This window comes from Lactuca sativa, chromosome 2 (assembly GCF_002870075.4).
Source record: "Lactuca sativa cultivar Salinas chromosome 2, Lsat_Salinas_v11, whole genome shotgun sequence".
NCBI classification, from domain to species: Eukaryota; Viridiplantae; Streptophyta; class Magnoliopsida; order Asterales; family Asteraceae; genus Lactuca; species Lactuca sativa.
In genome coordinates, this window is record NC_056624.2 from 122,326,419 (window position 1) to 122,398,507 (window position 72,089).

The following is a 72,089-nucleotide window of genomic DNA, read 5'->3' on the forward strand; positions in this document are numbered from 1 at the left end:
GTAGCTCGTTTGTAAATAGTTTTCCTGGCTGTAAATTAAAGAACGTAGGAATAGGAATAGAAACACGAGATTCATATCTTTGTTCTTCCACTTTTTTAATTTTATTGTTTAGGCGCACTTGTTTATTTAGATTGCCTATTTCTTTATCATTAGAAAGATTAGACAGAGGAAGAGTAGAGCCGGTGTTTGCTGGATTTCAGCCACGATTTGTAGAGTGTTGTGGATTACGGGTGCAGTCCTTTTTGAAACCCAATGCACATTCATGATCGTTTTCCAGGACATGGTAAGATATCACTGTCATTCTTTATGCATAGCATATACAAATCCTGGCCGAATGCCAACAAATACTGGCTATACACTTCCCTTGCCTAATCTATCTAATGAAAATGAAACAGAGAATCATAAACAAACATAAGTGTGTAAAAATTAAAACGAAGTACTACAACAACAAATATTTGCGTCTTTAGTTTTTGTTCCTACGTTCTTTCATTCACATTAAGCTACCCACATGGCGAGCCTATCTTTTATGTTGCTTCCATATTTATTCACGACAAGATAAGTCATAGACAATGAGCTATTGGTGGAACTTATACGCATCATGATCAGATTAAAAAAATCTGGGTCGGATAAAAACGTTTTTGTTCTTCAATTCTTGTTCATTTGTGAAGGTTAGTTTGACTACCACTGCTAGACATCAATGATCAAGTTCATTAGATGAATTTACCCAAATCGTAGCCAGCAATGATCAAGATCTACGCCTTTCAATGGCTTAGCATTAAAACAACATCAGTTCATATATAACCTTTTGTAAAATCTAACGAAGTTGAATATTCTACACATCACTCTTGTAATTAAAATCTAACAACCAGGCTAATAAGGAATTTAGGTGATGCAAAACAAAAACTTTAAAATGATTGAAATGAATCAAATATCGTTGTTGATGAATATCTTTTGTTGGAGATATTGAAAGATGCCTTGAAAGTGGTTGATAAATGAGGTATTTATAGATTGATTGGAGGCGTTGGGTTTCATCCCGTGCCAATGTGGGGTGAGAATGTTAAGGTTTTGCAAAGGGTTTAGTTATGTAGTATAAGAGGGTATGAGGTGGTTTAATTAACTTGCAGTAGAGTGCAAGAATATTACATCTTAAGGTTTTATAAATTAACCAGAAAAGGTGGTGGGATTCATATTTTTGAGCGTGAGAATTGAACATGGCGGTTATATGGGGATATGTCAGGTGCATGATAATGAAATTTATCCACAAAATAACATTAAAAAGGAAAGTGTGACGTGGGTTTGGTTGTGCCGTGAGTGGCAAGGTGGATTTATGAGGTGTTTATGAGCTTAAATAAGGTCACGTGCATGAATGATAAGCTGGTTACGTGGATGCTTCAAGATAACAAGATATTTATTTGCTGAGTTTTTAACCAAAATATGGCATCCATGAAAAAATAATTACCCTTTGATTGTATTTGAAAAACTATTTACCAAATAATAGTAATGTTGATTACGACCCATGTTTCCATACTAAAAAATAAATATACAAAAACTAAACTCAATTAACAACTTTTTATTATCTCTTGTATACCCTTTTCATCGGAATATCCTTTAAAAGGAAGGGAATGTCGGAGAAATTGAATGAAGTTATTTTCGTTTTAGTTTTGCTTCAATCTCCGTCCTCTTTTCACTTCTTCTCCGGAGTTTTTGTGTTGGTTTTTCCCCCATGCACATTCAACAAGTGGTGGCCAGCACCGTTTAAGTCTTGCATCGTGAAGTTATGGCCACCAGTTACTCCCTTTCTTGGATATTCTCTTTTCCCTTTTTACCTCATCACCGGAGAAAAAATCCCCCAAAATCTCTTTGGCCGTATCCATTATTAGTATATTACCATTATTTACAACATTATATGCTCTCCATTGTTTAAAAGTTAAATTCAGAAATGGAGATTATGAATTTATCAATGAACTGTTGTATAATACCTAAGCTTACAATGTTTATAACAGATTCAAATCACATGTGATTGAAGTACTACGATTTTAAACATATGTTAATCACATACTTTTTCGAATGTTTTAGGTTATTCTGCATTTATAAATCAAGAATATTAGAGTAAGGGCATCCACAATGCATTGAACTTCATAGAGTTCAATGGATTACCACATCATCATTCTATAATCCATGCAACTCTATATATTTTTCTCTACAATGCATTAAACTCTATAAAGTTTAATAGAATGTTATAAAATGTAATTTATAGTACATATTTAAGAATTAAAACTTTCTTTTTTCCCATTGAAGAGTTCAATGGTCATTGAACTCCAAATCCATTGAATGTCAATGTGGCATCTTACAATGGTAGAGTTTCATCTATTGAATGATAAATGGACTTGCCACCTCATTCAACTCTCCCATTGAACTCACCATTATGGATAGTCTAATAGTCAATAGATACTAAATGCATTTACATTGGAGTTATAGAACTAAATTACATGTTTCGTCTTTGTTTTATGTGTCAAATTATGCATTTAATACTTATTTTCAAAAATGGAGTTGCAGTGTCCCTTAATTGTTGAAAGTTGAATGCTTCATCTCTAACAAATGATTTTGCGGTTTTAGTCCATGTCATATCTAAAATCACCATAATGCCCTTTGTTTGTTTATTTTCCAATTAATTTAATGTTAATCTATTATTATTAATTTAAAAGGAGCAATAATGTCCTACTTTAAACCCAGCCCCACCTTCCCCCCTTCTTCCATATTTTCTAACCTCTTTGAAGAAACCTTAAAACAACCCACTCATTGGAGGTTACTTACATCACAACCACCGACAACATCTTTCGACACCGTCACCGCCACTTCCAATGAGGTCTGAAGTCGCCATCGATGGCTACTCCCTTTTGCGAACCTTCTATCTTCATCTATGATCATCTACAACCCACTATCTCTTACCCTCACGCATATATCTGCTCTATTTATACTTCATCGGTCTTGAATTCTACAAGTGAGTTTTCGAATTTGAGCTTTGCATTGCGTTTTCTGATTTGATTATTATTTGATTTTATGGTATGGGTTTTCACATTTGTGGTTTAATTTTGAGGTTTCTAGTTTTTCCATGTTTTAGTTTATGTTTTTATGATTCGATTCAAATTTGGTTTGGTGTTGATTATATGTGGTTGTCGGAGGAAGAGCACGTTGGTTGTTGTATGGTGTTCATGGAATTCACAAAAAAAAAAAAAAAAGATATGGTGTTCATGGAATTCACAAAAAAAAAGATATGGCTAATTATCAGTAAGTAGTTGGTGGTTGGACATGATATATACTAACATTGTTGGCCGACATTTTTCTCAATGTTTCTTGATTTTTATGTGATTACGGTCGCATCGATTTGTTATGGTGGACACTTCAAAACAAATATAGGAAAAATATGATGGTAGAAGGGGTTACAAGAAAAAAATGAAATATAATAAAAATGTGATATTCTTCATTTTCTAAAAGCTACAATTAAAAAATAATCAAGATAACTTCTGAACAAATGAAAAAAATAGAATTTAATGGAATATTAAATCCAAAGTAAGGGCAAATACAAAGTAAGAACAAAACTGTCATTTTATTATATAAAGTTAATCGTAATTAATGTTTTTCTTAATCTGTGTGTTTTTTTTATCTGTAGACAATAATATTGGGACAGAATGAGTATATCTTAATGTTTTATAAATTAACCAGGAAAAGGTGGTGGGATTCAAATTTTTGCACGTCAGAATTGAAGGGATTTGTAGGATGGCGATTAGATAGGGACATGTCAGGTGCATGTCTGCATGATAATGAAATTTATCCACAAAATAACATTAAAAAGGAAACTGTGACGTGGGTTTTGTTTGGTTGTGCCGTGAGTGGCAAGGTGGATTTATGAGGTGTTTATGAGCTTAAGGTCACGTGCATGGATGTTAAGCTGTTTACGTGGATGCTTCAAGATAACAAGATACGTATTTGCTCAGTTCCTAACCTAAATATGGCATCCATGAAAAATAATTACCCTTTGATTGTATTTGAAAAACTATTTACCAAATAATAGTAATATTGATTACGACCCATGTTTCCACACTAAAAAATAAATATACAAAAACTAGACTAAATTAACAACTTTTTATTATTTCTTTTATTAATCCCTCTTCATCGGAACATCCTTTAAAAGGAAGGGAACGTCAGAGAAATTGATTGAAGTTATTTCCATTTTAGTTTTGCTTCAAACTCCATCCTCTTTTCACTTCTTCCACTACTAGAAACAGGGGTTTTAGAAACGAACGAATTCGTCGCTTTTGGGATTTGACTCTTTGAACATTTGTTGACCACAACAAAATTACCAAGGAAATTACAGAACTATCATTCTTTATCAAAACAAGTGCACATATTATTTAAAGTTTATATTCATTAAAGATTATTTCAAAAAAAAAAAACAATACAAGTACCTAGCATCGATCATTTCGAAAAGATGGTTATGATATTTTATGCTCAAAACCTACATATAAATAGAGTTATTAACTAGTCAACTCAACGATCTTTTACAAAAATTGGAGTTCTCTTTTATGTCAAAAAAAATTGGAAAGAACTTACATGAACATTGGGCGTGGACTTTGGATAAAAGAAAGATTTAACTGTGTTGGGAACCATGGATCCTATACAAAATTTATTAAAACTAAGGTCATAAATTGACAAATTTTATTAAAATTAAGAAAAGCTACAGCCTACCCTACCCTACCTGATGGATGCAATACAAATCATTTCATCACCCCTGTCAAATAAGCCAATATGTTTTGATCTATAAAAAATTACAAAGCATTAGTAAATTCAGACATAAACTTAATGGGTAAAGAAAGTAACAAAGTATGTGATATTTCTCCTATCAAGAACATGAATAAAGCACTCATCCATGGATGAACATCTGATGGAAGATCTTATCAATAAATAAGAAACCATGGGAATATAGAGCATAGTGTAAAATGTTGTTAAACTTACCCACATTCTTTGTTCCTACTTTAATCGTGAGTCACATATCAGTTTTTATATAAAAAAAAAAGACAGAAAAGCACTTGCATTTGTAATGGAAATATGTTAAGCTTCAAATCAAAAGGAAAAAACACATGAATTGCTCAATTGAAATATAAAGCTTTAGAGAAAGCTTGCCTCATCCATAACACTCTCAGCTTTGACAAAAAAAACTCGGATAATCGATGACAAATTGGCTTCTGTAAACTCCACAAATTAAACCAATCAATTGTAAAATCCGAACATAAAATCAGATATATTTATGTTATTATAAATTAAGTACCTCATGATAGTTTTTTCCATAGATGTTCTGGAGGCATTGGATAAGTTCACTAGCATTTTTGTTCATGTTTTTTAATCCCTAATCAATAAACCAAGTAAAAAAAATACAGAGTGTTTAGAAATGTTGCATTTTGAAGAGGTAAATCAGCCCACAAATGTTTTGTCTTCTCAATATCAAACTACCTTCGCCTATATTGGTATCCATAATTAACCATGTTGTTATTTATTTCCTAAAAAAACAATAACTACTACAAGGGAAGGGTCTTAGTGGCTTACAGTGTTAGGGAAAATGACTTAAAAGACCAATTAAGTTTCAAAAACGTTCATATTACCCCAATTACGTTTTTGTTGCTCAAAAAACACCAACGAAATTATGTTTTTTTTATTATAAAGCCAAATAAAGTTACCAGTAAAATTAACGTTTTTTAATGGTGACCGGCATCTTGCAGGTAAACGATGGGGGTAAATGAGTTGGTATATTTCTGTTGAGTTGGCATATCTACGTGGCATTTGTGTTAGATAGATATAGGGCATAATGGGGGATACGACTCCTTAATCAATCGATTTCTTCAATCGACTTCTTCAACATGACTTCTTCGTCTCGATCCTCCAACTCATGCTCAAGATCAAAATTTTCCAAGTCAAAAAGCACAGTTGATAAGGAAAATCCTTGTGATTGTGGGTTTCCTTCTCGCATCTGGATATCAACAACAAAGGAAAATCCTAGTAAAAAATTTAGGGTTTGTCCTAACTCTTTGGTAAGTATATCTAAAAGCTTGTTCTTGTTTGGGTCCCTTTTGTTTTTCATGCTACAATATTGTTTGTTTATGTTATAATTGAAGATGAAGGATCCAAAGGATAAATGTGATTTTTGGGAATGGGTTGATGATGATGAAGAAATTATAACCAAGAACAAGAATAAGAAAGATGAAGAACATAATTTCAATACTGAAGTGAAGATTGCAATATTGGAACATGATTTCAGTGAGTACAAGATGAAGACTGATAAGGAATATAAGAGTTTTAGAAAGGAATTGGATAAAATGAAATGTTTCGTGTTGATGTTTGTTGTTTTATTTGTAGTGAAGTACATGATGTAGTGTTAATGTTATTATGTAAGGGAAATGTACTTTGAAATTATCAGGATATGTATCTTCAAAGTAGTTTCATTGTACTCATGTAATATGGTTACGAAGTGGGAATGAAAAGAAGGTGTGTATGAAGACTGATACACATAGAAGGTGTTTATGAAGGCTAATACACATAATAGGATTGCACTTTATCAAATGATAATAGCAGGGGAAAAATAGTCCATAAAAGTGTTTGACATTATGCATGTAATTTGTGTTTTATGGTTTTTAAACACAAGGGCAGTTTTATTGAAAACACACATAATAGTAACATACTTTTATTGATTGAAAATAGCAAGGGCAAAATAGTCCATAATAAGATTACACTTTATCAAATGATAATAACAGGGGCAAAATAGTCCATAAAAGGATTGCACTTTATCAAATGATAATAACAGGGACAAAATAGTCCATAAAAGTGTTTGACATTATGCATGTAATATGTGTTTTATGGTTTTTAAACACAAGGGCAGTTTTATTGAAAACACACATAATAGTAACATACTTTTATTGATTGAAAATAGCAAGGGCAAAATAGTCCATAATAAGATTACACTTTATCAAATGATAATAGCAGGGGCAAAATAGTCCATAAAAGGATTGCACTTTATCAAATGATAATAACAGGGGCAAAAAAGTCAATAAAAGTGTTTGACATTATGCATGTAATTTGTGTTTTAAATGGTTTTTAAACACAAGGGCGGTTTTATTGAAAACACACATAATAGTAACATACTTTTATTGATTGAAAATAGCAAGGGCAAAATAGTCCATAAAAGGATTGCACTTTATCAAATGATAATAACAGGGGCAAAATAGTCAATAAAACCTGTTTGTAACGACCCAGTTTTCACGTCCAAAAATTTCGTATGTAAAACATTACTTAGAAAACATTAATAATTAAAACATTGTTTAATTAAACCATTTCACATCATAAACACAAATTTGATATCCACAACATGTAAACAACCAAAATATCAGAGTATCAATCCCATAATAAGCTTATAACTGCGGAAACAAGAGTGTGTGTGTGACATGCTGCTACCGCGCCAGCTCCTTTCCCTTAACTGAAGAGGTACCTGAAACCAAAACTGAAAACTGTAAGCACGAAGCTTAGTGAGTTCCCCCACCGTACCACATACCATATAACCACATAACATACATATATTGTCAGACATATCTAGGTGTCCGACCTACCCCTTCGGTCCTCTCGACCGGACGTTGCCTAGCATACCTGGGTGCTAGCCTCCCCTTCGGTCCTCTCGACCGGATACTGCCTAGCATATCTGGGTGCTGGCCTCCCATTCGGTCCTCTCGACCGGATACTGTGGAACTATTTGTCCTATCTACTACTACCACATAACATGTATCACAATATCAGAATCTATCTAGCATGGCTGGGTATGACTACCCCTTCGGCCCTACTGATCGGATATCTTGGGGACTATTTCCCCCTACTGTCACAAGCACATAGCATCATGTCATACTAGCACATCACATAACACAGGTAGTAGTAATCCCTAGATGAATATCACAGAGACAATCATTTACATACAACTCCTACTGGTGGGCCGGCATTGTGGCCGTAGACCTACCGCTACTGGAAGGTAACTCACCTCAAAGTAGCTGCTGATCTGATCGGGAACTGACTGTCTACTGCTGCTGCTCTGGACGTCCTCCGCCTATAATTCCCACAAAACGATCAGTCAAACACTGCTAGATGTACTTAGGGTAAAATGACCCTTTTACCCTTGACCAAGTCGAAATCCAAGTCAAATTCAACTTCCAGTTGACTGGACTCGCCGAGTCCGCAAGCAACTCGCCGAGTCCTTCCCTTACTAATCCAGTCCTACTCGCCAAGACCCTCTCCCACTCATTGAGTCACCCTTGACTCACCACTCGGGAATATGGGGCCAACTCGAGTCCCGACTCGCCGAGTCTGCGAGCAACTCGCCGAGTTCCTCGAGCGGATCCCCTACTCGCTTCTAATCCACACCAGAACACCCCATACGAGGGTTTGGGGTTTTGGGGATTTCGTTACACGGTTAATTCCGCGTGCAGGTATGAAGGGTTGATCCTTCAACGCTTAAACCCCTCTTGCTCTGCGAAAGTTCATATGACTCGTCGAGTTTGAAGAACAACTCGGCGAGCTCCAGGCAATCTTCATAGGACTCGCCGAGTTGTTCATCCAACTCGCCGAGTCTAAGACCATCTACATAGAACTCGCCGAGTTCCACTTTGGGACTCGCCGAGTCCCTCGACCCATTTCCTAAGTAGGCCAGATCTGAGACATGCAATGCTTCAAAACCACAGATCTATGGTCCTAGGGCATGTTTACCACGTAAAGTTGCAAACTTTACGTGCATGCACGACCCTATGAGCTCAAACATACAATTCCAAGATCTTTAAGAGGTCCTACACTCAATAGGGACCTCAATCACCTCAACCACAGAGACTTTATGCTACTAGGATGTCCTAAAGGTCTAAATCCGAAGTCCTTGCAGAACATTAACCATAAACACATAGAGATTTAGGTTCTTAGGGCTTAAAAACTCTTTTTAGGGACAAAAAGGGGGTTCAATGAACTAAAGATCATGGTAGGAACTTTTCTACCTGAATAGAAGCCCTTCACAGAGTAGATTCCAGATCTTCTTCCCTTTTTGCACTCTTCAACCTTCTCCTTCTTCTCCCAAGCTCTAAACCACCTTCACAATGCTAAAAATCACCCACAAGGACACAAAGGGGGCTAGGGTTTCGTTCTACAGATCTCTAGGAGTTCTAGGGGAAATGGAGGCTGGGTTAGATCGTTTAAATAGGGTGCAAACACCTGGGTTAGGGTTTTAGTCCAGACAGGGTCTACTCGCCGAGTCCCACAAGCCTACTCGCCGAGTAGACAGAGTAGATCCTGCGTCTAGTCCTGCTTCTACTCAGCGAGTTAGTCCTTCAACTCACCGAGTCCAAGATTAAAATGAAATATATAAGGAGAGTTAATAATCAAGAATACATACCAGGAACCAGGTGCTACAAATCTCCCCCACTTATTTTAGACTTCATCCTCGAAGTCTATTGCTTGCTCCAAAAATAGCTCGGGGTAATGCTCCATCATTTCTTCCACCGGCTCCCAAGTCCACTCTGATCCCTTCCGGTGCTGCCATTGCACCTTCACGAGTTCCACTTGCTTGTTCCTCAAATCCTTCGACTTCCGATCAATGATTGCTACTGGTCTCTCAACATAATTCAGGCTGCCATTGACCTGAATGTCCTCTAACGGAACCACTGCGGAGTCGTCTACCAGGCACTTCTGCAGCTGAGAAACATGGAAAGTGCTGTGTATCTGACGGAGCTCGGCTAGCAGATCCAGCCTATACGCCACCTTTCCCACCCGGGCTACTGTTGGATATAGTGTCTAAGCCCATAACTATATTTGGTATATACTTGACCCGACCCGGCACGGTCCATTTGGGTTGCACTTCACCCGAACAATTTATGGATAATATTTGAGAATAGTACAAGTTATGATTTATTAATATATTATAAGTTCTAATATATTAATATAAGATCATATTATTTAATTAGTAGTGATCTATAATTAATCTAGGATTAATTTAGTGATCAAAGATATTACTAATTAAATATGGGCTTCTATATTTATATAGTGTGGGCTTATGCTTATTTGGAATGGGCTAGGCTTGGATGGAGAAGTCCATGGATACTCCATGGAGCTTTAACCCATGGATCTCATGGAAATGAAGAGACATGGGTATTAGGGTTTACATGGATGTAACCCTAATCCACCACACTATACTATATAAAGGAGGCTTTGGCTCTTGAAATCAAACTAGTTGTATCTAGTGAACACTAGTTGACACATGTTGAGGTGAGGGCCGATTTCAAGAGAAGTGTGACTATTCTCTCAAAGTTCCAAGTTTGTGGTGATTTGTGACTTTCATTTGAGGCATCCACATTATTGGTGCTAGGCTCTAAAACTCCAAGGAATCAACTACAACTACAAGGTAAGTGTTTCTACTAGCTTTATTTGATTCAAGTTCCCCATGCCATGCTAGTTAGGAAATAAGCCTTGGAAAAATAATTATTTGCATGTATCTTAGACAAACATAGATCCAAGGTTTATTAGGGTTGCATGTACACTTAGGAAGTGTTAGAATGCTCAAAACCCATCAGCTACAACCTTGAACGGCCCAATATACCTTGGGCCCAACTTGCCCCGCTTCCTGAATCGAATGACGCCCTTCCAAGGCGACACCTTCAGGAGAACCATATCCCCAACCTGAAACTCTAGGTCGGATCGGCGCTTGTTGTCACAACAAGAAATTTTGTGCCTTGTAATCACAACACTCAAGTAAAATTTTGAATCAAAAACTTAAGAGCATGTAAGATGCTTACTTCATGGCAACAAAAATTTCAATCAAGTACAGCATACAAGCATTTCAAATAGTCAACAAGTAATTGGAAACCCTAGAAGTTCTTGTTTAGGTCCATTTTGGACTAGGACTTCCTTATTGGGCCCAATGGGCCAATAAGCTTCCAATTTGACTATCTTGGGCTTAGAACCTTTAAATGGGCTCTAATTGGACCCACTTTCATTTATTTCAACATTTTGGGCCATATTGGGCCTAGAATGAAATAAATTAAATATTATGAACTATTATGGACCATAATTAACCTAATCTAGCCTAATAAAGCATAAAAATCACACTTATATTTTATAAGGCCAAAAATCACCCAACCTAACTCTAATATGGGCTTAGGGGCAATAAAGCCCAAAAATCTCCTTTTTCCTCTCCATTCTCGGCCCAAGCCAAAACCCAAGGAAGTGAAGAGTTGACTTAGGCCTTGCCACCTCATTTATACACCACATGCCTCCATGCATGGACCAACATGCATCTAGGATTGTCATATCAACTCTCTCTCTCTCTTCTTCTTCTTGGTTCTCGGCTGAGAGCTCCTACACACACACACTTCAACCACTTTTTGTTTATCAAACTCTCTCAAGGAACACTCTCACATCTCTTCATGTGATTTTCGAGACTTAAGAGCATTTCAAAGAGATTTTCCACAAGAATCGTCATCTAAGGTAAGTTTATACTTAAATCTATGATCTAGGTTCCTTGATTTATTAAACATCTCTTCTTAACTCATAAGAAATCATGATCTTGCATCTTAGAATCACCTTAAATTCGAGATCTTCATCAAAGTGTTGCTAGGGCCGAAAATCACCTCATTTTCTTCCATCTCTTCTCCAAAACCGAAACCACACCCAAAGGTGAGCTTCATACCCCCTATTTTTCGGTTTTATAAGTTTTGTAGGGGGAGAATACAAGCAAATGTGTAGATCTATGTGTATATGTATGCCTTGTATGATTTCTATGTTTATATTTGTGTTTTTGTGTGATTATGATGTTGAATCTTGTCAAAAAGTCCTTAAAACCGAGGTTTACATTAGGTTATATGATACTAGCATAAATTATATTACTACATACAAATCATTTCTAGAAAAATAACCAAGTTCGTTAATATGAACTTCTTTGGGCTAAAAACTCATTTTTGGACTCAAAATGTTAAAAATATAAAGTTAAAGGGCCCAAAATGAAAAAAATACAAATTCTGATGGATGAAATGAGTCCAAACAGTTTCAATAATGTATTTTCTGGAAATATATTCTTTTGAGGGATTAAAATGTAAAATTTTAAGCATAATGGGCCAAAAGTGAATTTTTCGGCCCAATAAAGCCCAATATGCGAGATTTTCAAGTTTGAAGGGCTGAAACTGTACTTTTCTGTAAAACAGGGGACTATTAGTGCTCCAAGTCCATTTAAGGGTTAAAAATACTTTTCATATTTAAAAAGGACCAAAGATGCAAAATATTTCTATTTTGGGCCAAAAGTGTAAAAATTGCGAAAAATGAGGTTTCAACCGAGAAAATTACATTTTGAGGGACTAAAACTGTTTTCAAATAAATATGAGCTGAAAAATATCATTTTCAACAAGTTTTGATACTAAAATGTCAAGAAAAAGGGTTTAAGGACTAAATCGGAAATTCTTTTATTCAAAAGGGTCAAAAGTGTAAACTTATCAAAAAAAAAAGTGGAGGGCTGCAAACAGAAAAACTCCAAAGTGTTAAACAATAAATCTGTTGAGATAAAATACTGGTACTGCGACTATCGACAAAACTTAATACACCATCAACACCAAAATCGTTGCCAAACAAATTGATTCGGTCTCGAATCAATAACGAATCCGAAACTACTAACACGACGATATTCAATATACATGTAGAAATTTCGGGAAGTCAACACATACGTGGGAATACACAGACATCGATACACCATCTTTGGGCCCAAAAGTGTCAAATCTTGCTTGTTGGGCCTAGCTAGCCCAATGACTTGATCTTTAGGCCCGAAGACAACTTACTTACATGTTGTTGGGTCTCAGATGACCTAACTCCGTGTAAAAGGACTTTCAATGGCTTTTGTGCTATTGGGCCCCAAGGGTCCTTTGGTACTGCTAGTAAAGTCGAGAATTCACAAAATACGGGTCGGGCCAAGGGCCCTTCGCATTCACAATAGCCTTGAACGACTAATGGGATTATTGAGGTCTTCGTGCCCTCTTTTCTCCTCGGTTGTGGGGCTACGAGAAGTCAGGGTGGTTGGATTAAGTGAATAGTACGGACGACGCCTAAGGAATCGTTAGTATAGTTGTAAACTAGTCGTTTTTTATTAACGCGTGTTTATAACAATTCACCATGCACATGTAATTCAATGTCACCTGGAATCATTGACTTCACATGCCGCAATGGTACAACAACTATACGGAAAGCGTAATTCAAAGTGTTAGGAAAACATTGGGTTTTCCTAGGGTTTTTCAATACATACAACTACGAGATGCATACCAAGTATAACAAATTCTTTTTACATTTATAGAAACAAACAAGCATACTTACGGATCTTCACACTTTTTTTTACGATACTCTTTTCAGAAAATATCGGATCATCTGGTGGTTTTCAAAACAATACAAAACATTATTTTTCAAACACTGCTTATGAACTCACCAACATTTCATATGTTGACGTTTTTCAAAATACTTGTATTCTCAGGTAACAGGTAAACAGAGGGGAAAAATGTACTCAGTGATGTCTTGTTGTTGTTTAACTATTATCGAACAATTTACTTTTGGGAATGTAATGTTTAAAACAATGTAATAAATGTAAACACTACTAGTTGTACTATCTCAATGCATGGTGACGAATGATGTTATGTTTCATGTATATTCAATGTAATGGTATTCAATTGAGTCACAACAGCCCTCGGACGTTTCCGCCGTCTGGTTCGGGGGTGTGACAGGTTGGTATTAGAGCCTTGTTTATATTGAACTAGCATATCTAGCCACACATTGATATGCAACTATAAACCAAAAGAAGGACTAACACAACTCTGAACAAAACAACTAAATAAAACACCCTTGCTTGCATTAGGAATAAGAACATAACGCCGAACCAAACAAGATAATGCTAGTATCCCGGTTAATTCAGAACTGTTCTTAGTGGTATCAAGGAGTGGATGTAGCCTGATCAACTACATTCCCTCCAAGGTATAACTAACACATGCCCTGATGAGATCGTGATATCTAGGGAACCTAAAACTATACCCCTTTAGCACCAAAAAGAGAACGCCTGTTTAGTTTATGTAATAGTGGTAGAGTCATAGGAAAATGATAGCTTATTCATATACCTTCTCCCAGTCTTCATGGAGGGAGAGCATCAGGGCATTCAGTTTCACCAAGCCCTAGTGGCACACGGGATACTTGAAGATGAACCATAAGGGAATCAAAAGGGAGCCCACGACGTCGAACCTGACGAGTACATGGACACTGACTACGAGTTCGAGGAGATTGATGATGACATGGAGGAAGAACAAGCCCCGGACAAGGATCACGCAGCATCCCCTGTTAGCGAGGCGCAGCAGGACCACCCCGCCCCACCAGTGAATCCCGCAAGGGAGAATCGCTCCCCAGAAGCCGAGATTGCCGCCCTGCCGCAACAACTGTTCGCCATGGAAGCACGTGCAGTGCAAGAAGAGCATGAGAGGGATGAGGTCATTGGAGACATGACTGAGATGGCTCAGCTGTTGACCCAACACTTCGGCATATGATTTCGCCGCTATATTAGGGCACAGCTCATCGCGGTTAGGGATAGACTTATCTTACTAGGTCATTAGGAACTATGCTATGTACTTCGACTCTATGTTTAAGTGACTACACTACTCATAGAGCCGTTATGCTGTTGAACTAGTGTCACTCATGTATTCTCTCATGAGCAAAATTTTCAGGTATTAAATGCGGATAATATTAGTGAACTTTTGCGTGTTTTATTGTGACATTACAAACTGCTATGTGTTAAGAATCTATGATTGTATGCTAAACGGTAGAAGTGTTTAAGTTCGTACCATGCACCTAGTCAGTAGGATCACAACCTCGTAGAAACCACGTGCACTCAACATCTCTCCATTTCATGACAGAAAGATGCCTCACCGACCTACTCGCAGAAACCCTGGACCAACCCCACCCGAAGTTGACTCAGCCGCATTCCAGGCAGCTGTATCTGTTGCGGTCACCGCTGCAATGGCACAAATTCATCAAGGGAACAATGGAGGAGCCAACGGGCAAGGGGCCGGGAGTTCAAACAATGGAATGAATCAAGGACCCACCAAAACATGTACCTACAAGGACTTCACAAACGCCAAACCACGAACTTTTAACTGCACTGGAGGAGTGATCGCTTTGAAGCGATGGATCGAGAAGATGGAATCGGTATTCGAGATATGCGACTGTCCTGAGGGAATAAAGGTAAAGTTCGCAGCATGCACTTTTGTTGACCAAGCACTCACCTGGTGGAACGGACACGTGGAAGCCATGACGCTCCCTGTAGCCAACTCTATGTCGTGGGTAGAAATGAAAGAAATGCTGATGGCTGAATACTGCCCACGAGGTGAGATTCAGAAAATGGAACAAGAGCTGTGGAACCTCACTGTGCGGAATGCGGACATCGATGCCTACATATCAAGATTTAGTGAACTATCTCTGTTATGCCTGGGTATGATCACTTCGGAAGGAAAGAAGATCGAGCGATTCATCTGGGGACTAACCTATCCGATCCAGGGAAACGTGATAGCTGCAAATCCCGAAACTTTTGACAATGCTAAGAGATTGGCAAAGAAGTTGTATGATCATAACAACAAAAAGGGTGACAAGTCAGTGGAGACTGAGGCCAGGAAGGAAGGTGATAACAAGAAGGGGAAGAACAACAAAAGAAAGGGGCATCAAGGCTCCGAGGCTTCAAAGAAGCAACGAACAGTGACGGTTAATGCTGCCACCGCGCAAGTTACAGCTACCCCACATGCTCCAACCTCAGCTGTTCCAAATGCTCCTAGACCTTATTCCAGTAATCTTCCCAAATGTCACAAATGTGGATTTCATCACAATAGAGAATGCAAGGAGGTACATTGCACCAGTTGCAATCGGAAAGGACGCACTGCAAGGTACTGCAGGGCCTACCCTCCTCAGAACCAACAACAGGGAAGCAACAACAACAACAACCGAACCAACAACAACATCAATGCTGTCGGCAACAACGCCGGGCCTAGCCACACCTGCTATGGGTGTGGAAGGACTAGGCATTTTCTTCGCAATTGCCCTAACAACAACAATCCCGGAAATGGAGGAACAAGAAGAGTGTTGGCCATGGGACAGAGAAAGGCAATTCAGGATCCCGCTGTGGTTACCGGTACGTTTCTCCTAAACCACACTTATGCATGCATCCTATTTGATACCGGAGCTGAGCGAAGCTTTGTAAGCAATAAGTTTAAACACTACCTAGGACAACAACCCCAGAAGCTCAATGAAACCTTTACGGTGGAAATGGCCAATGGGAAAACCGAATCCACGGGGGAAATCTACATCGGATGCACCCTAACCCTGAACCAACACATCTTCCGAATAGACTTAATGCATGTATCTATTAGGAGTTTCGATGTGATTATTGGTATGGACTGGTTAAGCCTCTACCATGCTGAAATTATGTGTCACGAGAAGGTCGTTCGTCTCCACCTTCCCAATCATGAAACCCTAGTTATTTACGGAGACAAACCTGGCACGAACCTTCGCCTCATCTCGTGCATCCAGGCACAAAAGCATTTGCGAAAGAAGGACCTGGCATTTCTGGCTCACATAGTGGATAAAACCAAGGAAGAGACTAACATTCAAGATATCCCAGTAGCACTTGAATTTCCAGACGTATCTCCTGAAGATCTTCCGGGAGTACCCCCAGAGAGACAAGTTGAGTTCCGAATCGACCTCGTTCCAGGAGCAACCCCTCTCGCCAAATCGCCCTACCATCTAGCTCCTGCTGAAATGCAAGAATTGTCCAGTCAACTCAGCGAACTTCTGGACAAGGGATTCATCTGACCTAGTACTCGCCATGGGGAGCTCCGGTCCTATTTGTCAAAAAGAAGGACAGATCTTTTAGGATGTGCATCGATTACAGAGAGTTAAATAAACTCACTGTCAAAAATCGCTACCCACTCCCGCGAATCGACGATCTATTTGACCAGCTCCAAGGAGCTAGTTACTTTTCTAAGATAGATCTACGGTCTGGATACCATCAACTCAAATTCCGAGAAGAGGATATTCCTAAAACCGCTTTTCGAACTCGTTACGGACATTATGAATTCGTCGTAATGCCCTTCGATCTAACAAATGCCCCTGCCGCATTTATGGATCTGATGAACCGAATCTGTCGACCATTCCTCGACAACTTTGTTATCGTCTTCATTGACGACATCCTAGTTTATTCCCGAAGCAAAGAAGAGCATGGTCAACATCTCTGACAAATCCTAGAAACCCTACGAACGGAAAAGCTATACGCAAAACTCTCTAAGTGTGAGTTTTGGCTCCGTAGCGTGAACTTCTTAGGTCATGTTGTTAGTCAAGAAGGAATTCAATTGGATCCTTCCAAGGTCAAAGCCGTCGAAGGATGGGCAATCCCGACAACGCCCACAAAAATTCATCAATTCTTAGGCCTAGCAGGCTACTACAGGAGGTTCATTCAAAACTTCTCTAAGATCGCCAAGCCACTTACCTCACTTACACAAAAAGGCGTACCATTCAAGTGGACGGACAAACAAGAGATTGCCTTTCGAACCTTAAATCAAGCCCTCTGTAGCGCCCCGGTACTATCTCTACCGGAGGGAACGGAAGATTTCGTAGTCTACTGTAACGCGTCAAATCAGGGCTTAGGTTGCGTTCTCATGCAGCGTGGAAGGGTGATAGCTTACGCATCCCGCCAACTAAAGACGCGCGAAGTGAATTATACAACCCATGATCTGAAATTAGGAGCAATGGTCTTTGCTCTGAAGATTTGGAGGCATTACCTTTATGGTACAAAGTGCACCATCTTCACGGACCACAAAATTCTTCAGCACATCTTGAACCAGAAGGAGTTGAACATGAGACAACGAAGATGGGTTGAATTATTAAACGATTACGAGTACGAAATCAAGTACCACCCAGGCAAGGCCAACGTGGTGGCTGATGCATTGAGCCGGAAGGAGTACTCTAATCGTCGTACGAAAACTCTCTCAATAACCATTCAATCTCACCTAACCAGTCAAATTGGGGTAGCCCAGTCAGAGGCCATGAAGACGGAAAATACAGCAAGCGAAGCATTACGCGGAATGGAGAAGAACCTAGAGGCAAAGGAGAATGGAGTATACTATTTCATGAACTGTATTTGGGTCCCTAAACTCGGAGGATTTAAGGAGATAGTCATGAAGGAAGCTCACAAGACGCGATACTCCATCCATCCCGGCTCAGACAAGATGTATTTGGATATTAAACAACACTATTGGTGGCCTAACATGATGGCGGAAATCGCCACCTATGTTAGTAAGTGCCTTACTTGTGCCAAGGTAAAGGTGGAGTACCAGAAGCCCTCAGGGTTATTGCAGCAACCAGCAATACCTGAGTGGAAATGGGAAGGGATTTCTATGGATTTCGTGACCAAGCTACCTAAGACGTCGGATGGAATAGACACCATATGGGTAATAGTCGACCGACTGACGAAATCTGCCCATTTCCTGCCAATAAAAGAATCCTACAAGATGGATAGATTGACACGTTTATACATTCGCGAAATCGTGAGACTCCATGGAGTGCCAGTGTCTATTATCTCAGATAGAGACAGTAGGTTCACTTCACGTTTTTGGTAATCACTCCAGAGAGCACTGGGAACTCATCTCGACATGAGCACCGCTTATCATCCACAAATGGATGGTCAAAGTGAACGAACCATTCAAACGCTCAAAGACATGATTCGCGCATGTGTGATAGACTTTGGGAAGTCTTGGGATATCCATTTACCTTTAGTTGAATTCTCGTATAACAACAGTTACCATTCGAGCATTAAGGTCGCTCCTTTCGAAGCACTATACGGGCGTAAGTGTAGATCACCGTTATGTTGGGCTGAAGTAGGCGACACCCAGCTAGCAAAAGCACTCATGTCGGACAAGGCGCTAACGGGACCAGAGATCATTCGTGAAACCACGGAAAAGATCATTCAAATCAGAGCTCGATTACAAGCATCGCGTGACCAACAAAAGAGCTACGCCAATAAATGGCGAAAGCCCTTAGAATTTCAGGTCGGGGATCGAGTACTGTTAAAAGTCTCACCCTGGAAAGGAGTTATTCATTTTGGGAAGCGGGGAAAACTGAACCCACGATACAATGGACCTTTCGAAATCGTCATCCGAATAGGTCCAGTGGCATACAAACTGCAACTACCCGCAGAGCTAAACAGTGTACACCCCGTGTTCCATGTCTCTAATCTACAGAAGTGCCTATCAGATGAAACACTCGTCATTCCCCTTGACGAGATCGAAATCGACGAGAATCTCCTGTTCGTTGAAGAGCCGATTGAAATCATGGACAGGGAGGTGAAGCGTACTAAGCAAAGTCGCATCCCGATCGTGAAAGTACGGTGGAACGCAAAGCGTGGGCCAGAATTCACGTGGGAACGCGAAGACCAAATGAAGCAAAAGTACCCTCACCTATTCTAGCATTCTCAAATCTAGCTTTCAAATAGAATTTCGGGACGAAATTCCCTCTAACGGGGGGATGATGTCACAACTAGAAATTTTGTGCCTTGTAATCACAACACTCAAGTAAAATTTTGAATCAAAAACTTAAGAGCATGTAAGATGCTTACTTCATGGCAACAAAAATTTCAATCAAGTACATCATACAAGCATTTCAAATAGTCAACAAGTAATTGGAAACCCTAGAAGTTCTTGTTTAGGTCCATTTTGGACTAGGACCTCCTTATTGGGCCCAATGGGCCAATAAGCTTCCAATTTGACTATCTTGGGCTTAGAACCTTTAAATGGGCTCTAATTGGACCCACTTTCATTTATTTCAACATTTTGGGCCATATTGGGCCTAGAATGAAATAAATTAAATATTATGAACTATTATGGACCATAATTAACCTAATCTAGCCTAATAAAGCATAAAAATCACACTTATATTTTATAAGGCCAAAAATCACCCAACCTAACTCTAATATGGGCTTAGGGGCAATAAAGCCCAAAAATATCCTTTTTCCTCTCCATTCTCGGCCCAAGCCAAAACCCAAGGAAGTGAAGAGTTGACTTAGGCCTTGCCACCTCATTTATACATCACATGCCTCCATGCATGGACCAACATGCATCTAGGATTGTCATCTCAACTCTCTCTCTCTCTTCTTCTTCTTGGTTCTCGGACGAGAGCTCCCACACACACACACTTCAACCACTTTTTGTTTATCAAACTCTCTCAAGGACCACTCTCACCTCTCTTCATGTGATTTTCGAGACTTAAGAGCATTTCAAAGAGATTTTCCACAAGAATCGTCATCTAAGGTAAGTTTATACTTAAATATATGATCTAGGTTCCTTGATTTATCAAACATCTCTTCTTAACTCATAAGAAATCATGATCTTGCATCTTAGAATCACCTCAAATTCGAGATCTTCATCAAAGTGTTGCTAGGGCCGAAAATCACCTCATTTTCTTCCATCTCTTCTCCAAAACCGAAACCACACCCAAAGGTGAGCTTCATACCCCCTATTTTTCGGTTTTATAAGTTTTGTGGGGGGGGGGGGGAGAATACAAGCAAATGTGTAGATCTATGTGTATATGTATGCCTTGTATGATTTCTATGTTTATATTTGTGTTTTTGTGTGATTATGATGTTGGATCTAGTCAAAAAGTCCTTAAAACCGAGGTTTACATTAGGTTATATGATACTAGCATAAATTATATTACTACATACAAATCATTTCTAGAAAAATAACCAAGTTCGTTAATATGAACTTCTTTGGGCTAAAAACTCATTTTTGGACTCAAAATGTTAAAAATATAAAGTTAAAGGGCCCAAAATGAAAAAAATACAAATTCTGATGGATGAAATGAGTCCAAACAGTTTCAATAATGTATTTTCTGGAAATATATTCTTTTGAGGGATTAAAATGTAAAATTTTAAGCATAATGGGCCAAAAGTGAATTTTTCGGCCCAATAAAGCCCAATATGCGAGATTTTCAAGTTTGAAGGGCTGAAACTGTACTTTTCTGTAAAACAGGGGACTATTAGTGCTCCAAGTCCATTTCAAGGTTTAAAAATACTTTTCATATTTAAAAAGGACCAAAGATGCAAAAATTTTCTATTTTGGGCCAAAAGTGTAAAAATTGCGAAAAATGAGGTTTCAGCCGAGAAAATTACATTTTGAGGGACTAAAACTGTTTTCAAATAAATATGAGCTGAAAAATATCATTTTCAACAAGTTTTGATACTAAAATGTCAAGAAAAAGGGTTTAAGGACTAAATCGGAAATTCTTTTATTCAAAAGGGTCAAAAGTGTAAACTTATCAAAAAAAAAAGGGGGAGGGCTGCAAACAGAAAATCTCCAAAGTTTTAAACAATAAATCCGTTGAGATAAAATACTGGTACTGCGACTATCGACAAAACTTAATACACTATCAACACCAAAATCGTTGCCAAACGAATTGATTCGGTCTCGAATCAATAACGAATCCGAAACTACTAACACGACGATATTCAATATACACACGGAAATTTCGGGAAGTCAACACATACGTGGGAATACACAGACATCGATACACCATCTTTGGGCCCAAAAGTGTCAAATCTTGCTTGTTGGGCCTAGCTAGCCCAATGACCTGATCTTTAGGCCCGAAGACAACTTACTTACATGTTGTTGGGCCTCACATGACGTAACTCTGTGTAAAAGGACTTTCAATGGCTTTTGTGCTATTGGGCCCCAAGGGTCCTTTGGTACTGCTAGTAAAGTCGAGAATTCACAAAATGTGGGTCGGGCCAAGGGCCCTTCGCATTCACAATAGCCTTGAACGACTAATGGGATTATTGAGGTCTTCGTGCCCTCTTTTCTCCTCGGTTGTGGGGCTACGAGAAGTCAGGGTGATTGGATTAAGTGAATAGTACGGACGACGCCTAATGGATCGTTAGTATAGTTGTAAACTAGTTGTTTTTATTAATGTGTGTTTATAACAATTCACCATGCACATTTAATTCAATGTCACCTGGAATCATTGACTTTACATGCCGCAATGGTACAACAACTATATGGAAAGCGTAATTCAAAGTGTTAGGAAAACATCGGGTTTTCCTAGGGTTTTTCAATACATACAACTACGAGATGCATACCAAGTATAACAAATTCTTTTTACATTTATAGAAACAAACAAGCATACTTACAGATCTTCACACTTTTTTTTACGATACTCTTTTAAGAAAATATCGGATTTTCTGGTGGTTTTCAAAACAATACAAAACATTATTTTTCAAACACTGCTTATGATCTCACCAACATTTCATATGTTGACGTTTTTCAAAATACTTTTATTCTCAGGGAACAGGTAAACAGAGGGGAAAAATGCACTCAATGATGTCTTGTTGTTGTTTAACTATTATCGAACAATTTACTTTTGGGAATGTAATGTTTAAAACAATGTACTAAATGTAAACACTACCAGTTGTACTATCTCAATGCATGGTGATGAATGATGTTATGTTTCATGTATATTCAATGTAATGGTATTCAATTGAGTCACAACAGCCCTCAGACGTTTCTGCCGTCTGGTTCGGGGGTGTGACACTTGTCGGCGTAACTTTTTTGCCGACTCAGCGCGGTTTGCAGCCTGCTCCGAACCTGCTGAATCCTCTCGGTAGTCTTGAGCACCACTTCGATGCTCCCCATAACTCTTTGACCAACCTCTCCCCAGCATATCGGGGTCCTGCACCTCCGTCCGTACAACATCTCGAATGGAGGGCGGTCGATACTCGCGTGGTAGCTGTTGTTGTACGAGAGCTCAGCCAAGGGAAGATAAGTATCACAGCTACCACCGAAATCTAGCACGGTCGCCCGCAACATATCCTCCAGAGTCTGGATGGTCCGCTCGCTCTGACCATCTGTCTGCGGGTGAAAGGCGATGCTAAAATGCAAACGAGTGCCCAACTCGTCATGAAACCTCTTCCAAAACCTGGAAGTAAAACGCACATCCCTGTCCGAGATAACAGATACTGGCACCCCGTGCCGCGCCACAATCTCCCTAATATAGATGTCGGCAAATTTCTCGGCCGAAATGCTCTCCTGATTCGGAATAAAATGAGCACTCTTGGTCAATCGATCTACGATGACCCAAATCGAATCTACTCCACGCGCGGTCCTGGGAAGCTTTGTGATAAAATCCATCATGATATCTTCCCATTTCCACAACGAGATGTCCAACGGCTGCATTTTTCCATGCGGTCTCTGATGTTCGGCCTTAACCTTCCTGCAGGTTAAGCACCGCTCGACGTACCATGCCACATCCCGCTTCATGCAGGGCCACCAATAGTCTAGGTGAAGATCCCGATACATCTTCGTCGCCCCTGGATGAATAGAGAATCGGGATTTGTGCGCCTCCTCCATCAAGATCTGGCGCACGCCTCCATGATACGGCACCCACACCCTACGGTGTAGTGTCAATAACCCCCGGCTATCATAATCGAAAGAGGTGACTTGACCCACTATTCGCTCACTCTTCCGATGCTCCTCCTTCATAGCCTCCTGTTGAGCCTCCCGAATCTGCTCCAACAGGGGAGTCACCACAGTCATCCTCATGCAAATATCCCTGATTGGCGCCGTCTTGCGACTAAGCGCATCAGCCACCACATTGGCCTTTCCTGGGTGGTAGAGGATCTCGCAATCATAATCCTTCACCACGTCCAACCACCGACGCTGCCTCATGTTCAGATTCGGCTGATCCATGAGGTACCTCAAACTCTTGTGGTCCGTGTAGATGGTACATCGAACCCCTTAGAGGTAATGCCGCCAAATCTTGAGGGAAAAAACCACCGCCCCCAACTCCAAATCATGCGTCGGATAGTTTGCCTCATGAGGCTTGAGCTGCCTCGAAGCGTAGGCAATGACATGCCCCCTCTGCATTAGTACCGCAGCCAATCCTGAAATGGACGCGTCACAGTAAACCACAAAATCCTCTACGCCCTCTGGCAGGGCTAAGATTGGCGCCTCGCATAATCTCTGTCTCAGCGTCTCAAATGCAGCCTGTTGCTCGGGTCCCCACCGAAAGACCACAACTTTCTTCGTTAGCCGCGTCAGGGGTACGGCTATCTTGGAGAAATCCTGAATGAATCCCCGATAGTAGCCTGCTAATCCTAGGAAGCTCCGAATCTCGGATGGAGACTTAGGAACCTCCCATCTCATCACGGCCTCGACCTTGGCCGGGTCGACTAGAATACCGTTCTGGTTGACAAGGTGTCTGAGAAATTGCACCTCGCGCAACCAAAACTCGCACTTGGAGAACTTGGCATACAAGCTCTCCCTCCTCAGGGTCTCCAAAACCTCTTTCAGATGTTCCTCATGCTCCTCCTGTGTCTTGGAATAAACCAAGATGTCATCAATGAAAACTATCATAGACCGATCCAGCATCGGTCTGCATACACGGTTCATGAGGTCCATTTACGCGGCAGGAGCATTGGTGAGCCCAAGCGGCATCACCACGAACTCATAATGGCCATAGCGCGTCCAAAACGTGGTCTTCTGCGCATCCTCCTCTCTGACCCTCATCTGATGATAACCCGAACGCAAATCGATCTTGGAAAACCAAGACGCTCTCTGAAGCTGGTCAAAGAGATCATCAATCCTCGGGAGCGGGTAACGGTTCTTCACCGTTACCTTGTTCAGCTCCCGGTAATCTATACACATCCGATGTGACCCGTCCTTCTTTTTCACGAACAGAATCGAGGCTCCCCAAGGTGAACTGCTCGGTCGAATGAATCCCTTGTCTAACAGCTCCTGCAGCTGCGTAGACAACTCCTGCATCTCAGGAGGAGCCAACTGATACGGTACCTTGGCTATCGGAGCCGCACCAGGAACGAGGTCAATCCTGAACTCCACCTGTCGCTCCGGAGGTATCCCAGGAAGCTCCTCTGGAAAAACATCTGCGAAATCTCGCACCACCGGAACCTCGCTCACCGTCACCTTACCTGCCTCCCGGGTATCCATCACATACGCGACATAACCTGCGCATCCCTGCTGAAGGTATCGTCTATCCCTCACTGCTGAACAGACTGAGCGTCCACACTGTGGCCTCTCACCATGAATCACTAACTCTTCCCCACCTGGGGTCCTAACTCGCACCAGCTGTTGTGCGCAATCTATCACCGCCCCATTAGGGCTCAACCAATCCATGCCTATAATCACCTTGTTCCCACGCAACATAATGGGAACCAAGTCTACCAGGTAGCACTCCTCAAACAAACGCAATACGCAATCCCGAAACACCATCGATGCTAGCACTGATCGATCATCGGCAATTTCTACCTCTAAAGGGCAATCTAACACGCCTGAAGACTCAGGAAACTTCTTGCTAAGCGCAAGGGAAACAAATGATCGGGAGGCACCCAAGTTGAACAACACCTGAACTGGGATGTCGTTCACATGGAACGATCCTAATGCATACATATGCACACAGAGCACATATCAATAACATAACATCATAAAAATAAAATAGAGGGAAAGAATCATACCCGTCACCACATCGGGTGCGGCGAGTGCCTCCTCGGCGGTCAGCTGAAATGCCCGGCTCCTCACCACTGGAGCCTCTGCCTTGCCCTGCCGGCCATCTGTGATCTGCAAGGTCGCTGGAGCTGGCGCCTTCACTGGCGCTGCAACTGTCAACTAGGGGCAATTGGCCTTCTTGTGGCCCCTCTGGTTGCAGTGGAAATACAGCAACTCAGACGTCTGAATAACTGCTGCCGGAGCAGTGCAATCCCTGCTATAGTGCCCAGACTTGCCGCACTTGTAGCATCCTGATGATCCCAACCTACATGCCCCCTCGTGTGTCTTGCCGCATTTCCTGCAGCGGCCCCGTCCCTGTTGGCCTTTCGGCCCCAAATCTGATCCCTTGGGCTTCTTCCCCGAAGCCCCTCCTGACTGTCCCTCTTCTGCCTTCCGTTTCCGGATGTGCTCCAAATCTTTCTCCCTCTCCCTCGCCCTGGCAATCATAGAGTCGAAGGTGGGGCAAGCTGAAAAACTAACGTGCCCCCATATATCAGCCCGGAGCATGTCATGATAGCGGGTCCTCCTCATGTCCTCATCGCCCGCATATTGGGGCACCAACAGTGCCTTCTCCCGGAACTTGGTGTTGATTTCCGCCACAGTCTCCGTCGTCTGCCTCATGTCCAAAAAACTCCCTGGCCAGCTGCTGAAGCTCGACAGCCAGCGCAAACTCTGCCCTGAATCTGGTCACAAAATCTGACCAAGTCATAGCCTCGATTGCTGAGGCTCCCAACGAGTCACCCACTGACTCCAACCAGTCTCGAGCTCGGTCTCGTAAGCACCCTGCTGCATACCTCACCTTCGACCCCTCAGGGCAGAAGCTAGTCAACTGTGCAGACTCGATGTCTGCAATCCATCGTCTGGCGGCAATGGGGTCCTTCACCCTGTAGAAATCTGGCACACCACTGCCCCTGAAGTCCTTAAAGGACAGTGTGCGAGATCCCGACTGGCTAGATGCCATGTCGCTCCTGAACGCCCGGAGGCAATCTTCCATCAACTCGATGATCCCCTCCTTGATCGACCCGGAGATAATGGGGGTCGACTCAAGGATACCCCTGGTGATCTCTGACGCAATGAACTCGCGTAGTCCCTCATCTACTGGCTCGTAACCTGATCCCGAACCTGACCCCTCTCCTGAACCGTCATCTATCAGCCTCGATCGTAGTACCACCATTCTGCAATACATAAATAACAATCATTAGTGATACTGATACTTCTTGAGGGATCACAACCACTTACAAGTTCTCTGGTCTTATCTTGGCCTTCCTTGGTTCGGGTACGGATCCTCTGCTTTCAGTAGTACGGGCGCATACTACCTTCCACATGTATCCGTACCTTCTTCAAGGACTGCCTCGACTCCACCAGATTCCTTCCACTACTGCTGATCACCGCTATATTCATCCTAGGCTTGCCCTAGGAAATCTCAGGCTCCACCCTACCAGGTCCTCAGCTACTGAAGGCCTCCTAGTAATGCCAGTTAACCATTACCTGAATACCATCACATGGGGTGAGGCTCGGATAATCCTTCGAGTAACAGACTCGTCCCTACAACGGTTAGACTCAAACGAGAGTTGCGCAATAGGGCCAAATCAAGCACTCTAAGATTATTCAACCCTGATCACATGTGACGTGACGTATTCACCTAATGGCTTACTCCCACCACTCAGAGTCCCACAAAGCACAAAGCAAGCAGCATTCGAACTAAGGGAACAATCTCAAGCAAATCTGCTCTCATAGAGAGAAACTGATCTAGCATACAGAGCTAATACTCATACTATCATGCATAACCTAACAGGCTATCCTACTACTGTCTACTCAATTCTAGCATGCAATTTTCATACACTGAAGCACATAAAGCAGGCACATAAGGCATCACTACTAAATCCTTAGTCCTATTCTAGCATGTTGTTCTACTGAAACCGATAAACACAACATAAGCTTGTATGGGTACTTTGGGGACTACTTACTTGAGCTCGGCCGGTTGCGCACATCACACACTTCGTTCTTTCTCAAACCCTTTTCTTAATTCTTAGAAAACATTTCTTTTTGGAAAATCTTTTACTCCCTTGATTTGAGTTCAGACACCCCCGAAGGTGAGTCCGAATCCCTCAAACCAGGGCTCTGATACCAACTTGTAACGACCCAGTTTTCACGTCCAAAAATTTCGTATTTAAAAGATTACTTAGAAAACATTAATAATTAAAACATTGTTTAATTAAACCATTTCACATCATAAACCCAAATTTGATATCCACAACATGTAAACAACCAAAATATCAGAGTATCAATCCCAGAATAAGCTTATAACTGCGGAAACAAGAGTGTGTGTGACATGCTGCTACCGCGCCGGCTCCTTTCCCTTAACTGAAGAGGTACCTGAAACCAAAACTGAAAACTGTAAGCACGAAGCTTAGTGAGTTCCCCCACCGTACCACATACCATATAACCACATAACATACATATATTGTCAGACATATCTGGGTGTCCGACCTACCCCTTCAGTCCTCTCGACCGGACGTTGCCTAGCATACCTGGGTGCTAGCCTCCCCTTCGGTCCTCTCGACCGGATACTGCCTAGCATATCTGGGTGCTGGCCTCCCCTTCGGTCCTCTCGACCGGATACTGCCTAGCATATCTGGGTGCTGGCCTCCCCTTCGGTCCTCTCGACCGGATACTGGGGAACTATTTGTCCCATCTACTACTACCACATAACATGTATCACAATATCAGAATCTATCTAGCATGGCTGGGTATGACTACCCCTTCGGCCCTACCAATCGGATATCTTGGGGACTATCTCCCCCTACTGTCACAAGCACATAGCATCATGTCATACTAGCACATCACATAACACAGGTAGTAGTAATCCCTAGATGAATATCACAGAGACAATCATTTACATACAACTCCTACTGGTGGGCCGACATTGTGGCCGTAGACCTACCGCTACTGGAAGGTAACTCACCTCAAAGTAGCTGCTGATCTGATCGGGAATTGACTATCTACTGCTGCTGCTCTGGACGTCCTCCGGCTATAATTCCCACAAAACGATCAGTCAAACACTGCTAGATGTACTTAGGGTAAAATGACCCTTTTACCCTTGACCAAGTCGAAATCCAAGTCAAAGTCAACTTCCAGTTGACTGGACTCGCCGAGTCCGCGAGCAACTCGCCGAGTCCTTCCCTTTTTAATCCGGTCCTACTCGCCAAGATCCTCTCCCACTCACTGAGTCACCCTTGACTCACCACTCGGGAATATGGGGCCGACTCGAGTCCCGACTCGCCGAGTTCCTCGATCGGATCCCCTACTCGCTTCTAATCCACACCAAAACACCCCATACGAGGGTTTGGGGTTTTGGGGATTTAGTTACACAGTTAATTCCGCATGCAGGTACGAAGGGTTGATCCTTCAACACTTAAACCCCTCTTGCTCTGCGAAAGTTCATATGACTCGCCGAGTTTGAAGAACAACCCGGCGAGCTCCAGGCAATCTTCATAGGACTCGCCGAGTTGTTCATCCAACTCGCCGAGTCTAAGACCATCTACATAGAACTCGCCGAGTTCCACTTTAGGACTCGCCGAGTCCGTCGACCCATTTCCCAAGTAGGCCAGATCTGAGACATGCAATGCTTCAAAACCACAGATCTATGGTCCTAGGGCATGTTTACCACGTAAAGTTGCAAACTTTACGTGCATGCACGACCCTATGAGCTCAAACATACAATTCCAAGATCTTTAAGAGGTCCTACACTCAATAGGGACCTCAATCACCTCAACCACAGAGACTTTATGCTACTAGGATGTCTTAAAGGTCCAAATCCGAAGTCCTTGCAGAACATTAACCATAAAAACATAGAGATTTAGGTTCTTAGGGCTTAAAACCTCTTTTTAGGGACAAAAAGGGGGTTCAATGAACTAAAGATCATGGTAAGAACTTTTCAACCTGAATAGAAGCCCTTCACAGAGTAGATTCCGGATCTTCTTCCCTTCTTTCACTCTTCAACCTTCTCTTTCTTCTCCTAATCTCCAAACCACCTTCACAATGCTAAAAATCACCCACAAGGACACAAAAGAGGCTAGGGTTTTGTTCTACAGATCTCTGGGAGTGCTAGGGGAAATGGAGGCTGGGTTAGATCGTTTAAATAGGGTACAAACACCCGGGTTAGGGTTTTAGTCCAGACAGGGTCTACTCGCCGAGTCCCACGAGCCTACTCGCCGAGTAGACAGAGTAGATCCCGCGTCTAGTCCCGCTTCTACTCGGCGAGTTAGTCCTTCAACTCGCCGAGTCCAAGATTAAAATGCAATATATAAGGAGAGTTAATAATCAAGAATACATACCAGGAACCAGGTGCTACACTGTTTCAAACTATGAAGGTGGCCTACAAAAGGTAATGCCCCACAAAACAGTTTTTACCAATTTTAACATAGTTTTAACAAATAAGGGCAAAATAGTACACTGTTATAATATGCATAAAATGTAATAAACTACATATCAAGCATAATTAAACCACATAATCAAGCATGTGCACATGGCACTAAATGTTGGTAAATGTGCACAACACCAAAAGACAAGCCTAAGCATCAAAAAGACAAGCCTAAGCACCAAAAGATGTGCACTAAGCACCAAAAGATGTGTCATTTCAAAGTATTTGACATAATCCTAATAGAACACACTTATCCTAGTTTAAAGTGACTGGATTTCCATGACTTTCCCCACTTCCATCTTTTGTTACCACCTTCTTCCTTAACTTCAGTTTCGTGATCCTCTCAGAAGGTAATCGCTTTTTGTTTGCAACAAAATGCTAAAAAAAAACAGGTTGATGCTGATGGTGATGAACTTCATCAAAATCAGGTTCATGGTGGTCAACAGCCTCTTCATGGTTAGCTTCATCTTGAACAACTTCAATGTGGTGAGCTTCATCTTGAACAACCCCCTCTTGATGATCCTCAATATGATCTTCTTGATGGCCTTCAACATGATTTTCTTGATGGTCAATTTCATCTACTTGATGGTTAATCTCATCCTCTTGCTGTTCAATTTCATCCTCCTGGTGGTCTTCAATATCGCCTTCTTCAATAGCCTCTTCTTCACCAATCCCATCTTCACTAACCCCATCTTCATTGACCCCATCTTTACTAATCCCATCTTGACTAACCCCTTCTTCAACAGCCCCTTCACCAACAGTTGCTTTATTTGCTGCATTGTTAAAACAAAATTAATTATTATTATACAAATGTAGATGAATGAATAATCAAAATAAAAACCAACCTTCTGTGAGCAATAGACATCGCCTCTTGTTGTGTCCTTCTTGATGACAATTACTACATCTTGAGATGGACATCCCTGTCTTGTTAATTGTATGCCTTTCTTCATTTTCTGTAGGACATTTCATTCTGTTTACTTTGGGCCTTCCTGGCATTCTCCTACGCCGAGGTGGTAATATGGGATCAAATAGAACATCAGGCCACATGTTAGCTCTATTTATTGGTTTGACTGGATACCTATAGCAACTTCCAAACATGCTTGTTTTAAACCATACGGCTACATAGTCCTCTGCATTTCCATTCAGGTATAATACAGCAGCAATGACATGCACACAAGGGATACCACTGAGTTGCCAGGCTCTGCAACCACAAGTTTTGCTTTCAAGGTGAACAACATAAACTTCATGGGCTAATTTCACTTCATATTCTTCCTCACCACTTGTGATAACATCCCAGTACCTGAAATCATATTAAGAAGGTAAGTTATTTCATATTAAATCACTTACAATTAAATAATATACCTTTGTTGTTCTTTCATCTTCTCAATCCTCTTTCTAATAAAGGGGCAGATTTCCATGTCCCACTTATGCCCCTTAATATTTTGATTGTACATCCTCTCCATCACGTACAATCTGATTTCTTCCAGTATTGTTATTATTGGTTTCTTCCGGGCCTCTACAATTGCTGCAGTGAAAGATTCAGATATACCGTTTTCCACGGCATCACAACAACTCTCAGGTTCAAAGAATGCTCTACACCATGTATTTGGTGATGGGTTTTGGTCATAAGACATCCTATGTGCTCATACAAACCCTAAAGCTTGGATCTAGGTTTCTCTATTGTACATACTTTGAATCCAAGACTATGAACCCTAATTCTAGCATATGGAAATCAGAATTCACATGTAAATAGGTTTAAGAACATACATTGATTGTTATATAGCAATAACAATCCAATTCCTCCTTGAATTGACCTTGGAAAGCTAAGAGTCACAAGTGTCACTCCTCTAATGGCTTACAAACACCATAAGCAAGTGGAGAAGGTATAAAGAGAGAGGAGAAGGGTAGGAATTCGTCCTTAGATGCTCTAGGGATCAAGTACACGAATTCATGAGCCTTGGGGTCTTTATATAGGTGTAAAGATAGAGTTTCAGTCATTATCCTTATCTAGTTGCTTATCCACCAAGCAACCCATAAGATAATCCTTGAATCCTTATCATAGTCGAATTCTAAGTGATTATCACTTCAAATTCGTCCACCATATATATAAGATAATTCTTACCTTATTTTGTAACTATCACATAATTACAATTCAGCCCCTCTAGTTTAATTAATTACACTTGATCACAAAATTAATTCTTAATTAATTATTGACCAATATTAATTAAACAAATATGATTTCTCCTTTAATATATTATTCTTATAATATATTAATAAATAATAACCTCTCTCTCTTTATTTATTTCTCCAATCAAGTTGCCTTGGTGAAGGCAACCCAAAAGGACCAGGCACCATCGGGTCAAGTACATACCAAAATAGTTATGGACTTAGACACTAATCCAACAGTCTCCCACTTGGATAAGTCTAACAACTATTATGCGTATGACTTCGGATCCATATCTGCAATCGTAGCTTTCCAAAGCCGCTGTCAACTCTGATCATATCAAATACGCGTGTCCTTTGATAAGGGATCATATATTCCTCCATTCTAGATATCATATAAGATATGATTTCAAATCATTCTCTTTGTACTATATATCGATTTCCGATTTATGACGACTGACTAACTGAACAAATCAAATTATCCCTAGCTTGGCCGAGCATTTACGTTTGTCATCATTAAACCATCGAGGGGCCCAAAGATATCGCCTTTATCCTACTTTGAATAAAAGGAATGGATAAACTTTGATACAATGCTCGCTTGCACTCACGCACCGAATTACACACAACAATATGTTTTATAACACCAAGTTACTGGTGCGTTTACATATTATCAATGTGCAACCGATTTGCAAGATACAACTCACACATCTCAGTTTCAAGAATATAAGATGTTATCGTTTCACTAATCACTCGTGATACAATTTCATGGAGCGATCCAAGTGAGCGTGGGTTTAATCCAATGCTCAAATTCATATTCATAAGCACTCATGAACGTTGCAGCAAACAATTGCTTATGTCTAATGCTCTTTAGACAATCCACACACCAATTCACGACAGTCTTCATTCATATCTACTTCCAACATATGAACGACTGTGGCCCGTTCGAATAATTCGATTATTCTTAATAAATTCAATTATTCTGGAAGTCAAAACATGCAAAGGTGAAACACAAGAATAATACTAATCCCATATGGCCTCAAACCTTTGAGCATAAATAAAACACCTTTTATTTATCACCATATTGATTACTCATTATTTGTCGTTTCGGGTAATCAACTTCTTACTTGAATTCCAACACTTGTCTCATGCTCCTAGCATGCACACAATGTTTACCTATGGTTCTTACTTTTGTGAAATAGACAAATTGAACACATTTCCAATCATTCTCATTTTACAACTCCAAATCCTTTTTCATAAGTGTAAGAATATCAAATTCTTGCTACTTATAGAATATGCTAGATTCTAACACTTTATCCTTTCGTAATGTCACTGCACCAAAGTCACAAAAACTATTGCCAATGATATTACAAAGTCCTCTATCGGAGATTGTTACAAGACAATTCCTTAGATATGATGTCTCTCTTTCAAAGTGCATTCCTTTGAACATCCTTTTGCATAATAGTTTCTAATCTAGACATAGATTTTCAATATTTACTTCCTAATATAGATACATTTCCATATTTTCCATATGACAACTTATTTTTAATAGAATCTTATCTATTCCTAATAATGTTGATATGGTCCATCCAATATGAGAACATTTCCATATCTTCCAATACTATACTTCCAACTACTCACAAGCGACCAATACTCGTCGAACTTTGGATTGTCCTTTGATAGTTGTTTAATTATCTTAGTCAAAACCAATTCTTGTCCCTTTTTCCCTCTAAATGCGCTAGACATTTGGAAAATTTTAGAATGGTCAAACATTAAAGCATTTGCAATCGATCCTATACCCGAAGCGTATGGGACACGACGTATAATGTTTTATTTGCTATGTTCTCAAAATTCGAATTGTGAAGAGGAATGCCGTAATCATAATCGAAATTTTAAGAACCCGCTATGTACCTTTGACTAAATTTATTAACATTTCTCTACCTAATCCTTTAGATTTGAAATGAAGCATTATATTCTCTCCCTTAATTATAGCAAAACAACCTTACAACCCTTACTACTTTGCAAGGTATAACTCTTGTTTTCTATAATTAATATTGCCAACTTGCAATACGTGCCTTAATAATCATACAATCATAACATTTATGCTCCCACTATCATGATGATTATTATAAAACATAACACTTATGCTCCCACTAGCTTTGACATGTATTCATAAACATCTTAACTTTCAGAAAAAAACAATACCTATTGAATTTCCTTAAGTTCATGTTTCTAATACTTAGTGCTTTGATAATCTTTTATCAAGGCTTCTTGAACTTATACACCTTTGCCTTCGATAGTTCATATGTGTTTCTAAACACTTAAGACTAATTGCCAAACCTCACAATTCAAATTATGGAAAGGGATACCGTAACCATAATTGAATTCGAGAATGCAATTTTACAATCACTATCTTCTTGAAATCTTTCTTGGTGAAAGCATTTCCTCACAATCATTTTCATGAAGGAGGAAATCTTATGACACTTAGATTTGAGCGGTGTACGTGTTCCTATCCATGTGAATTTGTTGAAACCAAATTTTACAACAAATTCAAACTCATATGGACCGAACTTTCTTAATCTTGATTTCTTGCCTTATGGTAGCACAGCTGCCCACCATGTCTTCCAAGTAGTTAAGCAGCTCACCCTTTCCTATCAATGTACCTTTCATTGATTAAGGTGCTTTGCCTTTTATGCGTTCAAAATGAGGACTCATAGAACTCACATGCATAATTAACTCGATTGGATTGGCATAGAAACCAAATAATGTTATCACGATAGGTTGTAAACCTCAACTCGTGTGCTAGTGATGATCAATAAGGTTTATTTGATTTGTTCTTGAAACCTTTCAAGACCATTAAGGCTCCCACTGACTCCTTGACATATACGACTCTCTTGCCAAAACATTTCTTGACAAACAAATATTAAAGAGTTAGTGTAGCTTTTACCAAAACACTTCATAAATTGGTCCTAGTTGGTCTTTATCTTATCCAAGACATCACAACTTTCCACATTTAATGAATGTTATAAACCTTCTTAATACTTTTTCACTCAATGTCACAATCTTAACTTTAAGACTTGTTTTGGAACGAAGTATGATTGACTTTTTGATTTAACCATTTCTTTAATTCTTGATTCCTCTTCTTGGACATACAATTGTACCAAGACTCACTTAGAGGATCAATTGAGATATGGTTCTTAATCATTAAGACCTATCATAAAGCATAAAAGGTACTCTCCCTTCTTCTTAGAATGGAGAAACTTTTATCTTTCTGCCTTCTTGATTCTTCTTATTCGTTCTGCTATTGATTTAAACTTTTTCAATCAACTAAGAATTACACTTAATCTTATAAGTATAATCATATTTACTAAACCTTTAGTAAATCATGACGAATATCTTGTTAATATTATGGTGGACTTGATCAACACACAGCTTTGTGTACTCGATCTCCTAGTCCTTCACTTGACACTTTATCAATGAATTAGTCTAATTTCCAAATACTAAATTTCTCATTCATCGTGCATTCGTGTTGCATGATTCCAAGTTTCTGTCCAATTGAAACTTGGGCGATGAGAAACTCTCCCTATTTGGTAAATTCTCGATTTTCCATGAATATCATAAATAAGAATCATATCCATTTGTTGTAGAAATATGCAAACACCAATTTTCATAACGATTTCATTGCAAGGAAATAACCAAATAAATAAATAAGTCAAACGAAAATTTATTTTATTTATAAAAGCAGCGGAAAACATTTGTCCTTACAATGCAAAATCCATTGAAAACTATGTATTTCAAAAGAAAATTTCTAACAACTCTATCATAACTATCTAAGTTCAAAATCTAATCTTCAAGTTCATGCGATCAAGATCCATTCCTTGTGATTAGATTCTTCTTGCTCTTTTACCAAGCTTCCTTTCTTTTCACCGATCCTGCAAAACATTCAAATGCAATCTTATCACATTATGTATTAAGAATCAATGAATAGGAACTTAATTGAGTTAGATAGTGGATTTTACCTGAAGCGCAGCCATACTCTTTGACTCTCCCATCTTTTGGACTCTTCAGGCTCTTTTGGCAGACTTGTATCCAACGCCCTTTCTTTTGGCAGCAAACGCAGGTCGGTTCTCCTAGAACGTCCTCGGAAGTATGGTCGGTTGACTCTCCCAACAAATACGCTCCATTGCTTCGCCAAATCATTTATGATTCAGTAGCAATGAGCATGTAAGTTAGGTCAATCAGGTTGTCGTCATGATCCATCATCTAATACTTTCTTTTGAACTCATTATATGATTCTGGAAGTGACTGCAAAACCCAATTCACAGCCTACTCATTCGGGAATGACACACCCAACATTATCAACCTATCAATGTGTGACTTTATTCCTAGAACGTGGGCACACACGGGTTTACCATCTTCATGTTTCATTTCCAATAGGGCTTTAGTGATGTTGAACCTTTCAATTTTTCGATCTTGTGGGTTAGGGAGAACAATTGGAGGAGGTGGAGGAAGTGAAGCATGATTTCTTGTTCCTCGATCGAATCGTGGAATACCATCTTCATGTGGAATGCTTGTTCCACGGGATTTGAGAAGACCATAGTTGTCGAACTTTGACATCTACAAAACGGGAGAAAAACGAATTCAAGTTAGTTAATAGATTGAGTCCTTAGTAAATCACCCAAATGAAATACTAAGGCTGGGACCCAACACAATATTCTACAACTCGGGAGAGGGATGCCGTAACCCTAATTGGAGAATATTTGAAGGTAAGTTAATGACGATTCACTAATTTCCACCACGAAAAACGAAAAAGAAATTTAAGTTTTAAACCTATGAAAACTCCTAGATCCTTTGATATTCATTGAACTTTCAATGGCATGTTTAAATCTCGATATGCCCCTCTTGTTTGTGACTGGGATGCCGAGGATCACAAAGCGGGTGTGAATAACCATGCAAACTTACATGGTGCCCTCACATGTTACAGTCACCTATTCGATGTGCCGGTAATCCACACACGCTCCACCGAACTATGACAAATATTGAGTCACCCTTTGCTACCTTTGCTTAGAACCATTTAGTGTGCCGGTAAACCACACACGCTCCACTAACGTCTTTGCAAGGGCACAAAGTTTAATTTCATGGAATTGCATCAATTCACTTTTGCCTAAGTAACTAAGATTGGGAATTTTATGAAAACATTTAGTTACTTTGATAATTCATTATACTTATAATGGAAGGTTTCGTCCTATCCTACCCGTTCGGCTAACGACCCTCCACTAGTCAAGAGTGCGGTGGGTAAGAGTGGATACCCATTCAATTGCCATTTTATAGGCAATTTCCTTAAACACCCCTTATAGACTAGCTTCGTGAATGAGGCCTACTAATGGTATGACTGACTTTTACTCATACATATATATAATGTTAGACTTTTAATGTTATATATAGTATAGGGTGTATTTTATACTTTCAAAATACTAGGTGGTTAAATTTAACAATTATACTTTTAATTCAATTAAATTGTAAACCTAAACTTTTATGGATTTATTAAACTTCTTTTAATTATACACCTTAATTAATTAATAAAACCATAAGGGTGTGATTTGAACTTTTTCAAAACTATACTAGAGCTTTTAGAATTTAACATTCCTAATTAAACTTTTAATCAACTTTTAAATTCCAAAACTTGAAGGCAAGTTTTGAAACATTTCAAACCATAAGGGTTTAGAATTTAAATATGCATCAAAATTAAACTATTTAATCAAAATTTAAATTCGAAAACTTGAGGGCAAGTTTTGAAACCTTTTTCAAAACATTAGGGTTTCAACTATTTAAATTTCAAGACAGGAAAACTTTTGGGGTTCAAATTTAAACTATAAAACCTAAAGGGCCAAATATGAAACTTTTCACAACAACAAGGATCAAGTAACAAATAATTTAAATTAACATTTAATCACATAATTATCCATATTTGATGATTTCTTGCAAAATAATTTATCAATTTACTTAAAATAATTAATCAATTATCTTATAAGGAAACCATTATCATATTAATTGACAAATATCTTCAATTAGATTAAAAATATAGTCAAATATATCATATAATCGGATTAATATTAATCTAACATGATTAGGTAATTATCCCAATGCAAAAACAACAAGAAATCCCGAGATAAGCACTGTCTGACGCACCGACTCGCCGAGTCACCCTCTGGAACTCGCCGAGTAGGGCTGACTCGCCGAGTCCAAGAGTGACTCGCCGAGTCAGGTCGAACAGTGAGGCCAAAACACGATTTTCAGTTACATCAAGCATCAATACAATAGAAACCAATCATGGCTCTGATACCACTGATGGGTTTTGGTCATAAGACATCCTATGTGCTCATACAAACCCTAAAGCTTGGATCTAGGTTTCTCTATTGTACATACTTTGAATCCAAGACTGTGAACCCTAATTCTAGCATATGGAAATCAGAATTCACATGTAAATAGGTTTAATAACATACATTGATTGTTATATAGCAATAACAATCCAATTCCTCCTTGAATTGACCTTGGAAAGCTGAGAGTCACAAGTGTCACTCCTCTAATGGCTTACAAACACCATAAGCAAGTGGAGAAGGTATAAAGAGAGAGGAGAAGGGTAGGAATTCGTCCTTAGATGCTCTAGGGATCAAGTACACGAATTCATGAGCCTTGGGGTCTTTATATAGGTGTAAAGATAGAGTTTCAGTTATTATCCTTATCTAGTTGCTTATCCACCAAGCAACCCATAAGATAATCCTTGAATCCTTATCATAGTCGAATTCTAAGTGATTATCACTTCAAATTCGTCCACCATATATATAAGATAATTCTTACCTTATTTTATAACTATCACATAATTACAATTCAGCCCCTCTAGTTTAATTAATTACACTTGATCACAAAATTAATTCTTAATTAATTATTGACTAATATTAATTAAACAAATATGATTTCTCCTTTAATATATTATTCTTATAATATATTAATAAATAATAACCTCTCTCTCTTTATTTATTTCTCCAATCAAGTTGCTTTGGTGAAGGCAACCCAAAAGGACCATGCACCATCGGGTCAACTACATACCAAAATAGTTATGGACTTAGACACTAATCCAACATTTGGGTCTCTTTCTATCAGGTGCTCATAAGCTTCTGTGGACATTGTACAAATTTCCCTCATGTATGAGCGGAAAGTGGAATCGGTTGTAGCCTTTGCAGCCCTCCAAAATAACCTCCTAAACTCAACACCCATGAACCCCTTCTTCTTAAAGTTGGCAAAGATGTGTCGGGCACAATTCCTATGCTCACATGATGGTGCCCTTTCCTTAACAGCCTCCATTAAACCCTACATGGTGATAACAAATTTCATTTTTAAAGTACATAATAACACATAATATAGTAAGTAAAATGTAAACTATAACACACCTTGTGTTGGTTTGAAATAATTGTAAGACCCCTACCATCTCCCATCTCAATGTACTCAAGTAGAAGATCAATGAACCACATCCAAGTTTCCTTGTTTTCAACTGGCACAACAGCCCATGCTAGAGGATACATTTGGTTGTTTGCGTCCCTACCAACGGCTGTTAACAACTCACCTCTGCAAATACCCTTCAAAAAACAGCCATCAACACCGATAACCCTTCTACATCCTTTAATCCAGCCATCCTTGATAGAGTTCAGGCAAATATACATCCTTTTGAAGTAGTGTGTAGCATCATGCGTATGATTTGTCTCGATCAAGACTGTTGACCCAGGATTAACCCTCAATAACTCAACACCATAATTCCACAGTTTCTCATAATGGCTTACCAAATTGCCTGAAATCTCATCTAGTGCAAAGTACTTGGCATTTCTACATTGCACAAGACTTACCTTGAGACCATAGTCTTTCCTAACCACTTCTGCCATTTTCCTATAGCTAAACTTAGGCCTTTCCAAAATGTCAGGTATTAACATTTTTCCAATCCACTTATACGTAACAAGACAACCCAATTTTTGTTGTCTAGCACAATTATGTTTATCAATTAGTGACTTGATCTAGAATGAATTTTCCTTATTCATGGGACTAGCCCATAGTCTAAAAGGGCAAGATGGCTTCCCTTTTTCATTTTTACTACACCTTACTCACAATGTTGTTGCCTCATTTTTTTCATACCACAATGAATAACCCTTAGACACAGCATAATTTGTTAACATATGTTTCAGTTCATCTCGATCAGAGAATTTCATACCTAACTCAGGCATCATAGTGTCCCATTTTTGGTTTGGATCGTGAATAGGATGTTTTTTTACCTTATCACCAGCTTCTTCCTCTATGCCTCTTTCTGGAATAAGATTCTTCTGTGACAAAAAAGGATCAACAACTTCAGGCCATTGAATGTCCTCATCATCAGCTTCATGGTCCACCGATAGATCATCCGACAATACCGAGTCCACATCATCTTCATATGTTTCAGTACCACTATCCCATTCTTCAGCTTTTTCTTCTTCAATCCAATCTAGTAAGGGTTCATGATAGCCATCATTGTAAATACTTATTTGATTATCATCATCATGAAACCCAGCATCAAGGAACCTAACATAATCATCTTCATCCCTGAGCTCCCTTAACCCATCTACGAGGGACCGATTTTTAAGACAGTAATACATATCCCGACATCTATTGTTGATCAATTTTTGGAGATAGGTCTTGAACTCCTTGAAATCCATGTTACGTACATCTAGCCCCATAACATGTACTTTATGAGGATGGAAGTAAACAAAGGGATTAGGAGAAAAAACACCTTTATGGTAGACATCAATGTTGAGTGAGTCACGAGACATGCTTGCTGCACGAGACATGCTGAGAACCCTTGCTGCACAATCGACGAACTTTCCTTCATCTTCCGTAAAAATCAATTTCACTGTCACGAGTTCACCATTCACCGTTGTGTAAGAACCCTAGATATCGATTTCACCCTTCACTGAGAACCCTTGATGGTGAATCGATATCCTTGTGGCATTTATGTTTCACGTAATGTGTTTTAATAATCCATGTCAGATTAAACCATTGATCACCGGTAAACAAAGAAGCGTAACCCACAGATGCCAGTCACCATTAAAAAACCTTATTTTTATTGGTAACTTTATTTGGATTTATAATAAAAAACATTATTTCGTTGGTTTTTTTTTTTTGAACAACAAAAACATAATTGGGGTAATATAGACGTTTTTGAAACTTAATTGGTCTTTTTAAGTCATTTTCCCTACAGTGTTAACGTGTTCCTTTTTATTCATAATGAGAGTGAGACTAGTTTAGTGGGTTTTGCTAACATGTGCCATTATAACTCATGTACATTTGCATTACAAATAGTGATTAGTTAAGAGTGTTGATGATATAAAAGAAATGACAAGATAATTAACTAAGCCTCTACCTGGTGTCATATTGACAACAGTTGGTGTGGTGAATGGTGAATGGTTATCAAACCTTTGAGACAACATCCTGCACGAATGAAACAACATGCAAGGCGACATTCATTTAGGAAACAATATTCAACACTAATTACAATCTTTAAATTAAAGAAAGAGGGTGTTCAGATGTGTGTTATTATAGTAGTTATTGTGAACTAAATGAAAATCAAAATCGGTCAAGGTGCTTAAAGTTAGGGGTAATTAGGTAATTTACATTTATCTAAATAATTCATTACCTCGGCCACACCTTCTAATAAACCATTGCCAACTTTATTGTCTTGAACATCATTTGAGAATGCTTTTGTAAATTTCTCATATATGCCTACAAGAACCATAAATATTCATAATACCAATTACATATAAAAGAATTACATACATACATACATACATACATACATACATACATATATATATATATATATATATATATATATATATATATATATATATATATATATATATATATTCATCAATCATCATTTGCTTTCATGTTTCCCTTTTTTATCAAATTAGAAAGTAAAAAAGTATGACATAGATAATGGCTTATTATATTTATACCTTCTTGCACAAGTATTCTATTTGCACATACACATGTTTGTCCACTGTTACGGAATTTGGTTGCCAACTAAAAATACAAAATCAATAAGCAATTAGCAAACAACATTTATCACTAATTTAACTAAATCACAACCACTCTAATTCGTTATTTGAGAAAGATGATGTGGTAAAAAAAGTCATATAACAATACGTCCTACAAAACATGAAATATAGAGTTGAGTGCATCATAATGTTTGGCTTTTGTGGTTGTACAAATCATTTTCATTTTAAGATTTGATAACAAAAAAAAGATTAATTAGTATTTTACCTGAAATTATAGTCCTTTAGACTCCATGATTGTTAGAACAAGGGCATTCTTTCCAACAAGATTGACAACCTTCTCTATAAGATATTCATCTCGAACTAAAACGACTTGCTCAACACCAAATCCAATGACTTTCTGATCACTACCAACTTCATTACTTCCAAATATTGTTTTAAATAACTACTACAAATACACATTACAATGTCCATTTTAAAGCACTTGTTCCTATGTTTGTCATGTGTTTCTAACGCAATAGCTATATTTTTGACCTAAAAGTCAAACATGGATCCTACAAAGAAAATAGGAATAGACAAGATAGGAGTATTGGAACAAAAATACATATCACCAATAGGTAGAGACATTCTGCAATTCATGATTGCTGATGTTTTGAATTTGAGCCCCTTATTAAATGCATACACCTGGTAACAATTTCATTTCAGATCAAATCTAGAAACAAAATCTATATGCTAATTTATATAATCTACACAACTGAAATTGGAGTCAATATGATAATCAAATCAATATGAAAACCTACGAATAAACAAAATTAAGGAGTTAAGGAAGGTAGAGCTTAGAAAAGCGAATGGTGATATGAACTGTAAACAAAAGAAAAGTAAAAGAGCTACATGAAAATGCAACTTACACACTACTAGAAGCCAAAATTGGAAGCTGACGACAACTAATTTAGATTTGCTCGAGTTTATGATCTAAAGCAGCAAAGGATGAACGAACAGATTGAACGACATTGGCAGGGAAATGACGAGTCTTCAAGAATAATTCAGTCTTCAAAGAGGGGCGATGCAAGTGGATGGCGGTGGAGGTGATTTCTTGGGCGGAGGAGGGATTTGAGTCGACAAAAGGTCAATTAGGGATATGGAAGGAAATCGTTTAGAGTTTTGGGAAGAAATTGGAGGGAATGAGAAGAAAACGAGGGAACAAAAAACAAAAGCGGGAATGAAAATAAAACGGGGGAAGGAAAAAATAAAGAAAAGTGGATGGTGAAAAAAGGAAGCGTCTGATCTTCTGCGAGCGATTGGTGAGGGCCAAGAAAAAAAGGCTTGTGATTTTTAAAAATCCATCGTTGTTCCCTCGCTAAAAGGTTTTAACTTGTGACAGATTAGCGAATAATTGTTTTTGTCGATAAAATCTTACCATTCTGTCGTTGATCCCACTGTGATACCTCTCAGAACTTCTCTATAAGTATTTTGGTCGATATACTTATGTGTTCCATCGTTGATCTCTCAACAAGCTGTCACTGATTAGCTACAGAATAAATCCGTAGCTGATTCCGTCGCTGAAGGTAAAGTTTCTAGTAGTGTTCTCTGGATTTTTCGGGTGGTTTTTCCTCATGCACATTCAAGAATTGGTGGCCAGTTATACTTTAAACGAACTGAACTTCAACGAATTGTTCGTGAACCGTTCGGCGAGAAGTTCTTTTATGTTCATTTATTTAATAAATGAACGAACATGAATATAAATTCTCGTTCGTTTAGTTAAACGAACGAACATAAACAGTAGCTCGTTCGTTTATGTTGTTCATTTATGTTTGTTGATGTTCGTTCATGTAAGTTTCTTTTATTTTCATATATGTTTAATTGTGTTTGATTACATTACTATATTATATGTTCATATATGTTTGTTTATCTTTGTTCGTTTAGCATGTTTACGAACATAAACGAACGAACATGAAAAATGTAATTTTAAACGAACGTACAAGAACAAGAAAACTCGATCGTTTAACCGTTCGTGTTTGTTCATTTGTTCGGTTAACTTAAAAGAACGAACATGAAAAAGTATTGTTCGTATTTGTTCGGTTCATTTACAGCTCTAGTAGCCAGTAGTGGTTTCATCTATACTTGTTTTCCGTTTAAGTCTTGCTTTAAGAAGTGTTGGCCACCGGTTACTCATTTTTTTCCACGTTCACTTCTTACTTTTTGCCTCATCACCAAATCTCTTTGGTTGTATCCAATAATAGTATATTACCATTATTTGATAGAAAAATTGGGTAATATCAAAATCACCAACATTATTTACAACATTATATGCTATCCATTGCGTAAAAGTTAAACTCATTAATGGAGATTATGATTTTATCAATAAACTGTTTCTATAACACTTAAGCATACAATGCTAATAACAAATTCAAATCACATGTAATTGAATGTGACATCCCCATTTTCACGGCCAGAAAAGACCGATTATGTTTATGCTTTATAAAAATTAGAATATCTCTTTTAATAAAAACGTTGCAGAATTTGTTCCCAGAAAAACATAATAATTTCATTATCAAAGCATTTCCGAAAAATGTATTTTTATTTATTTTAAAACATTTGGGATGTCATCGTCAATACATAAATATAAGTATAAACAGAACTTACATTCATTTACACTAATGATCTATATCTCGTTAATCTCTCAGTGTAATGTAACTTCACATCGTCACCTGTGATACAAGTAAACTGAATGGGTCAAGTTGGGAAACCTGGTGAGTATATAGGGTTTTCAATCCACAATAATATAATTATTATGTTTAATCATCAAACAATTAACCCAATTACCCATCCCCATTATCTTCTTTATTCCTAAGTACCTTCCCTAAGGATTATCCTAAGGATCGTCTCCTACATCATATTTACCTCTCATCTCCTTACATCGCATTTTCTTATATGTTTGTTCCTAAGGACTCTCTCTAAGGATCATCGCCTACATCGCATAGACAGTATTGATTCAGGGATTACTCCCTTAATGCATGCCCAACAAGGGTTAGGACATCATCGCATGAATACATAGTTACAACATTGCCTGAACTCGTAATTCATAGTAAGGGGTTAGAGTATCATAGCATGAATACGTAGTTACAACATCGCATGAACTCGTAATTCATCACCTACATGTTATGAGCCTGTTGGTGTTTCCACGGGGTTGTCTATAATAGTCCATGGTCGCCATTCATACTCTGGTAGATGACTACCTCTCCAAATAGCCGGACAAGGTTATAGTATCTTTCATCCTACATCACTGATTCATCATCACCTATCTATCCTCACCTAATTATCATCACATTCATATCATCACCTATCTCTCATCATTTTATTTCATCACACATCAACTATTTCATCTATACATGTTTTATCCCAACATATTTGTAGATATAAAATAAATATATAGTTTAAATCATTTAAAACATGTATAAAATCATTCATCCAACATAGACAGAAAGTATCCAGATAATATGCACACATGGCACGTAATTTATATAAAATATTTCATATATATGTATAAGATGAAAGGGATCATGCACTCACAACACGTAATTTATATTAAATACTTCATATCTATGTGTAAGATGAAAGCAACTATGCACTCACCTGAGAAGGTGGTGACTCGGCACTCGGACAACACTTCGTTATCTCAAAACAATTTCCATCGGACAAAACCTAGTATCATTACCACTAGAGTTTAGTATAATGTTCACCGAGACTAATTGATAGTCTAGCTATTATTACTATTATATAAGCATTAAACAATACTTATATAACCCATAATAATAATAATAATAGTCCAAGTACTTATTATAAGTTCCTAATAACATTACTATATTAAAACATAAGTTATACTAAAGATAGGTTATGCATAGCTCACTTACAGTGGGTTTTTCTCAAAACCGGGTTTCGTTGGAGCAGCGTTTCCAAGCCGAAAGGCTCTTTTCTAGGGAATTCGGGAGCCTCGGGGCTGCCTTCGGGTGCTAGGGGGTTTACCTAGGCTTTTAGGGGGGTTAGGGGGCTAGAGAGAGAGTCTAGAGAGAGAAAGAATAGTTTGGAAAGGTGTGAGAATGAATGGAACCCGACACCTCTATTTATAGGCTGGAAAACAGCTCTACTCGTCGAGTAGGTCCTCCTACTCGTTGATTCCATGCCACATGTCACCTTATGGTGGCTTGCCTTGGGGAGAAAGCCTTGGCCCATATTCAACCACGTCACCAATTTCGAACAACACCCTGCCGACTTCTAAACCCCGTTACTTTCTCATACAAGCTCCTTTTTCAACGTTCTTTTTTTCCACACGTAGGTAAAAACAAGATCTACAACTTTCATTTAGACTCTGTCGACTAATTTTTGACCGATCTTAAATTTATCAGTAGGAGGAGTTCAGACTGTTAAATGACCGCGAAGAATTCGTAACTCCTTCATATGGACTCCGTTTTCGTCTGTCTTTTTACCGTTGAGTTCCTATTAATGAGATATTCAACTCTCATTTAGGTCGCATAAGCCAAAAACCGCTCGAACTAAAATTCGAGTTTCGGGCCGTGCACTGCTAAGCCGAATCTTAGAAAAATCATAACTTCCTCATACAAAGTCAGATTTGGGCGTTCTTTTTACGGTTGTTCTCGGTTTAACGTATACTACAACTTTGGTTTAGATCAGTAAGGCTAAAAAGTCCTCCATCGTAAATTCACTATTTACATCTCCCAGTGGCGTGCCGGTTTTGCCGTAAAACTTCGACAAGCCATAACTTCTTCGTTATAACTCGGATTTCGGCGTTCTTTATGTGTACGAAACCCTTGAGACATATTCTACAACTTGGTTAAGATTATTCCTTCTAAATAATTTTCCATCAAAAACTCATTTTTGATGTCTATTGTCTCTAAATTGACTAGCCCGGATCTACGAGCGTTACATTGAAGTACTATGATTTTAAACATATGTTAATCACATACTTTTTCGAATGTTTTAGAATTTTCTACATTTATAATTTGAGATTATTAAAGTAATAGTCGGTATATAATAAGAAATGCATTTACATTAGAGTTATAGAACTAAATTACACAATTTGTCCTTCTTTCATGTGTCAAATTGTGCATTTAATACTTATTTTCAAAAACGAACATGGACCATCCCTTAATTATTGAAAGTTGTCTGCTTCATCCCTAAAAAATGATTTTCCAGTTTGAGTCCATGTCGGATCTAAAATAACCATAATGCCTTTTGTGTGTTTATATTCCAAATAATTTAATGTTATTATTATTATTATTATTATTATTATTATTATTATTATTATTATTATTATTATTGCTTTAAAATGAGCAATAAGGTCCTACTTCGAACCCAACCCCACCTTCCCAACCACTTAACATTCCCCTTCCACTTTTCTCACCTCTTTGAAGAAACCTTAAAATACATGTCTTTAAACCACCGTCAACGAATACTCCCTCCGACAAATCCTCTCTATGCATCATCACCATCTCCAACCCACTTATTGGCGGCTACTCCGTCCGACGAACCCTCTTTATGCATAATCACCATTTCCAACCCACTCATTCGCGGTTACTTACATCACAACCACCGACATCATCTTAAGTTTGACACTATCTCTACCACTTCTAATGAGGTCTGAATTTGCCACAGATGGCTATTCCCTCTTGCGAACCTTCTATCTTGATCCATCATCATCTCCAACCAAATATCTCTCACCCTCACACCCATATTTGCTCGGTTTATACTACATCGTCCTTCGTAAGGACACTTAGAATATAAATTATATAATAATGCAAAACCTTAAATTTTTTTAGTGAAAATGACTTGTTAGGGTAAGATACTTTTTGAATTGTACACATTTAGCCCTTATTCTTTTTTTTATAAAATAAACCCTTATACTTTATTAATATGTACACATTAGGTCATTTTCACCGGATTCTACAGGTTTTGCTGATGTGGAAGCACAAGTGGCACTAAATAGCAATTAATTAGCTTAGTCACCGGAGGTGGGTGATCCTCCAGTAACAAGAAAAGGGCGACGACCCTTCTCTTTCTCGTCTCTCTTCCTTCCGGTTGAACAGCAACAGCTAAACACCCTTTACCTATTGTGTTTCTCCTATTTGTCTCTCTTTGCCTCCATCTTGGAGATATGTTGCCAGAAAAAGAAGAAAGAATCGACGAGAGGGCTACCAGAGCAGCTCCTCACCGCCAACTACCGTCTCTACTTCCTCCTGTCTCCCCCTTCGACCTTACTGTTTTTACCATCATTCCTTCTTGCTACCAGTGATGTGTAGGAACACACAAAGAAGTCGTCGGAGATCGGGGTTCTCCCTCATTTTCATGATGAATAAAAGTTGGAAAATTTTCGTTGTGGATATGTGGATGCCACCCGGGTATTTCATTTCAACAAAATAAAAGAAAGGGAAAATGACTTGACATGGTAAGATATTTTTTGAAATGTACACATTTAGTCCTTATTCTTTTTTTTTTTGTAAAATAAACTCTCCACGTCAGCAAAACTTGTACAATCCGGTGAAAATGACCTAATGTGTACATATTATTAAAGTATAAGGGTTTATTTTACTAAAAAAAGAGTAAACTAAATGTGTACATTTCAAAAAGTATCTTACACTATCAAGTCATTATCCCTAGATTTTATTTGCTTAATCAGTTACCGAGGTACGAGATTGATCTACCAACATATATATTAATTTAAATCCTTTATTTGCAGCAGGTTTTAACGGCTAGTTAAATATCTGATCCAATAATATCAAATGGCATCATCATGTGGAACTAAAAGAAATAAATATTATTCTTTTCTTAAGAAAATGCTATAAGTTATTTTTAAATATTTGATTAATAGTCACTAGGTGTGAAACTCGTGTATTACACGCGTTTATTAAAAAAAAAAACTTATAAACCTTACAAATTTTAAAAAGTAATATATATATATATATATATATATATATATATATATATATATATATATATATATATATGTATGTATGTATGTATGTATGTATGTATGTATGTATATATATAAAGCTTTGATGAATAAGTATATAAATGAATCCAAAATAATAAAAATTTATGTAAAAATAAGTTTAAATTGAAAAAAGTTACTTTTATGTAAATAATGAAAATAAAAAAGAAAAACAAAACCATGTTTGTAGAAGTAAGTAACGAATTCATGAATGAAATTTATTATAATTTATTTTAAGAATGAATTGAATTAATTAAATCAATGATTTTCACTAAAAATAAAATGAAACCAATAAGCAAATTACATGTGGAAAACAAATAAATCAAAAATTATGAGAAAATTACATGTGGCAAATTAAAGGAGAAGAAGACATGTGGCAATAACATTTTTATTTATTATGAAGGATTTCTCATATCGCCTAATCTAATAAACGAAACCAATTCTGCCACGTGGCATTGTCTTTGCCTCCCAAAATTGATATTTCCCGTTCAAAATACCAAAGTGAATTTCCTCAAATGTCCCTCCCGCCCAAGTTGATTTCAGTATTACACTAAAACATCCCACTAAATTAGGGAATTGCCAATTTGAAGCCGGTAATTTGAAAATCAAATCCCTTAATCTTAGGCAAATTAGAAATTCAAATTGTTTGATAATAATGTAATCTCTTATATCAAGAAATCATCAAATCTAAATCAATCTCCTATTTCACTCATGTTTAGAACCTAACATCTCATAAAATCAGGAAACAAAATCGTTTCCAAACTTTGAATCGTTCAAAGCCTAGCATCCAATAAAATCAAATCAAGAAACAAAGTTGTCTTTGAGTTTTGGGTTTTCCACAGATGTTCGAATGCCTGCCAACTTCTTGACATAATGCAAAATTGCTCTTTGTTTATCGTCTCTTCTAGCTAATGAAGCTTTTCTCTTTATCTCTGTTCAATTTTATTTAACGATTGGAAGCTTCAAGGGTATTGTAGAGCTTATAGTGAACCTGTTTGTTGATCTTCATCATTTCAAGTTTAGGTAAAGGTTTTTTTGATGGGTTTGGCCATAAGAACATCCTATGTGCTCATACAAACCCTAATGCTTGGATCTAGGTTTCTCTATTGTACATGCAATTTATCCAAGACTATAAACCCTAATTCTAGCATACAAGTAATCATATTAACATAAGAATGGGTTTAAGATATTACCTTGATTGTTATGTAGCAATAACAATCACAAAACCTTCTTGTATTGACTTTAAAAAGCTTAGAGTCACAAGTGTCACTCCTCTAATGGCTCACAAACACCAAGAGCAAGAGGATGAAGAGGAGAGAGGATGGAGGCTGCCCTAAAACATGTGAAACCCTAGAAGGATGCTTAGCCATGTTTTTGGGTCATAAGGGATCTATATATATAGGAGGCTATTAGGGTTATCTAGCAAGGAAACCCTAAATTGGATGCTTAAGCCCTAAGCAACCCATAGATTCCTTTCCTTAAGGCCTTGGACGATTTCCTCATAATATAAGGCAATCCATAGCCCAAATTGCAATTATCTTATAATTACAATTCCAGTCCCTTAAGTTTAATTAATCTCTTTTAGTCACAAAACTAATTACCAATTAATTCTTGACTAATATTAATTAAACAATATGATTTCTCCTTTAATATATAATTCTCATAATATATTAATAAATCATATTTAATCCTTTCTCTCCATAATTCATCCTATCAAGTTGCTTTGGTGAAGGCAACCCAAAAGGACCATGCACCATCGGGTCAAGTACATACCAAAAATAGTTATGGACTTAGACACTAATCCAACAGTCTCCTACTTGGATAAGTCTAATAACTATTATGCATATGACTTCAGATCCTGATCTGCAATCGTAGCTTTCCAAAGACGCTGTCAACTCTGATCCTATCAGATACGCGTGTCCTCTAGATAAGGGATCATATATTCCTCCATTCTAGATATGGTATAATACATGATTTCAAATCACTCTTTCTGTACTATTTCTCGACTTCCGATTTATGACAACTGCCTAATTGAACAAATCAAATTAGCCCTAGCCCGGCCGAGCATTTACGTTTTTCATCACTAAATCATCGAGGGGCCCAAAGATATTGCTTTTATCCTACTTTGAATAAAAGGAACGGATAAACTTTGATTCAATGCTCGCTTGCACTTACTCACCAAATCACACATAACAATATGTTTTATGACACCAAGTTACTGGTGCGTTTACATATTATCAATGTGCAACCGATTTGCAAGATACAACTCACACATCTCGGTTTCAAGAATATAAGATGTTATCGTCTCACCAATCACTTGTGATACAATTCATGGAGTGATCCAAGTGAGTGTTGGTTTAATCCAATGCTCAAATCATATTCATAAGCACTCATGAATGTTGCAGCAAACATTTGCTTATGTCTAATGCTCCTTAGACAATCCACACACCAATTCATGACAGTCTTTATTCATATCTACTTCCAACACATGAACGACTGTGGCCCGTTCGAATAATTTGACTGTTCTAAACCAATTAAATTATTCAGGAAGTCAAAACATGCAAAGTGAAACACAAGAATAATACTAATCCTATATGGCCTCAAACCTTTGAGTATAATTAAAACACCTTTTATTTATCACCATATCGATTACTCATTATTTGTTGTTTCGGGTAATCAACTTCTTACTTGAATTATTACACTTGTCCCATGCTCTTATCATGCACACAATGTTTACTTATGGTTCTTACTTTGTGAAATAGATCAAATGAACACATTTCCAATCTTACTCATTTCACAACTCCAAATCCTTTTTCATAAGTGAAAGAATATCAAATTCTTGCCACTTATAGAATATGTTAGATTCTAACATTTTATGCAATAATCCTTTTCGTAATGTCATAGCACAAAAAGTCACAAAGACTATTGCCAACGATATTACAAAGTCCTCTATCGTAGATTGTTACAATACAATTCCTTAGATATGATGTCTCTCACTCAAAGTACATTCCTTTGAACATCCTTTTGCATAAAAGTTTCTAATCTAGACATAGATTTTCAATATTCAATTCCCAATATGGACACGTTTCCATATTTTCCATATGACAACTCATTCTTAATAGAATCTTATCTATTCATAATAATGTCGATATGCTCCATCCAATATCATACTTCCAACTACTCACAAGCGATCAATCCTTAGCGAACTTTGGATTATCCTTTGATAGTTGTTTAATTATCTTAGTCAAAACCGATTCTTGTCCCGTTTCCCTCTAAATGCGCTAGACATTTGGAAAATTTTTAGAATGGTCAAATATTATAGCATTTGCAATCGATCCTATACCCGAAGCGTATGGACACAATACACAATGTCTTACATGAAGATTAAATACTTTATCAATCTTCTGCCATAATATTTTACGTGCTACGTTCTCATAATTCGAAATATGAAGAGGAATGCCGTAATCATAATCGAAATTTAAGAACGCACTATGTATACTTTGACTAAATTTATTAAAATTTCTCAATCTAAGCTTTAGATTTTGAAACGAAGTACAATATTCTCTCCCTTAATTATAGCAAAACAACTTTACATCCTTACTACTTTGCAAAGTATAACTCTTGTTTTCTATAATTAATATTGCTAACTTGCAATACTAGCCTTAATAATCATACAATCATAACATTTATTCTCCCACTATCAACATAACACTTATGCTCCCACTATCAACATAACACTTATGCTCCCACTAGCTTTGACATGTATTCAGAAAACGACTTAACTTATAGAAAAACAATACCTATTGAATTTCTTAAGTTCATGTTTCTAATACTTAATGCTTTGATAATCTTTTATCAAGGCTTCTTAATCTCATACACCTTTATCCAAGATAGCTCATATGTGTCTTAAACAATTAAGACTAATTGCCAAATCTCACAATTCGAATCATGGAGAGGGATACCGTAACCATAATCAAATTTGAGAATGTAATATTTCAATTGCTATCTTCTTAAAATCTCTCTTAGTGAAAGCATTTTCTCACAGTCATTTTCATGAAGGAAAAAATCTTATGACACTTAGATTTTAATGGTGTATGTGTTCCTATCCATGTGAATTTGTCAAAACCAAGGTTTATGACAAATTCAAACTCATATGGACCGAACTTTCTTAATCTTGATTTCTTGCTTTATGGTAGCACAGCTGCCCACCATGTCGTCCAAGTAGTTAAGCAGCTCACATTTTCCTATCAATGTACTTTTCATTGATCAAGGTGCCTGCCTTCTATGCGTTCAAATGAGAACTCATATGTATAATTAACTTGATTGGAATGGCATAGAAACAAAATAGTGTCAACACGATAGGTTGTAAACCTCAACTTGTGTGCTAGTGATGATCGATAAGGTTTATTTTGATTTGTTATTGAAACTTTTCAAGACCATTAAGACTCCCACTGACTCCTTGACATATAAGATTCTCTTGTCAATAAACATTTCTTGACAAACAAATATTCAAGAGTTAGTGTAGTTTTTTATCAAAACACTTCATAAATTGGTCCTAGTTGGTCTTTGTCTTATCCAAGACATCACAACTTTCCACATTTGATGAATGTTATAAACCTTCTTCACACTTATCACTCAATGTCACAATCTTAACTCTAAGACTTGTTTTGGAACGAAGTATGATTGACTTCTTGATTTAACCATTTCTTCAATTCTTGATTCCTCTTCTTAGACATACAATTGTACTAAGACTTACTTAGAGGATCAATTGAGATATGGTTCTTAATCATTAAGACCTATCATAAAGCATAAAAGGTACTCTCCCTTCTTCTTAGAATGGAGAAACTTTTATCTTTCTGCCTACTTTATTCTTCTTGTTCGTTCTGCTATTGATTTAAACATTTTCAATCAATTCAGAATTACACTTAATCTTATAAGTATAATCATATTTACTAATCCTTTAGTAAATCATGACAAATATCTTTGTTACCCTTGTGGTGGACTTGATCAACACACAACTTTGTGTACTCGATCTCCTAGTCCTTCACTTGACACTTTGTCAACGAATTAGTCTAATTTCCAATTATGAAATTTCTCATTCATCGTGCAACCAAGTTGCATGATTCCAAGTTTCTGTCCAATTGAAACTTGGGTGATGAGAAACTTTCCCTATTTAGTAAATTCTTGACATTTCCACTATTAACATAATTAAGAATCTTATCCATTCATTATAGAAATATGCAAACATCAATTTTTCATAACGATTTCATTGCAAGGAAATAAATAAATAAATGAGTCAAAACAAAATTTATTTTATTCATAAAAGCAGCGGAAAACATTTGTCCTTACAATGCAAAATCCATTGAAAACTATGTATTTTAAAAGGAAAATTTCTAACAACTCTATCATAACTATCTAAGCTCAAAATCTAATCTTCAAGTCCATGCGATCAAGATCCGTTCCTTGTGATTAGATTCATCTTGCTCTTTCATCAAGCTTCCTTTCTTATCACCGATCCTACAAAACATTCAAATGCAATCTTATCACATCATGTATTAAGAATCAATGAATAGGAACTTAACGGAGTTAGATAGTGGATTTTACCTGAAACGTAGCCATACTCTTTGACTCTCCCATCTTCTGGACTTTTCAGGCTCTTTGGGCAGACTTGTATCCAACGCCCTTTCTTTTGGCAGCAAATGCAGGTCGGTTCTCCTAGAACGTCCTCGGAAGCATGGTCGGTTGATTTTCCCAACAAATACGCTCCATTGCTTCGCCAAAGCATTCCTGATCCAGCAGCAATGAGCATGTAAGTTAGGTCAATGAGGTTTTCGTCATGATCTATTATATAATACTTTCTTTTGAACTCATTATATGATTTAGGAAGTGACTGCAAAACCCAATTCACTGCCAACTCATCTGGGAATGACACACCCAACATTATCAACCTATCAATGTGTGATTTTATTCCTAGAACGTGGGCACACACGGGTTTACCATCTTCATGTTTCATTTCCAATAGGGCTTTAGTGATATTGAACCTTTCAATTCTTCGATCTTGTGGGTTAGGGAGAACAATTGGAGGAGGTGGAGGAAGTGAAGCATGATTTCTTGTTCCTTGATCGAATCGTGGAATACCATCTTCATGTGGAATGCTCGTTCCACGAGATTTGGGAAGACCATAGTTGTCGAACTTTGACATCTACAAAACAGGAGAAACAAATTCAAGTTAGTTGATAGATAGAGTCCTTAGTAAATCACCCAAATGAAATACTAAGGCTAGGACCCAACACAATATTCTACAACTCGGAAGAGGGATGCCGTAACCCTAATTGCAGAACATTTGAAGGTAAGTGAATGACGATTCACTAATTTTCCACCATTAAAAACGAAAAAAAATTGAAGTTTTAAATTTATGAAAACTCCTAGATCCTTTGAGCTTCATTGAACATTTCAATGGCATGTTTAAATCTCGATATGCCCCTCTTGTTTGTGACTGGGATGCCGAGGATCACAAAGCGGGTGTGAATAACCATGCAAACTTACAGGGTGCCCTCACATGTTACAGTCACCTATTCGATGTGCCGGTAAACCACACACGCTCCACCGAACTATGACAAACATTGAGTCGCCCTTTGCTACCTTTACTTAGAACCATTTAGTGTGCCGGTAAACCACACACGCTCCACTAACGTCTTCACAAGGGCACAAAGTGTAATTTCATGGAATTGCATCAATTCACTTTCGCCTAAGTAAATAAGATTGGGAATTTGTAAAACATTTAGTTACTTTTGTACCTCATTATACTTATAATGGAAGGTTTTGTCCTATCCTACCCGTTCGGCTAACGACCCTCCACTAGTCAAGAGTGCGGTGGGTAAGAGTGGATACCCATTCAATCGCCATTTTATAGGCAATTTCCTTAAACACACCTTATAGACCAGCTTCGTGAATGAGGCCTACTAACGGTAAAACTGACTTTTACTCATACATATATATAATGTTAGACTTTTAATGTTATATATATACTATAGGATGTATTTTACACTTTTAAAATATTAGGTAGTTAAATTTAACGATTATAGTTTTAATTCAATTAAATATAAACCAAAACTTTTATGGATTTATTAAACCTCTTTTAATTATACACCTTAATTAATTAATAAAACCATAAGGGTGTGACTTGAACTTTTCAAAAACTATACTAGGTTTTAGAATTTAACATTCCTAACTTAAACCTTTTAATTAACTTTTAAATTCCAAAACTTGAGGGCAAGTTTTGAAACATTTCAAAACATTAGGGTTTAGAATTTAAATATACATCAAAATTAAACATTTAATCAAAATTTAAATTTCAAAACTTGAGGGCAAGTTTTGAAACCTTTTCAAAACATTAGGGTTTCAACTATTTAAATTTCAAAACTAAACTTTTGAGTTTAAATTTAAACTATAAAACCTAAAGGGGAAAATTGAAACTTTTCATAACACAAGGATCAAATAACAAATAATCTAAATTAACATTTAATCACATAATTATCCATATTTGATTTATTTAATGATTTCTTGCAAAACAATTTACCAATTTAATCAAAATAATTAAACAATTATCACATAAGGAAATAAATATTTTATTAATTGATAAATATCTTTAATTAGATCAAGAATATACTCATATATATCATAAAATCGGATTTATATTGATCTAATGTGATAAAGACAAGTATCTCAAAGATAAACAGTAAGAAATCCCGAAAATAGCTCCATCTGATGCTCGAACTCGTCGAGTCCACAGTGGGACTCGCCGAGTCCATTATGCAGAACCACAAAAAACGAATTTTTTCAACATACAAGGCATCAATACAATAGAAACCAATCAAGGCTCTGATACCACTGATGGGTTTGGCCATAAGAGCATCCTATGTGCTCATACAAACCCTAATGCTTGGATCTAGGTTTCTCTATTGTACATGCAATTTATCCAAGACTATAAACCCTAATTCTAGCATACAAGTAATCATATTAACATAAGAATGGGTTTAAGATATTACCTTGATTGTTATGTAGCAATAACAATCACAAAACCTTCTTGTATTGACTTTAGAAAGCTTAGAGTCACAAGTGTCACTCCTCTAATGGCTCACAAACACCAAGAGAAAGAGGATGAAGAGGAGAGAGGATGGAGGCTGCCCTAAAACATGTGAAACCCTAGAAGAATGCTTAGCCATGTTTTTGGGTCATAAGGGATCTATATATATAGGAGGCTATTAGGGTTATCTAACAAGGAAACCCTAAATTGGATGCTTAAGCCCTAAGCAACCCATAGATTCCTTTCCTTAAGGCCTTGGACGATTTCCTCATAATATAAGGCAATCCATAGCCCAAATTGCAATTATCTTATAATTACAATTCCAGTCCCTTAAGTTTAATTAATCTCTTTTAGTCACAAAACTAATTACCAATTAATTCTTGACTAATATTAATTAAACAATATGATTTCTCCTTTAATATATAATTCTCATAATATATTAATAAATCATATTTAATCATTTCTCTCCATAATTCATCCTATCAAGTTGCTTTGGTGAAGGCAACCCAAAAGGACCATGCACCATCGGGTCAAGTACATACCAAAAATAGTTATGGACTTAGAAACTAATCCAACATTTTTTGTCTAGGGTTAGGGTTTGTTTACCTTGATGAATTCTTGTTATCCATTTCTGTATTTTCGTTATTATGATTCTTTCTATGCAATTTATTGAATTGATTATTTGTTTTTAACTGAGTTTTTTCAACTTAGGTTGCATCTTTTTCATGTTTTTTTTTGTTTTTTTTTTATTTTAAGGTCTAACATATGTTGTTGTTTGCCATCAGGTAATTGTTGGTTTGTTTGTTCTTTGTTCTTGGTTCTTCCATGACATGTTTAATGTATTCCATAACTAAGCTTTTTTCTTGGTTTTTATTGTTTGTAAAAAGTATTTAGTAAATTTGTAACGCCCCGATTCTCAGGTATGGAATTAAATGAAATTTTATTTGGTTGAAAGATCTACTCGACGAGTTGGTTGACCTACTCGTCGAGTAGCAACGAGGTGGGATCGCGCATTTAGTGGTCTACTCGTCAAGTCCATAAAGGGACTCGACGAGTAGGAGCTGGCAGATGAAACCCTAAATTTCGGGGTATTTCACCCTATTTAAAGGATCACTGGCTTTCCCCAGCCTCCCCTTCACTGCTTTTTGTCCCTCTAAAGCCTTAATCGTGTGAGTGTGCTCATTTTGTGCATTCTTAAGCTTGGAGGAGGATTTTCTTGGAGAAAAGAGCTTGGAGATCAAGCATTCAGAAGCAAGGAACTTGAAGGACCATAAATATATTGTATTTAGCATCTTCTGGAAGGTATAAATCGTTACCCTAACCTCATTTCATTCTAGATCCCCTCTTTGGTCAAATTCTAGGGTTTTCATAATATGATTGGAAGCTATTCTTGTTTGTAATCTCAGATCTGAAGTTGTAACTTCAGAACTGAGCTCCTTTGGGCTTCTTAGTACATAAAGTTTCCAACTGGTGCAAGAATGAGACTCGCCCAAGGTGTAAAGCTCCATTGGAAGCATAGATTGGTAATTTAGGGCCTTTAGAACCTTGTATGTGCGTAAAGTTTGCGGCTTTACGTGATAAACGTGCCTTAGAAGCTTGGATCTGTAATCTGGAGCCTCGTCATGGCTTAAAAAGCGTCTGCATGGATGAAGGTCTGCAAGGAATCAGCGAGTTGGATGAACAACTCGGCGAGCCCAATGAAGATGGCCATGAACTCGACGAGTTGGATGAACAAATCGGCGAGTCCGTTGAAGTTTGCCTTGAACTCTGCGAGTCGACTAGGATTCTCCCGGTTCTTGGGCACTTATAAGCTTAGTGAGTTAAAGGAGAACTCGACGAGCCAATAAAGGATTTCACGACTTCTCGAGTTCAGGAAGGACTCGACGAGTCGAGTCAACATGGACTGTTGACTTTGACTGTGGACGTTAACTTTGACCAAAAGTTGACCAGTTGACTTCTGAGGGTATTCTGGTAATTTGAAGACTTATGAAAAAGAGTTTTATGGTATTTATAGGTAGTGAAGTTCGTGTTGGTGCTCCGGGAGTTGAAGCTTTCTAGTTTCATACGTCAGTTGCGAGGTGAGTTCTCCTCAATATATCAACATGGTCTAAGGCACCAATGTCGGCCCTTATTGGATTGGTATCCAGGTTTATTGCATGTTATGCTTATTGATTTACATCCCGGTAGTTAGTATGGTGATATGCTTAGTGGCCTGGTTAGGTCGATATCCTGGAATATAGGATGATGCTATGTTAGTGACCGGTTAGGTCGGTATCCTGGTTATAGGATGTTGCTATGCTATTTGATCTGTTAGATTTGTTGACTGTTATATATGCTAGCGTATGATATGTATGTGCACATGTTTGTTGATTGGGGGTTGGGTTGAGGCGGTCCTACTTTGTGCTGAAGGCCAACATACCTAGGGCAGTCCGGACAGACTACAGACCCCGAAGGGTATGTTAGTCAAACTGAAGGACCGGCGGGCGGTCCGGATAGGCTGAAGGCCCGGCGAGGCGGTCCAGACGTGCCGAAGGCTCGAAGAGCGGTCCAGATAGACTGAAGGCCTGCAAGGCGGTCCAGTCAGGCTGAAGGCTCATTATGCATGCTGTTTTTTTTTTTTTGTATTTGCTGTTATGATTTGAGTATGGTTTTATGAGATTGGTATTTTGGGGGAATTCACTAAGCTCTCGGGCTTACAGTTTCAGTTTATTGTTTTAGGTACATCAGGGGATCGCGGTAAGGCGAAGGTGTGATCGTACAGCTCCTCATGTTTTATCTATGTCTCCGGGAAAAACTTTGATATTATACATTTGAAAACAAAGTTGTAACGATTTTTAATGGTTTAAAATGTTTTAAAAATTTTAAATTGGTTTGAATTTTTGGGTGTTATAAAATTCAAAAATGACTAAAGCTAATTCACGTGGTTCCCCAAAAGGTGATACAAAGGTAAACACCTAATCTTTGGTTTTCTTGAATCGAGTGTATGAATCTGTATTTCGTCTTAAAAGACATTTTCTTTATTTGATTTATGGATTTTGTTTTTGAAGTGCAGAATGGATTTGATCATTATAATATTGACAAGTATTTTTTCACTGTGCAGGATAGATAAACTGGTTTATAAAACTCCAAAAATGCTTGGAGTGAAAACCAATCGCAACTTTAAACTTGTAATTCATTAAAACTAATTATTTTTCCTTGTGACTTAAATATTTAATTGTAGGTTAAATTGATAGAAACGTTGAGCAACGGAGTTAAAGTGTTGGGTTGTTGGAATCTCTTATGTCAGGGGCTGATAAAAACTTATAAGAAAAAAAGGGGAATATATATGGGTTTAAGAAAGCATTTCAATTTTTGTAAATATGGCCGGCTTATATTGAAAATGGGCTTATTCATTTTCTTTGATTTTTTGTGTTAGGTTAATAGTAGCCCCAAACGACGGAAACAATGGATTACAAAGGAACTAAAGAAGAAAGCAACTGTATGATTAAATGGTGTTAATTATATAGGTTTAAACTCAAAACTACTATGTATTGCTGGTTGATTAAAAAATATGAGATTATACGATTTTGAGTTCACTCATTTATGTCGGTCATTAAATGTTGAATTCTTACAGGATTTCCTGGGTATATGGTCTACTCTTTCATGCATTCATTAGTTTTTTTTCTCTTTTGATTGATAACAATTTTATGAGAAATTTTATGGTAAGGCCAAAATGCAAGAGTCTTCAATATGCAGAATTAGCATAATGTAAGTGTATTGTTTTTTATAAGTTTGTTGTTATTTATGAGTTTATATTTCCTGTTCTTGATTTAGATATTCCGTGTGTGTGTTTGTAGATGTTTGCATTGAAATTCAAACCTAATGGTTCAATCTGAATGTTTGATGGTAATGAGTTTATTCCTCATGGTATTTAGAATATTGTTAACATTTAAGTTTAATTACACTGAGTAAAACTTTCCAACTATTTAAGCTCTTTCATTTGATAGTAAATATTTAAATAAAATTTTATAATTGTTAAAAAGGAAAAAATGTTGTACTCTCATAGTTACACAAATACAAAATAAGATAATACACATTATAAGAATGGAAAATTTAGAAAAATTATTCTGTTAATCGATGGTCGTGTCTAATACATTTTAAAAGGTCGTTTCGTAAATATTGGTTAATTCAAAACACATTGTAAAATTAGTTTAAATTAATAATTATATAGTTACAGATAAAACATCTAAGTCTCTAAAAAACAATTGTTAGTGCAAATGTATTATTAATCATAACGTCTATTAACTTTCAAAGTTGTTTTATTTTGTCCCGTGTAATATACGGGTTATAACTTAGTATGATATATGGATTAAATATTACGATGACTAATAGTTAAGATTTCATATATTAGTAATGGAATAACAATATTTTCTTTTTAATACAGTAAAAGTTAAACGACTATGGTTTGAAGACTATATTTTCTAATAGAGTATCGGTCATGAGTGTGATTGATGCATGGAGGTCCAAATTTTCATGTCTTTTGGTTCTTCAAAGTCTGATAAAATTGTCGATGCTTTTTTCCCACATATGTGTTCTTTTCCCTATCTTGCTAGATCCAGGGAAATAGTGGACCATTTATTCTTTGATTGTCCTATAGCAATCACATTATGGACAAGATTTGAAAGTGGTAGAACATTTACAATCGACTAAAATTACACAAATAGTCCCTAGGTTTGGAGTAATTTATATATTTGGTTCCTAACTTATTTTTTTTAACTCCAAACGTCTTTACTATTTCTTTTTGTTACGCGTTTGTTCTTTACTGTTTGTTTTTGTTACGCGTTTGGTCATTATCTTACCTAAAAAAGACTATTATTCAAATAGTATAAAATGGTGGGGCAGGTAAGGCAAGGTGGGTTGGGGTTGGGGGTGTGTTTATTTAAATAAATTAAAAAACCAATGGCAAAATAGTCTTTTTAGGTAAGACAGAGACTAATCGTGTAACAAAAACAAACAGTAGCGACCTTCTGAGTTAAAAAAAAATAACTTAGGGACCAAACACGCAAATTTTGTGAAACCGTGAGACGCAATCCTAGCCACTTATTTAGTAGATAAAACAAAAACATTTTAAAATGCAAAATAATTGAAAATTTTCAAAAAAAAATTCAAATATAATTTTCGGAATATATATTTTCCAAAAAAAACATACCAAAAAAAATAAAAAAATAATAAAAATCAAATACATTTTTTTACATATTCTAGTAGAATATTAGAATACTCTACATATATGGCAAATCAAATAGAATATTTTAAAATTCTAAAAATCACTTTAGAATATTTACAGTGTAATATTCTATTAGAATATTTCACGTATTTTTAAAAAAAAAACGGTAATTTTTTTTAGGTAAATAAAGTTCCGAAAATAATAATTAAAAAAAGATTTTTTGGATTTTTCCTTTTATTTTGCATTTTAAAATTATTTTTAGATTTGGCCTCACAGTCTCACAAAATTAGCATGGTGTCAAATGAACCTGAACCTATATATATATATATATATATATATATATATATATATATATATATATATATATATATATATATATATATATATATATATATAGAAGTAGGTTCATACGAAAATATAATATCTTGCGAAAACGCGAAAACAGATTTTATCTTATAAAAATCAAACATATGTACTATAAAAAAATAAATTTATTAGCAACAAATTAAAGATAGTAAATTTACATTGGATGTGTTATGGTAATATAGATTTAATGATGGTTTTAATAATAATTATTTTTTTTTCACGTCCTTAATCATTTTTAAATTCATGTTTTCGTAATAAAAATGTTAAAAATCATACTTTGCTCATATGAAACAATTTCTCATCTATCATCGATTATCATCATGTATTTCAAAGTTTGGATGAATTATTTTCCAAAATATAATATTCAGGTGACACAATATCATAGGTTTTTTTGTTTTCGTGTTTTCGCAAATTATTTGTATTTTCACATAAACTATATATATATATATATATATATATATATATATATATATATATATATATATATATATATATATATATATATATATATATATATATATATATATATATATATATATATATATATATAAAAGCACATTGGAGTTAGGAATAGTAATTTTTCGAGATTAGGATTTTTGCCACAACTTTTTTGTTATTTTGATATTTTTGGCTCTTCCAATCAAAAGTTTAATATTTTGGTAAAAAAAAAACACAAAAAAACTTAAGATTTTGCCGCAATTTTTTAGCCACTTTAAAACTTTTAGTCCTTATACACAAAAAAAAAACTTTAGATTTTGCCGTAATCGTAATTTTTTGAGATTAGGATTTTTGTCGCAACTTTTTTGTTATTTTGACATTTTTGGCCCTTGCAATCAAAACTTTAATATTTTGGTAAAAAACACAAAAAAACACTTTAGATTTTGTCACAACTGTATAGCCACTTTAACATTTTTAGTCCTTATACAGGAAAAAAAAATTTAGATTTTGCCACAATTTTTAACCACTTTGACACTTTTAGTTCTTATTGTAAAAAGTTATACATTTGACTCTTACAATTATAACTTTTATATTTTGGTATAAAAGCACAAAGAAGTTAGGAATACTGGAATAGTAACTTTTTTAGATTAGGATTTTTGCCATAGTTATTTTGGTTTTTTTTATACTTTTGGCCCTTGCAATCAAAAATTTTATATATTGGTAAAAACGCACAAAAAAAAACTTTATATTTTGCCACAATTTTTAGCCACTTTGACACTTTTGGTCATTATTGTAAAAAATGATACATTTTGGCACGAAATACACAAAAAACATTTAGGTATTCACCACAATTCTTTACCCACTTTGATACTTCTGGTCGTTACAATCAAAACTTTTACATTTTGGCATAAAAAACACAAAAAAACATCATGGGGCGAAGCCCGTGCTTTCTTCCTAGTTTTTATAAAGTGATAGTGCCCTTTACTTCTTTTCACCTATCGATATGGGATGTATTTTCATATTCAAAGTTTATACTACTACAGCTTTATGTAGTTAAAAGTTCAAGATTTTCCTCACTTGTTTTCATAAATGTGAGGTTACTAATAACATTTGGGGTGCATATGAATTTGTTATATTTTTTTGAACATTAAATGATATTATTAACTAGATAGATGAGATGAGGATTTCTTTTAAGAAAAAAGAGATGATGTAGGTGATTGCTCTCTCAATGTGGTGGACTATGGGGAAATACGAGATTGGTTTTGTTTTTGAAAAAAAGAAGTTCAGGAAAAATATATTGGTAGATTTCATTTTTTAAAGATTAGTGTTTTAATTGGTTTGTTATTAGAAAAGATTTAAATTGTGTTGATTAACTAAGACCAATCCATGTCATTATTTTGTACATATTTTCTAGTTTTAGGGTAGCTGTTAATATTAAAAATTAAGCCGTTAAAAAAAATCATCGTAAATTTATATGAATCTAATTGATTTATTAAAAATGTATAGAGAAAGAAAAAAAAAACATATATTAAAAAAAATTACCGTTGAGTTTTAATTTTACATGTTTTAAACCCTTTATGGTTTCTAACACGAGATGATTCATTTTCACGACAAATGAGTGATTTTGACATTGAAAAATCATATAAAATTCATAAATGATCTGAATAAATAAATTAAAACATTTGTAGAACTCTGACACTCAGATCCATAAAAAAAAATTTGTGTTTTCTGAATCCCAAAACCATTGAAGATTAAATTAAGGATCAAGTGGAGAAGACCGTTTTATAACCGGCTAAGCGTGATTGTCATTGAAAAATAATATAAAAACAACATAAAACTAGAAGTCCGTAAATAACTGTCATACCCCCAAAACAGGATGGTAGGAACGTCAGGAAATGGATGACTTCATGAACACTATCACAACATATTGAATAATAGTGATCAAAGCAACACAACCATCATAAATATAATTGTGAATATCACATTGTATCCAAATATTGTTTCTTTCAATACCAATTATTGAATAATAATGATCAAAGCAACACAACTATCATAAATATAATTGTGAATATCACATTGTATCCAAATATTGCTTCTTTCAATACCAATTCTATTATGACTAAAGTAAATAGTGTGGCGTCGTAACGTTCCATCCTCGAAACCTTGTGATTATCTGTTTAACGATTTCCTGAGAATACAAGTAATTTTAAAAAATGTCAACAATTAAGTTTGAGAGTTCATAAGAGTTTTATATGTGAAAACCTGTAACTTTTTCCCTGTAAAATGATAGTGTTCGTTCCCAGAAAATCCAATATTTCCTTAAAAATGAGTTATAGTCTTAAAAACCTTAAGACCAAAAATGTATAAATACTTCTATACTTAAAATAGTATTACGTAGTTATATATATATATATAACTATTTGAATGTATGTTGCATCGTAAACCAAATGTATTGTTGATTCCCCATATGAGTTATTACAATCATGTTAAAACCGAAGTTGGCATGCTACGACGTTTTTCATGCGTTGGAATGTTAGACAATTGTCACCCCAGACCTACCGGTCTAGCTGTAGCTAACAACTTAGGTGCGGGATTGTCGGTCCCGTATAGATCTATACATATGTGTCACGCTCTCTTACCGAGATTCTGGTTATAATTCAGGACTTTAGTGTACTTTGGAAGGTACAGTGAAGACTATATATCACATAAATGTATCAACGGGTTTACGTATAGTGTAATGAAAACCCTTTTATAACTGAAAATATTACTTTTCCATAGTGATTTCATAGCGTAAAATAATTATATCTTTATATAATTATTTGTTTTGTCCCAAAATAATAAAATAGTGTTAATGACCCATAAACTATACCTATTATAGTTTATTATAAATGTTTTCTTATGCCCATATATACTCACATATATATAAATTAACATGTTTAGAGGTCTCTAAATAACATATAACTTGTATCTAACATGAGTATATGAACATTTAGTATGGTGAAGCCAATATACTAGTTTTGGCCCTTTCTACATTACCAAACGGTAAACATTGTGTTAAAATTTTATTTTTAAATTTTTGTGGATATTAAGTCAAACTAACCTTATAAGTTTAAAATAACATATTTTAGTTCAAATCTCACAAAAATGGTACCACAACCTAGTCATGACCATTTTTGCTAGAAAAATCATATTTTTGCATGAAAATGATGGGTTTTTAGGTTTTCTTTTTGTAAAACCAAATCATTGGCATTTTTAAATAGTTTCATAACACATGTCCAAAATAAAATATTTTGATTTGTGTCCCACAAAAATTATATAATAACTTGGTTAAAATCATTCTTGCTAGAAAAGTCATACTATGTTCATAAAAACCATTGTTTTATAGTTTTGTTTTTGTGACCTTATTCTCAAGAACATATAGTATGTTTATACTCATTTTTCATAGATTTGCATTTCAAGCAACATACCACACAAAAATGCTCATAATACCAGGTAATAACATTATTCATGAAGATAATACTTTTACACAACATAAAGAAGAAGCATGCATAACAACTTGTGTTATTATACAAGTTTACTTGTATCCCCCCCCCCCCCCCCCTTCCCCTAAAACTTGGATAAAACGAAAATGAATGGGTATGAACTCACATTGAGTGTGTTTCTTGGTGGATAAAGAGGTAAAGATGAAGGTTTTCAAGCTTAGAACACTTGAAGATGGAATTATCATATGGATATTAACACATATTAATGTGTGTAATTGTAACAAAACTAGTATATTTATATGTAGAATCACTAGATTAGTGAAGAAAAGCTTACCAAAAGATGAAGAACCAACTTATGGAGAATTAACCTTGAGAGCAATAAATAGTTCTTGAGAGAAAATAAGTGATGAAGAGAACGGAAAAAAAAGGGTAAGGGGAGGAGGGTGGTGGGGGTGGGGTGAGTGTAAGTGCATAGATGTATGTTAGGTAATAAACTTTGTGGGACAAGAAGAGACAACTTTTGTCTCTTATGAAGTTTTATAAAACTATAGTCAACTCTCTTTTATTTTATAAAAATCCTTGCATTTTTATAAAATAGTGGTATTTTTTATAAAGAAACTACTTTATAACCCGTGAGAACCATAGTTATAAAACTAATTAAGTTTTCGTACTAAAAACTTAAAATTATGAATCAATTATTTTAAATAAATTATTAATTAAGAGATATTTTTTTAGTTATATAAAGTTATAATCATTGATTTAAATAAATGAATGAAATTATATCACCTTATAATATATATTAAATTTATTTTATTTTTTATTCTACTCTATTAATTTAATGTAATTAGAGTGTGAAATTTAAAATTTGAAATTTGAAATGAAGAATCAATTATTAATTTAATGTAATTAGATTGAGAAATTTAAATTTTAAAATTTAAAATGAAGAATTAATAGGTTGACATAGGTGACATATATTATTAATGAAAATTTTTAATATTATGACACTTATAAATAAGAGAATAAACTTATTTATTTATTAGAACAGGAGAGAAGATATGGTATAAAGGATGTATAAATATTTAATTTGAATTATAAAAATTCAAATTATTAATAAAATCATTATTATCAAAAATAAAAATACGTTACATGAAGATGGGTGTTTAAGTCGGGTATAGAATTTGTCTCATTTAGTGACGACTTCACCAAAAAGCTGAATATGTAACATTTGTTATGAATTTGTCATGATGTTTATGAACTCCACTACATTATGTTATTAATATTATTTATACCTAGATAATATATAATTTAATTATCGATTTTTTTATGTTACCAACCTTAATTAGGTTTATATTCAATAATTTCCAATAAGAAAAGTACTTTGTGTTATAACTTGTCAATAGTACATTAAGACTAAACGGTAACGCCCACAACCGTTTTTGTGGCGTGGCATGCGCCTCAACGGCGTTATCACGTGAATCACCCCCCCCCCCCCCCCTTTTTCGTTATTAGCCGTTGTGTGGTGGTTTGTTTTCGTAGCAACAGACGATAACACACTATATTTTTTTTTTATTTCTTCATTTTATACTGTTGATTAACAGTAACATTGTTTAAAAAAATAATACTTTACCTATAAAATCACAATTTTTCTCTACATTCCATATAAAAATCATCTCTATTCACCACTTTTCTCTTTCTTTTTTCATATATTTTCGACAAAACTTCAAAAATGGTCCCTATAGTATTCAAAAATTTGTAGTTTAGTCTCTAATTTTTAAAAACCTCACAGATGGTCCCTGTGGTTTCAAAACTTTTAACAAATGGTCATTTTCGCTAACTCCATTAGCATCTAACCGTTAAGTAAAGGATATTTCTGTCATTTCACAACCACAGGGACAATTTAAGAAGTTTTGCCTTATATATATATATATATATATATATATATATATATATATATATATATATATATATATATATATATATATATATCAAAGTTGTAAAAATCGCTTGACAGTAACTCGATGGTTGAGTGGTGTTAAGGGATTAATCGGTCTTAGCGGGGATTAATCGAGGATTAATCAGAGACCATATATTATTAATAAAATATTAAAATTAATTAAATATTAATATATCTTAAGTAAAACAAGTACTTCAAAATTAGAAAATAAGAAAAATTGTAATTTGAAAATTTGGAAATACGAAAATATGAACATTTTGGTATAATATTTGAAATTTTGAAAATTTGAAAATTTTGGAGTAAAAAAAAAAGTTGGTTTTTTGAATTTTTAAATTTTTTTTTTTTTGAAATTTTTTTCAAAATTTTTTGACCTTTTTTTGACTTTTTTCGACATTTTTGACTTTTGTTGACTGATTAATCCCGCCAAGGCCGATTAATCCCGTCAAACCCGATTAATCCTAAATTTCCGATTAATGCCCTAATCCTCGACGGTTGGAGAGCGCCAAGCGATTAATCCCGATTTCTGCAACCATGATATATATATATATATATATATATATATATATATATATATATATATATATATATATATATATATATATATAATATTAAAAGGCCCACCCTCTCTCTCTCTCTCTCTCTCTCTGTCTCTCTCTCTTCCCTTCCCGTTTTTCTTCACCATCGGCCAAGAAGAGGTTGTCGACCATTGGAGTTGCCTCACCTTTCCCAGCCTCCTCCACCCTCCTCCTTCGGATATGTGATGCTGACAAGAGTGCAAAACGGACAAAACATGTCGACCACAGTCGACTTCCTCCACCATCGTCCGCCTGCATCCCGACGGTGTAGTAGCCTACCTCACCCCCAGCTCATCCCTTCGTGATTACGACCAACCCCGACGTCCGATACCACCCTTCGAGCTCACCACCGTCACGTAGCACCCTCCCTTAGTCATTGATGTCTTCCCTCCGTTCCTACAGTCCCATTATTGGGTTAAATACCCAGGAAGAAACGAATTCATCGGAAAAACAGGATAGCCGGTCTCGACAACAAATCTTCTACACCAAACCTTTTCTGCTTCTTGCGTACTTTTTCCCTTCTCGAATTGATGAACACAATGACCCCCATCCCCTATTAGTTGTAACATGTGAATACAACCTTGTACACCAAGGTTTAATTCAGAATTGCACTTCTAGTAATACTCGAACAGAGAAAGAACAAAACAGAACAGGGAAATGAATGGTTTGGGAAAAATGGGGACACTGAAGCTCGAATCAGGACGTGAAAGATGGAACAAAAAAATGGGGAAGAAGATGAAGAGATTGTAGGTGAAGAGGATGATAACTACAAACATTTAACTGAGAAACTAAGCTTGATCTACACCAACGCTCCAAGAAATTTCACCATCATGGACAGGGTACTTCTATAAAAAAAAATCACATTTAAATTTGATTAATCATCCTTTATGATTTGTAGAACTCTTTGCATAAATGTTTGTACTAATGTTGTAATTTGATTTTTGAAACGTAAAACTCTAGTTTATTTTTGATTTTTAAGAATATGAAGATGAAAAATAAGAAACGGTGGTTTTATATGTGTGTTTGTGTGTATGTTTTTGTGTGTGTGTGTGAGAGAGAGAGAGAGGCCCTTTAATATGAAATAATTATTATTTATTTTTTAAAATAAGATAAAACTTCATAAATGGTCCTTGTGGTTGTGAAATTACAGAAATATCCTTCACTTAATGGTTAAATGCTAACACAATTAGCAAAAATGACCATTTGTTAAAAGTTTTGAAACCATATGGACCATCTGTGACATTTTTAAAAATTAGGGACTAAACTTCAAACTTTTGAAAACCACAGGGACCATTTTTGAAGTTTTGTCTATATTTTCAAGAAATTCCACAAAAAAAAAAATGAATTCGTTCGATGATAGTGACAATGATGATATGTTTGTCACTATGATATACGGGTATTGCACGAACGTGGTAATGCAACCAGCTCCAACTCCTTTATTAACCAGGCGCACAACGTTAAACATAAATCACGAAGAAGGGAACAGAAGTTTAGTTCACGATTATTTTGCGGATGAAGTGTCTACTAGCCACACAATTTCAAAAGAAGGTTTCGTTTGCCGAAAATGTATTTGTTCGGATAATCAACGCGTTGGAAAATATGTATTATTTTTTTTTTCTAATATAGCTTTTATATTATTTTAACACATTGCTTCTTTCAAATATAGTTTTTATATATTAAATATATGTTTAGGCATGAATTTTTCCAAATGAGATATGACGCTAGAGGTAAACGAGGATTCACAGTGTTGTAAAAATGTGTTGCTACAATTAAGCTTATGATAATGGGAGAGTTGCCTGATTCGATTGACGACTATATGAGAATGTGTGAGAGAACTGCAAGAGAAGCTTGTATAGATTGACGAGGGGTGTTGTTGAAACCTTCAGTGACGTTTATTTGCATAAACCTTCGTTAAATGATATACAACAACTATATGCAGCGCACGAAGAAAGACATGGTTTTCCGGACATGCTAGGAAGCATTGATTGCACACACTGGAACCGGAGAAATTGTTTTGTGGCGTGGAAAGGCCAGTATGCAAGTGATCAGCATGAAACGCCTTCGTTGGTATTGGAGGTTGCTAAGTCCCAATATTTATGGATTTTGCATGCTTTTTTCGGGGTTGCGAGTTCGAATAACGACGTGAACGTTCTTGTTCAGTCACCGATTTTCGACGATATTTTGTCAAGGAAGGCACCAGATGCTCCTTTCACAATAAATGGAAACGAGTACACATTTGTGAAGACATTTCAACACCCAATAACACCAAGATAAATTTTTTTTAAAGAAAGCAAGAAGCACGTAAGGATGTAAAACGTGCTTTTGGAGTTCTGAAGTCGAAATGACTTATAGTTGAGCATGCAACATGGCCATATTAGTTAGACATTCTACAAGATATCATGTATGCATGTATCATAATGCATAACATAATGGTTGAAGATAAAGAACGAAACATTGCGAAGTATTCGGTTTCGAAGCTCAGACACATGCAATTTCAACCCGGAACAACGAAATATTTACATAAGGTCGTAGATATTCAAGACGCACAAAAACACAGACAACTTCGAAAGGATTTAACTGATATGATGTATGATAGAAATGAAAACGAATAAATTATGGGCAAAATGTAATTTTTTTTAAATGTTATGTTTTCGTAATGTTT

General features: G+C 36.5%; 1 protein-coding gene across 1 annotated transcript; it reads right to left on the reverse strand.

The window, feature by feature from the left end:
• Positions 1–30,465: 30,465 nt before the first annotated feature.
• Positions 30,466–40,181, reverse strand: LOC111888359 (uncharacterized). Its single transcript, XM_052768913.1, has 5 exons — positions 39,696–40,181; positions 39,503–39,615; positions 31,450–31,680; positions 30,933–31,387; positions 30,466–30,860 (listed from the first exon to the last, which is right to left on the reverse strand). The coding sequence occupies exons 1-5, from the start codon at positions 40,179–40,181 to the stop codon at positions 30,466–30,468; spliced, it is 1,680 nt and encodes a 559-aa protein (XP_052624873.1).
• Positions 40,182–72,089: the final 31,908 nt, after the last annotated feature.

Excerpts from the sequence above, each read along its gene's own strand:
- LOC111888359 (XM_052768913.1), bottom strand. The coding sequence starts at position 40,181 with ATGGCAGAAGTGGTTAGGAAAGACTATGGTCTCAAGGTAAGTCTTGTG. Across the intron at positions 31,681-39,502 it reads ATGGGTGTTGAGTTTAGGAG|AGCATTCTTTGAACCTGAGA; the intron begins GTTATTTTGGAG and ends TACATGGTGTAG. Across the intron at positions 30,861-30,932 it reads ATGTCTATTGCTCACAGAAG|CAAATAAAGCAACTGTTGGT; the intron begins GTTGGTTTTTAT and ends TTAACAATGCAG.